At 32.8% G+C, this 72,089-nt stretch overlaps 4 protein-coding genes across 6 annotated transcripts; 1 reads left to right on the forward strand and 3 right to left on the reverse strand.

Annotated features, from left to right (window-relative positions):
• Positions 1-26,411: 26,411 nt before the first annotated feature.
• LOC120082603 (NAD(P)H-quinone oxidoreductase subunit T, chloroplastic) lies at positions 26,412-28,251 on the reverse strand. Its single transcript, XM_039037852.1, has 2 exons — positions 27,947-28,251; positions 26,412-26,923 (listed from the first exon to the last, which is right to left on the reverse strand). The coding sequence occupies exons 1-2, from the start codon at positions 28,219-28,221 to the stop codon at positions 26,497-26,499; spliced, it is 702 nt and encodes a 233-aa protein (XP_038893780.1). The 5' UTR covers positions 28,222-28,251; the 3' UTR covers positions 26,412-26,496.
• A 1,484-nt stretch (positions 28,252-29,735) lies between these two features.
• Positions 29,736-33,468, reverse strand: LOC120082466 (pre-mRNA-splicing factor SPF27 homolog). Of its 2 annotated transcripts, none has more exons than XR_005483179.1 (7): positions 33,109-33,468; positions 32,517-32,692; positions 31,919-32,002; positions 30,878-30,947; positions 30,656-30,792; positions 30,517-30,575; positions 29,736-30,039 (listed from the first exon to the last, which is right to left on the reverse strand). XR_005483179.1 is itself a non-coding variant. In XM_039037645.1 (7 exons), the coding sequence occupies exons 1-6, from the start codon at positions 33,355-33,357 to the stop codon at positions 30,518-30,520; spliced, it is 771 nt and encodes a 256-aa protein (XP_038893573.1). In that variant the 5' UTR covers positions 33,358-33,468; the 3' UTR covers positions 29,736-30,039; position 30,517. The 2 variants fall into 2 exon arrangements, 1 of the variants encoding a protein (XP_038893573.1); XM_039037645.1 differs by having other exon boundaries at positions 30,659-30,792.
• A 5,778-nt stretch (positions 33,469-39,246) lies between these two features.
• Positions 39,247-44,968, forward strand: LOC120082720 (exonuclease 1). Of its 2 annotated transcripts, none has more exons than XM_039037997.1 (12): positions 39,247-39,556; positions 39,631-39,667; positions 39,779-39,940; positions 40,028-40,106; positions 40,691-40,735; positions 40,918-41,067; positions 41,193-41,307; positions 41,438-41,538; positions 42,963-43,060; positions 43,152-43,244; positions 43,637-43,854; positions 44,267-44,968. In XM_039037997.1, the coding sequence occupies exons 2-12, from the start codon at positions 39,651-39,653 to the stop codon at positions 44,797-44,799; spliced, it is 1,611 nt and encodes a 536-aa protein (XP_038893925.1). In that variant the 5' UTR covers positions 39,247-39,556; positions 39,631-39,650; the 3' UTR covers positions 44,800-44,968. The 2 variants fall into 2 exon arrangements, with proteins under 2 accessions (XP_038893925.1, XP_038893924.1); XM_039037996.1 differs by having other exon boundaries at positions 39,248-39,556; positions 39,766-39,940; positions 44,267-44,967.
• A 517-nt stretch (positions 44,969-45,485) lies between these two features.
• LOC120083881 (beta-glucosidase 44-like) lies at positions 45,486-48,740 on the reverse strand. Its single transcript, XM_039039787.1, has 11 exons — positions 48,428-48,740; positions 48,279-48,337; positions 47,568-47,643; positions 47,405-47,476; positions 47,240-47,327; positions 46,895-47,147; positions 46,700-46,815; positions 46,391-46,608; positions 46,243-46,274; positions 46,052-46,154; positions 45,486-45,966 (listed from the first exon to the last, which is right to left on the reverse strand). The coding sequence occupies exons 1-11, from the start codon at positions 48,657-48,659 to the stop codon at positions 45,689-45,691; spliced, it is 1,527 nt and encodes a 508-aa protein (XP_038895715.1). The 5' UTR covers positions 48,660-48,740; the 3' UTR covers positions 45,486-45,688.
• Between the last annotated feature and the right edge of the window lie 23,349 nt (positions 48,741-72,089).

Consider the following 72,089-nt stretch of genomic DNA (forward strand, 5'->3'; position numbering starts at 1 on the left):
TCATTGTGAAAAGTTTTCATTTGTTTAGAATATGTCAGATGTTTAGGAATGGTGTGTGTATATATATTGTAATTGAGTGTTCAAAAATTGAATTCAAAATTTGTGTTTAGTATATGTTTCTTTGTAGGAATAATTTAGTATGTTTTAAGAATGGGAAAAAATTTAAGCCCTTTTATTGTTAAAAATTTTAGAAAAATATGTGTAGTTGGAAATTTTAAAAAATAGCAAAAAAAAAAAAAAAAAATCAATTTCGTTCAGAAAAATTATACTAGATACCCAACTCAACTTAACTCAGCACCCCAAATACAAACTTTCTAACTCAACTTAATTGAACTCAACACCTCAAATACAGACATTTCAACTCAACTCAACTCAACTTTGCAACCCCAAACACAAACAACCCAACTCAACTCAACTCAACTATGCATGTCAAACACTCCTTAATAAACTTTTATCATAGATATCTACCTAAGTTCGATACCACTAATACATGAATATGACAAATATTTAAGTTCTATCACTAATATCATTAATAATTGATATTATCAATACACAAATAAACAAATATTTCAATTTGTGCCCTTCATTTTGGGCCATCTATGCCATTTTTTCAAGTTTATTACGGTTAGACTTCATACTCTTAAAGTCCTATAAAAAGAAAAAAAACTATTGGCTTGTTTGATAACATTCTCATTTCTATTTTTTGAGAAATAAACTTGTTTAATAACTATTCTCATTTCTTATTTCAAACTTTTTAGAAATGTTTTTAAAAAGGTGCAAATTTGAGGACTAAAAAAAAGTAGTTTTTTTCAAACCCATTTTCATTTACTATTTATATTTACCGTTTCATTATAATTATCAAACTTGATGATTGATTTGTTGGTGTTAATCACTTATGAATTAGGCACTTCCAAGGTTTGGGTTTGAACTCAACATCCTAATTCTTTCTTTTTTTAATATTTCTAATGAGAAATAGGAAACAGAAGAAAGGAAAGAAAAAAAACCTGAGAAATGAAAGAAAATAAAAAAAAAATGGAGAAAATGAAAGAAAAGTAAAAAGAAAAAGAAAAAAGAAAGAAGAAAGCGTGCAACAAAACAAGGGAGGACAAATTTGAGAATTAGAAAAAAATTCAAAAGTTGACCAATCAACAACTCTATATTTACAAATATTTTTAAAATATTGTTAGATATATTTAAATAATAATATGTTTAATTAAAGTATTGACTATGTATGTGGATTAATAATTTATCACATTGGATTATTTTATTAGAGGACTAAGTTATGTGCTCTAATTAATTAATGCATTGGATTTTGAGTATGGACTTAATAGATAGAAACTCATTCTTAGGGTTTAATGGGAATCCTAATTGAACTAGAGACCTTAACTATGGTCCTCTATATACCAAAACAAAAAGCCCTCAGTCTTTCATGAATTTCATTAGACAGATATCCCATTAAGGGCATTCAGAGTTTTTTGGTTGAAGAAGATCATAGTCATCTATCATCATCTTGAAGTTATCATTAGTTTATCAATAGAATCCGATATGTTATTATTCTTGACAATTTGGCATGAATAATCTTAGAATTTATTTATTCAATATAGATTTAAAGTATTTATGTTAATAAGTGGTATCAGAGCATGATTTTCCGGTTAGATTGTAGGTTTATATTAGGTTACCATTGCTCTTGATCCAATTTTTCCTAAAGAAATTGAAAGAATTTAAGATTTTTAAAACAAAGAAGGGTGTACTGCACCGAATTCCCAACTTCCGCCGGTGATACTCATGTGAATATTGAATCCCCTGCGTTGGTTTTGTGGGTTTCAGCCGAAAAAGAAAAAAAATATGAAAAAAACAGTGGAATTCGAATCATCACACAGGAACTTCTAGCTTGTTTTAATCAAGTTGACACTAGAAGGTGTAGTTTCCAAATTTCCTCTCACAATTTGACAAATCATTTTTTTTTGGGTGGGTCTAATGTTCTTGTCGATTTGGGGATGAGCACTTTAGAATTCCTGTGTAAACATGTGACTTATCTTAGTTTTATACCAAGACTTCGAACAATGGTTTTTCGTTGACTAACAATTCAATTGTTCGTGGCTAACTAAACGAGGGATTTAAGGGAATAAATCAATCCGTTTGATATTGTCTGTTTCTTGTCTGTTTCTTGTTTGATCTTGTTGATCGTTCTTGATTCTTGATTGATAAGATTGAGAATTTGAATCTAAAGTTTGATTGATTATTCAAATTTAAATTAAATTAATTATATTGTGAATCCGGTTTAATTTGATTAATCATGTTGTGGATTCAAAATTAATGGATCATGTTGTGGATTAAATTTAAATTTGATTGATATTTTGATTAATTTAAATTTAAATTTGATTAATGATATTTGGTGATATTCACATGTTTATGTTGCTTAATTTTATTATGTGTACCCAATTATTGGGTGAATTTTAGTCAAGACTATTTGGTCTTCTTTTCCTGTTATTTTTGTACAATAATATTGTAATATTGTTTGTCATATATTTTAGATTGGATTGGTCAAAATAATATGATACCAAGGTAGCCTTTATTATCTAGATTAATTTAATTATGAAATATAAGATGTGCATATTCATGAATCTATGCCGATAATTATCGGCTCAAAGGAAGATAATTATTTGACCAATATGCATGTGGTAATGAATATATGACAATTATAAGGGTTGCTCATGTGACAAATAGTTGGTTCAAAGAAATGCTATTTTTTCACAGAGTTTGTTGTCGATACTTTGTTTACTACATTGAGAGTACCATTTACGATTGGTATTTTTGCCCAAAGGTTGAACATCAATTTTGTGTATTTTGTTAAAGGGGCCCACCACATATATGAAATTATTTTGTTTATATTTTAATTGTGAGTATATATTTCATTGTTTATTGTTTCAATTGGTCTTACTCAAATATCTGAAAATCTGAGTTCAATCCCTAAGTTGAATGGATCAAACTTCAAGATTTGGAATGAAGGCCTAGAGATACTGCTCGGGTGTATGGATTTGGACCTTGCATTAAGGACCGACAAACCTACTTCTACCAAGAAACAGCCAAATATGGCTAATATAGAGAAGTGGGAACGGTTAAATCGCATGTGTCTGATGATCATTAAACACTCCATTCCAGAGTCTTTTCGGGGCTCTATCACAAAAAGTGAAAATGCCAATAAGTTTATTGCTCAAATTGAGAAATATTTTGCTAAAAATGAAAAAGTGGAAGCAAGTAGTCTTTTGACTTCTTTAAATTCTATGAAGTATAAGGACAATGGAAACATAAGGGACTACATTATGGAAATGTCAAATCTTGCAGGTAAATTAAAGGCACTTGATATCAAGATAAATGAAAATTTACTTGTACATTTGATACTTATCTCTCTTCCTACACAATTCTCTCCGTTTAAGATATTCTATAATACTCAGAAAGATAAATGGAGTATTAAATGAGCTTATCTCACAATGTGTGCAAAAAGAAGATAGGATTAAGAAAGAAAAAACAGAAAGTGCTCATTTGGCAACCGACTCTCGTGATAAGAAAAAAAGAAATCTATGAGTGTTGCAGAAGGAACATCTCAATAGAATAAGAGCAAGAAACAAGCTACTAAAAATCCTTAGATTTTTCTGCAAAAAGAAAGGTCACTTCAAGAAAGATTGTCCTAAGTATGCCAAGTGACGTGTAAAGAAGTGTAAACTTCTTACTTTGGTTTGTTCTCAAGTTAATTTAGCTTCTATACTTACAGATACTTGGTGGGTAGATTTTGGTGCTACTATTCACATAAGTATATCGATGCAGGGTTACTTATGAAGTCGACTGCCAAGTGATGCTGAAAGATTCATCTATGTGGGTGATGGCAAAGCAATTCTAGTTGAAGCTATTGGGAATTTTATATTACTTTGAAAACTAGTTGTTATTTGGATCTGAATGAGACTTTTGTTGTATCGTCATTTAGACGAAATTTAGTTTCTATTTCAAGTTGGGACAAATTTGGATTTTTTTATTCTTTTGGAAATAATAAAGTTAGTCTTTTACAAGATTTCAAGCTTATTGGTATTGGTTCTTTAATTGATGATCTATATATGCTTGATTCTTTTGATTCATTTAACAAAATCCTATTATCTAATTCATGTGGTATAAAGCATAAATTAAATGAGAGTTCTGCTATGTTATGATACAAATGTTTAGGTCACATCTCTAAATAGAGAATTCAGAGATTTGTGTTAGATGAAATTCTTGATTCCCTTGATTTAAGTAACTTCGACGTTTGTGTGGAATGTATTAAGACAAAACAAACTAACATAAGAATGTCAATAGATGCTCAGACGTCTTAGAACTAATACATACAGACATTTGTGGTCCACTCCCTATGGCTTCTTGGAATGGACAACAATTTTTGTCACACCCCCTCCCGGTTTACCCTCTAAAATCAAAAGAGGATATGACAGCAGTAGTTACCTACCTACTTGCCAGCACTTACTGCCTAACTTAAGTGAAACCTGCTTGAAATCTCAACATACAAAAACGACTTGGCAGTAAATCCACTATGATATTAACCAGCGTAAAGACTTAATTACAGTTCCAAAAACAAACAACAAAAATGATAAGAATAAACATGGATCCCAAAAGAAAAATAAGTTTCGCAAGTCCCAGGCTCCTCTCCAAAAATGTGTATATCAAAACAAGCTTAACCTAAGCTTCTTCCTTCAATCTCCAAACTTTGGGTAGCAAGCTGTAGTGGATTCAATCGCGAGGAAACTGACCACTACCTAAGAAAAAGGAAAACATTTGAAAACAGTGAGCTGATTGCCTAGTGAGTGACTCATAGAAATACATTTCTTCTCAAGCCTTTCATATGCAATAATGTAAATAAATAAACATGTTGGAAATAATTTCAAGCAACTTACATAGTATCATACATTAATCAAAACATTATAATCAATCATATTGACAAACCTTAGATGAGAACGAGCATTCATAGCTCAAGCTCCCAACGTCCATTCATGGCCATGAGACCCATACTTCAGTCCCGTTATAAAGATTGTAGCCAGGAGACCCATACTTCGACCTTTCGTAAAGAACTACATACATGCACGTGGAATCTACTAAGTACCGTCAACACCTTAAGTACTTCCTTGGATACCTTCTATACCTTTGGTACCCGTTATATTAGAAACGTAACATTCATAAAAAATTCGAGCATCATAAACTTTAGGCATAGCACTTACCTAGCTTTCGCCATAAAAGCATTATTACCATTCAACATGCATGCTTCACAATTATAAACATGTAGTTGCAATACTCTTTCATTCAATCTTAACATATGCTAGGATTAGTAAAACTCATTTAAATAACTTAAAACATCATGCTCATAAACCCTTTAAAACATCAGTATAAACTTTAGTTGCTTGGAAAACCCATGAGCGTTAGCATAAAATTCATTTGGAATGCATGTCCCTTTTTGTATGCATATATGAAAACATTTAGTCACTCATGGATCTTTAGGCTTGGTTCTTCCTAAGTTTTGTAGGCCTCCTCAATAGACGTAGCTCCTACACATAAAAGAATAAGAGTTTAGTTGCCACTTTGGCCTCCCTTTTGAGACTACTCTTTTAACCGAGCTCATACTTAGCAAATGGTTGCCTATTTGTCCAACAATTCCATATTCAACTTTTAACGTAAATAACCTGAAAACAAGAAATCATTTTAAGAAAGTTCCTTTTCCAAACATGTTCAGAATTTTGTTAACAATGTTACTCAAAGTTTCAGCATGAAATTCCTTGTGGATTAACCTGGGCCTTCAAATCTTTCCCGAAAGCCCTAACCGCAACTCCTGGCTTGAGCAAAGATTCTAGATTTAACTTCGAAAATATGTAACTCAAATCCTAGACCTTTTCTTGTCAAAGTTCCTCTACAAACTTACTTGAAATTGTGTCCACCATCATATCTTAAAGTTTCAGCTTGACAGTCTAAGTGGTTCGGTCTAGATCTATGTTTCTTTGTCGAGTGCCCGAAAACGCCTGAAAAATTAACCTTCTACTTTTCCTTCCTTCTTCGACCCTCTTTCTTGTGAGAACTCCCTTCTAAAGACTCGATTTCAGAAACTAGACTCACAGAGCTTTCCAAGAGTATCAAGTTCATCTGGTTTGCTCGAGCAAATCATCCAAAACGAGCTCTTGAAGTTCTCTTCCCTTTTTATACTAATATTCAACCCTTTGCATGAAACCTCCTTAAGCCACCTCACCCACTAGTGGAGATTAGGGGTCAAGATTGAGCCATCTTTCTGGGTAACTAAAAGGGAAATTTAAAATTGACCACTTCGAGCAACTCGATCCTCGCTGAGAAAACTCGATGGAGAAGGGTTCTTACTCGATGGAAAATTCAAAAGCTTTTTGCTGAATACTCGATGGGAAGGACTCAATACTCAATGGGATACTTGGTGCTGGGTGGCTCCCTTGATGCACGCTCCTTACTCGATCACTCATACTCAACGCGCGACCCTTCCTCGATCACATTCGATACTCGACCCCTTCCTTGAACACTTATACTTGACGCTCGACCCTTCCTCGATCACTTATACTCGACGCTAGACAACATTTCTCGGTGTCTGTCTTATGCCCACCCGATGCTCAAACACCCCTCAACATGACCAACACTTAGCCAGAAATTCTCTTTGTAAGGCTAAATTAATAAGTAACCGAGAGCTAAGCTTCCATACTAAACATTTTCCTTCTTCAAACTTACCCTTTACCTCAAAACGCATAAATCCAATTTAACTTACATATTTAACCCAACACTTTGCTTAACTTAAACAATAAACATGATTAAAAAGGGAAAGTAAGGTGCGAACTTTATAGTATTTTATTACGTTCATAGATGACTATTCAAGATATAGGTACCTATTCAAGATATAGGGTTTCATTTAGATTGAAAACACGAATTTACAGTAAAATACAGATTATGAATTCAAAAAAAAAATTACGGCATGCTTTTTAAACAAGAAATAGGGTTCAAGAGATTATACCTTTAAAGAACGTTTCTTTGCGTAAACCCCTCTCGAACTATCACAAACTCGAACACAGTTACAGAACTTGAAAACCCTTTTCAAGAAAAACAGAAACGAAAATAGAAGACACGACCACTTGAAACCTTTGGTATACTCGGGGTGAGAATCCAGGAGTTGTGGGCTCTGACTATTTTGGTAAGGAGGGATTTTGAGTTTGGAGGAGGAAGAAGATTGAAAAAGCTCTCTATCATATAGCAAAGTTCTCAATCATTTTGTCTCTAAACTTATCATGTAGATCTTTCACATGTCTGTTAGGAAGAAAAAGAAAATAAATTTTTTTATTCCATTTTGCCATAAAACCACTTAACCACCCACTAAGGTGGTTAGAGAGAAAAAATGGATTAAAATAATAAATAATATAAATAAATTTGATAACCAACTTATCATATTATATTTATAAACTATAGTTTTAATATTGCATCATATACAATATAAACTATAGTTCTTTTTCTCTATTTTATGGCATTTATATTAAAATTAACAACTATTTAAATCTCATTCAAATATTTATTTCTTCCGATTAAACTATAATGTATCAGATACATTATAAAAATTATATCATATATAATTTAATTTCCTCTTATTAATTTGAACAATTCAAGTTAATCTAAAAACTGATCAAAACTAAATCCTTTTGGTCTACCAAATAGACCTTATGGACCTATAGCCTGAAGCTCTAACGGTACATGAATAATTAATTAAACTCTTTAATTACATTATTCACCATCCATTAACTGTCGAACATTCCACTAAAGACCGATAACTGCACTCTTCGCACTACAGATATATTTCTGTGTCCATTAGATATAACCAGTCAACAGTACGATGACCCTTCACAAATTGCTCGTAAGTACAGCTGGACCAAATTACCGTTTTGCCTAGTTACATCTAACTCCTTAAGTACCACCGATTCTTCTAATGAACAATAAATCATAGTCCTACTATGACTAAACCCCTCTCGGGTCAGGAGAGGGTGTGTCGCCACATTGCTCAAGACTAGGAATCAGCCCTTAAGGGAGCAATTTATCTATTTACCTCTTCTTTGGGGAAGGAGTGAATTTCATCTTATGTAGTTGAGTTTCCAGGTCCCCAATCAGACGAATCCCCAAAATGGTAGGCTTTTTTAGTCAACGATCTGGTCACTCTCACCCATACAAATCAAAGGACCGCCTTCATAGGCAGGAGTTCACAACTCACTCAGGATTAAGGTCATGTTACCTATGGTCATCCTGGTGAAATAAAAGTCTCTATTATGAACGGTGTTATATAATGAGACTAAACATTTCGTGGTCCAGTCTTATACAAACTCATTTGTATAAAAAAATCCCGCTCGAATGTCTAATACATGAATGATCAGGATCAGATCATTTGTAGTACTTTACAACATTTGTGACATCTACAAAACGGGCCATACTCATAGTATCACCAGGATAAGGTACCCAGCATTATCCATATACTATAAACCATTTAGGTTATCACTTAAACAGGATCTACTTGTATGTCTCCACATATATGTTTAAGTTACAACGATAGTCTTGGATGCTAGTTTATTGGTTTGTGGTTAATGCAACTAAAATATCACATATTTCATAGACAAAATGAATAAAATATCAAATATTATTAATCACATACAAGTTTGTTCATACAAGCTTTACAAAATATAGGTCCCTACGAGATTTAAGGCATCAACCCCAACAGAGGGTTCCCTGTGCCTCGGCTGTTGAAAGTTTAATGTACACTCAAGTATGTATGCGTTCAGATATTGCGTTCATAGTTGGAGTGTTAGGCAGATATTTGAGCAACTCGGGGATGGGTCATTGGAAAGCAACCAAACGGGTTATAATGTATTTACAGAGAACAAAAGATTATATGCTCACTTATCGGAGATAAGAAGTTTTGGAGATCATTGGGTATTCTGATTCCATTTATGTTGGATGACAAGACACTTTGCGATCCACTTCAGGCTATATCTTCATGTTGGCTGGACGAGTTGTATCCTGGAAAAGTGTTAAACAAACACTTATGGCTTCTTCTACAATGTTGCAGAGTTTATAGCATGTTATGAGGCATCCAATCATGGAATATGGTTGCAAATTTTTTTCACTGGGCTGCGGATAGTAGTTGGCATAGAAAGATCACTAAAATTATTTTGTGACAATAAGTCGGCAGTGATGTATTCCAACAACAACAGAAGCAATACGAAATCAAAGCATATAGACGTGAAGTTTCCTGGTTGTTAAAGAAAGAGTTCAGAATGATCAAATTTCGATAGAACACATAGGAACAAACTCTATTGTGGCAGATCATTGACTAAAGGTTTACCACGTAAAGTTTTTCATGAGCATATTGCTCACATAGGTGTTAGTCACTTTTCTGATTCTATGGTTTAGTGGGAGTTTGTTATTAAGGATGTTCTTTGACCTTATTTTGTTTATTTTCTATATAGAATAAAGTTGATGGTTTATGTTTTATTATCTGAACTTGTTTATCATGCATGTGGTTTAGCATAAAGTTTTAAAGAATGAACTCACTAAGGAATTTGGACTAGTTGGAAACAGGCATGATCTAGATCACTTGTTTTCATGCTATCCATCCATACTTGATCTATGTCATTAAATGTATTGGAATTGGTCATCAAAGAAGGTTTAGTTACAAGGGTAGTGATGAAAGTTGCATTGATTCTTTTCTAATACAGAAGATGGACTAGATTGAACTAAAGGGGAATTATATTATTGAAATAATCTGTTTATGCGTGCTTGTTTTGATTATATCAAGTACACAGACATAGCCCAAGTGGTAGATTATTAGATATATTTAAATAATAATTTGTTTAATTAAAGTATGAGCTATGTATGTAGATTAATAATTATCATTTGTTTAAATAATAATTTAAATAATTAGATATATTTAAATAATAATTTGTTGAATATCCCCTCTAGAACATTTATCATTTGTTTTATAACAGTAAATGGATGTTACTTTGTATTTTATTTATTTGTACTTGTTTAACAACTTTTGTTATACCAGTTTATTGGTTGTAATGTGGTTAACATGCCTACATTTCCTTGTATTTTAAGGGAAATCTATTTCTCGTTACTTGAATAGGATGGTTATTCAATTTTTGCCCCTTCTCTGCATAAAAACGCACACACACATCTCTGTGTGTGTACGACTGTTTTGAAAGATCACAACAACACATCTGATGGAAAAATTGTAAATACTATTGATTTTGATTTTGAAATGAATGGAAGTAGTTTAAACATGTGTATGGTAGTTTGTATGTCATGAGTCTTGTTGGAAATTTATAATTAGATATAAATAAAATGCATAATCTAAATGATATCTAAAATTTCCATTTCTATACGTTAGAGTCAAAAAATTAACAATCATAAAATTGTCAAAATAATTAAGAGAATGACACTGAAAATTATACCGATTTATCTCAAACTCGAGACTACGTCCAGTCTCCTGTTTACTATGATGAAGATTGTAAAAACACTCCAAACTCATGCTACAAAACTCTTTCCAAAGAGCACAACAAAAAAACTATTTGAATCCAAGTACTAGGACTCGATATTGGGATAAACAATAAAAAGAAACACCCAAAAACCAAACTAAAAATGCTCTATCGCACACATAAATTTCAATGCAATCTGCGCCGCTGCAAAAAGGTCACGATTCTTTTGCCGTTTTTTTCCTTTTATTTTTACTTGCGGCAGAACCTTTTCCTTTGTTAAAAAACACACATATATATGTGTTTTCTATAGCAAGGCCCACATATGGGCCAAAGCCCAAAACAATTGCATCTGAAAAAAAACTTCTAGTAAGGGGGTGTTTGATAAATGGATATAAGTTGTTAGATTGGATGAGTATTTATTACCCATGTTTGTTAAGTTTATAAAGAAAAATGGTGGATTATTAAAATCACTTTGCTTATAAAGAAAAATTGTGGGTTATTTAAAACCACCTTTTTTACCCACTCAAAACTAACCCTAAAAACCAGTAATATTTTCATTTTCTTCTCTTTTTCCTCATCTTCGCCATTTGGATTCTCCCCGTATTTGATTTTTTTTTTTTTTTATCGTCAAACCTTTTGAACGTCACTTTACAAAAATTTGATATGATAATTTCGTTCATTATTTTTGTTGGATTTCTTCCAAATACCGATCTTATCTTATGTTATATTTTATCTGAGACCCTCACTATGTTATATTATAAGTATCGAAAAGAACATATATTTTGTGATTTTTTTTTTAAACGGCCACATGTCGGTCGCTTCATATTATTTTTGTGATCTTATGAAAAATGTTACTGTATTACATCATATTCTTACCATCATAATCAAATGAAAGGTAATTATCCTACAATTTCAATTCCAAATATACTATCCATATTATATAAAAATAAACTGTATGATATGTGAAATAATAATATTAAGTTAGCAAGATTCAATATATATACATACAATATACCAATTAGTAATTGGGATAATTACCTTCAATATATATACATACATTCAATATATATAAATACAATATACAATATACCAATTAATTGAGCAGCAATATGAAATGTATTTTGTTGGTATGTTTTACAGATTGAAAAGAATTAGAATTATTACAGATTTTGAAAAGAATATATGAAAAATAATCTATTATGTTCTACAAATTGAGAAAAAAAAATTGAGATTGTCCAGTTTATGTCATAAATGATTTGAAACAATACGTGTATATTTGAAAATTAATCAACAATTGCAAAACATAAAACTAAAAAATGAAAGAATGAAATAAAAAACAAACAGAAAAAAATAAAACTAATCTCGTTCACAAAAAACTGCATCAGATCTCTCAACTCAACTTTGTACAACAAACATAGACAATAATTATCAATTCAACTTAATTTAACTCAACTCTCTACTTTTATCACGCACCAAACACACCCTAAGTGATTTTAAATATTTCTTCAATTTTGACGTGGATCAAAAATCAATTTGCCTTCCACTTTGATTTTTTGCAAATTTTAATTTCCTTTCTAATTTTGACTTCGATCAACGTTCTATATATATGTTTATCAATTTGGAGTTTTGTCTCCACAATCCCAACATTCTTCCACTTAGAGACAAAATGACGATCTTACCTCCCATTGCAACGAAACTCATCATATTGGCAAATTCCAAGACTCAACTCTAACTACAACTGTTATCTCTGATCTTCTTGGCAAAATCCAAAGTTTGACATAAAACCTATAAAATCAGCAAAGTAACAAAATAAGAAACTATTAAAAATAACTGTAGCTCATCTGTTCTTGCCCCGAGATATGAGCAAGCTACGTGGAACTGTCCCCCAGACATAAAAGATAGTCACGTACTCCCACTTCAGCTAAGTGGTATCAACTGACATCTTCTTCAATCCTGAACACCTGTTTTTGAAGAAGATAAATTCTGCAAATGGTTTGACTCCTTTATTCAAACCTGCTGTCAAGTTGGAGACGAACACCTGTTTTTGAAGAAGACGGATTTTGTGAATGGTTTGACTCCTTCCTTCAAAACTGTTGTCAAGTTGGAGACTTTAATCTTGACCTTAACAACTACTTTGGTCTTCCACTTTAATGCCCTTATTCACTTTTACGACTTCATCAATTCATTCGATTATGTGACAATTGGGCGTTCGTAAAAGCCTACAAATTTCTCTCTTCGACTTCCCAATTGCTTCTAAATTGATGGACCTTGATCTGACTAATCAACACTAGCTATCATCATTGTTGGCTCTTTTGGGGTGTATGCCCTAAAGCCTCATAGTTTTATATTAATTGAATCAATGGTTGATTAATTTTATATTACTTGTGCAACAATCCATTAACCTAAGATCCAAGATTATCTAATGTAACTTAAACATGATGTGAAGACATATAGGTAGATCACGTTTAAGTGATAACCTAAATGGTCTATAGTATGTGGATAAGGTTTGGCGCCTTATCCTGGTAATACTACTGATACGACTCGCTTTGTAATTGTTACAATTGTTGTAAAGTACTACAAATGATCTGATCCTGATCATTATTGTGGAGACATGTGAGCGAGGGTATCTTATACAAAAGAGTTTATATAAAAACCAAACCATGAAATGTTAAGTCTCTCTTTATTATGTCGTTGCTAGAAGAGACTTACATTTCACCAGGATGACCACATTGAAAGGATCGAATCCCAAGCAAAAGTGTGTGAATACCTTGCATTTAGATAATCAATTTTTAAAGAAATAAAAACAGAAAATAAATCATGCATTTGTAGGATAAACATTCAAAATAAACATATGCATGCTAGAATAGAGGAAGAAGAGAATAAATCAAACTTATCTTTGATGATTCCTAAAGATTTCTTCTTTCACCATTTTCGATAATCTCGAGCTTCTCCAATTAAGATGGACACCACCAACAAGATTGCCTTGCTATTCTCTAGGATTCAAAGAGCTCGGAATTATGGTCTCCAAGAACTTTGAGGATGAAAAATGGAAGAGAATTTCTAAAGAGAAGTTAGAGAGAAGATGGAGGTTGGAGGCTAGGATTTTGTGTAATAAAAATCTCTTACTCTAAATGGGCTATAAGGATATATTAATATGGAGAAGAGTTAACCCCTTATTTAATTAATTGGTACATTAATTAAATGACCATATATTAAATCTTATTTGACATGTATCCATTTAATCAATTATCATAAATATCATATATTTATACTAATCTTCAATCTCCATAATTTCTTAAACCATTAATTAATCAATTAAATAACTATATTTAATCATATTTAATATGGAGTTAATTAACATATAAATATGATAAATATCACATATTTATATGTATACATCTCTTTATGAATCTAATTCATATAAATCTAATATTGAAATCTTATTCAAATATATCTCTCTTACATAATTTGGATTATAGATCATATCTATAATTAACCATTATATATTAATCTCATTAATATAAAATTTCCTCATTTGATTTGAACAAGTTAAATCATTCTTCATTACCATTCTTTTATGAGCTAACAAGGGAATCTTATGGACCTACATATTAGAAGCTCAATGATATGAGATTAATTGATTAAACTGCTTTAATCCAATTAATCAATATGCATAAACTACCGATCACTACACTAAAGACCGATAGTTGCACTATTCGCACTATATATATTTTTTTGTATCCATGGATATAACCAATCAACAGAGTGGTGACCCTTCACAAATACTCATAACTACAGCTGAGTTAAAGTTGTTAGGGTTGATGCCCTAAAGTCTCGTGTCCTGTAGTTTGTAAACAGTATATACGAACACCTGTGATTGTTAATATATGATATTTACTTCACATATTGTCGTTTTGCTCGGTTATTTATTTTATTTACTTTACCACAAACCAATAAACATAAAATCTCTGGTTATCCGTATGTGACTCAAGCATGTATGTGGTGATATACAAGTGTATTATGTCTTGAGTGATAACCAAAATGGTCTGTAGTATATGGATATAGGAGGGAAACCTTATCTTGATAATGTTACGGACGCGGCCCACTTTGTGGAATGGTCACAAGTGTTGTGACTTGTCACAGATGGTCTGATCCTGATCATTCGTGTTGGGGACATGCGAGCAGGGGCGTTCTATACAAAGAGTTTGTATAAGACCTAACCATAAAGTGTTAATGTCTCGTTATATAACACCGTTCATGACAGAGACTTCACTTCACTAGGATGACCATAGGTAACATGACCTCAATCTTGAGTGAGTTGGGAACTCCTGCCATTGAGAGCGGTTCTTTGATTTGTATGGGTACGAGTGGCCAGGTCGCCGATTCAAACCTACCATTTTGAGGATTCGTCTGATTTGGGAGTTGGAAATTCAACTACACAATATGGAATTCACTCCTTCCCCGAGGCCAGGGTAAGTAGATAGATGGCTCCCTTAAGGGCTGATTTTAGGGCTTGAATGATGTGGCGCCACACACCTTCTCTTGGCTCGAGAGATGTTCACACATAATTGGACTATGTTGTATTGTTCATTAGAGGAATCAGTGGTACTTAAGGAGTGAGATGTAACTACAGAGGCAAAACGGTAAATTGGCCCAGTTGTACTTACGAGCATCTGTGAAGGGTTGTCATACTCATGATTGATTATATCCGATAGACACATAAATATATCTGTGGTCAGAAGAGTTCAGTTGTTGGTCTTTAGTGGAATCACTGACAGTTAACGGATGGTGGATCTCGTAGCTAAAGAGTTTAGTCAGCTATTCACGTACTGTTGGAGTTTCGAGCCACATGTCCATTAGGTCACCTAGGTAGCTTAGATAAAGTCGAGAACCAGTGTTTGGGTTAATTTGAAGTGTTCAAATTGACAAGAGAAAGTTCAATTATATATGATATAATTGGACTGGTTAATTATATATGATATAATTGTCTAAATATATGAAATACATTGTTTTGGAGGAAATTAGATATAAATATGATTTATATCAAGTAGATAATAAAATACTATAGTAGATATATGATATTAAACTATAGGATATAAATATAATATAATTATATTTATTAATTAAATTAATTGATTAATTGTTTGATAATTACACAGGGATTTATCCACGTTCGAACGTGGGAAGTGGGGCTGCGATGGTTATGGTAACCGACGGATTAAAACAATGAAAATCGTTTTTCGTTTTTCAATCGTGCATTCGTATTATCGCGCGCCCAAAAGAATCCGTGAAATCGATCGTGAGAGCCTATACGATAGAAGCTCGTTTGTCTAAACGATCGTCTTCCTCACGCTCTCTCTAAACGATTGCATACATTTTTCCTAAACGATTGTTCAGTTTTTTCCCACACGATCATTGCAGCTCTATCATACGATAAGCATTTCCGCTATATCGATAACAGAGTTTCATCTCCCACTTGCTTATCGTCTACACGACGTGTTCTCCTCCGTCCTCTATCAAACTCACCAGAGCCCACTCTTTGGGTTTTTAACGCCGAGGATACCCGGGTTTCTCTTGTGGTGGTGTCGTCCCCACTGCATTGTTCGTGTACGATCGGATCATGCTGTTGCAGTCGACATACTCGTTGGGTGCTGGTAGATCGGTGGGAGGTTTTCCGCTGCTTAAGGTTCAGACATACGAAGAGAGTCTTCATCTGGTATGAACCTTTTTCCTTGTTAATTATTGTATTCTGAGCATGCCGATAATGAGTTTTAGATACATAACTGGATGTGTTGAATGTATGTCGTTTGTGTTTCGGTCATTGTGAAATCAGAGCGATCTAAACCCGCTTATGGAACTCTCGGTATAAGATCCTTCAAAAATATCGTTTTACCCCTATAGTTACATCTAACTCCTTAAGTACCATTGATTTCTCTAATGAACAAATAGTTTATAGTGCAACTAAAAACTAACACCTCTCAGACCAATGAGAGGTTGAGGCCTCTGTTCAAGACCCGAAACCAGCTATTAAGGGAGCAATTTATCTACTTCCCAAGGAATAAGAAGCAGTGAATTTCATCTTGTATAGCTGTGTTCCCAGCTCCCTAATCAGAAAAATCTCCAAAATGGTAGGCTTGTTGAATCGGCTATCATGACCACTCTCACACATACAGATCAAAGGATTTTCGTCATAAACAAGAGTTCACAACTCACTCAGGATTTTCGCGGTCTGGTCTATGAATAAACTCCTTTATACAGGATACCCCCACTCACTTGACTCTACATGAACAACATGGTTCATATTGTTTATATTTCTTACATCTCATGTAACAATTACAAAGTGGGTCGTATCCACAGTGTTACAAGGATAGAACACCCAACCTTCATCCATTTACTTCCGACCTTTTAGGTTATTATTCGAACATGAAAAACCTTTATGTCAACCACATACTGTTCAAGTGATATCATATAACCTTGGATCTTAGTTTATTGGATTGAATTAATGTTGTCTAAATATTAAATAAGATACCTTTAATTTTATTGATAAATAATTTGTGTTAACAAAACTATAAACCACGAGATACACTAGCCTTGATTAAAGTCATTAGATAAATAGTTTGTGTTAACAAAACTATAACATGTTGATTAAAGTCATAAAATGTTGATGTGCCTTATGTTTACAGGAACATTTTGATTAAAGTCATAAGATTTGATTGCAGTATTAAACCTTATATTCCAAGATCGAGATGCTTGTTTCAATCCATAAATGGATCAATTAAGCTTGCAAATTTGTTGCTCTTGACCTTGTTCAATGAATCCCTCTGGTTGGGTCATGTAGATGGTTTCGTGAAGATTACCATCCAAAACGGTAGTCTTGACATCCTTTTCCATATCTCATAGTCATAGTTACTGACAATGGATAAAAGAATTCTGATAGACTTAATCATAGCAACAGGTGAGAAAGTTTTTTCATAGTTCACTTCCTCAACCTAGGTATAACCCTTTGCTACTAGTCTAGCTTTAAAGGTTTGCACCTTTCCATCTACACCCAGTTTTCTCTTGTAGATCCATTTACAACCTATGGGTTTTACTCTATCAGATCTACCCAGACAAAACTGGAATGCAAAACTGGAATGCATAGACTCCATTTCTTGATCTATGGCTTTGATCCATTCATCTTTGTCAACAACCATTGTCTTCTTGTAAGACGACGGATCCTCAATCTTATCATCTAATATGATGGTTTGAGTTTCTATTAAACCTAAATAGCGATAAGTTGGGTTACAATCCTCAAACTACGTTGAGACTCTCTCAACACTTGAGAAGGATGTGTTTAACTAGATGAAGCGCCTCTTCAACAACTCTTGTTGAAGTTTCAGTAGTTTCTTTGAAAATTTCATTTAATACGATTTGGCTCCTTGGCTTATGCTCTCTAATGTGATTTTCTTATAGAAAAGTAGTATTTGTCAATAAAAATACTTTGTTTTCTTTTGGATCGAAGAATAAACCACCTCTTGTTTCTTTATAATAACCTACAAATAGGCATAATCTTAAACATGGTTCCAATTTCTTTGGATTTGCCACAAGCACATGTGTTGGCATCCCCAAATCCTAAGATGTCGTAAACTACTTTTACGACCTCTCCATAATTCAAAAGGTATTTCGGTAACAGTCTTTAATGGAAACTGGTTTAAGAGGTAAGCTGCAGTCTCCACAGCATAACCCTAGAACGAGATAGGTAGAGAAACATAGCTCATCATAGAGCGAACCATGTCCAATAGGGTTCTATTTCTTCTTTCTGATACACCGTTTTTTTAGGTGTACTAAGTGCTGAGAGTTGAGATGTGATTCCATGTTCTATCCAATAATTCTAGAATTCAAGATCCATGTACTCTCCACCTCGATCTTATCAAAGTGTTTTAATCTTTTTTACCTAATAAATTTTCAATGTAACGACCCGACCTCCTAGGACTTAAGTTAGGCCGTTATAAATATATGCATGCATGGAACTTAAAACGACACTCTGTTATGGTGAAATAAATGCTAATTAAATAAGGTAAGTTCAAAAGACTTTCATTAAATTCAAATATTAAAAACAACAGTAGGGTACCCATAAATCATAAATGATAATAAATTAGTCTGAAAACGATTCTTAATAGTAAGTTTTAAACATCAAAACTGAAAGTTAAGAAAAACATGAAAAGAAATCTAAATCTCATGAGCGAAAGTATAAAACCAGTCCCAGTGGCTCGATCACGAATTCCGCTTGTCCTTCGCCGGTGCATTTCTACCTTTACTTGAAACAACAACATGAGAAAGAATGAGTATAAAATACTCAGTAAGTAACCACACTACTGGGGTCAGGCTAGGCATCTATGTTCTCTAGATGCCTACCTCTAGTGGAACATATAAATTGTCCTAGTCCTCATGGGATACATACATACATGAAAAACTGAGGTCTATCCTACTATAGCTAAATATGCCCACTACCTCCGGTGAATCTCGAAGGAAACACAATAACTGATGAATCTCGAAAGAAACATAAACTGGTGAATCCCGAATGAGACACAATATCTGGTGAATCCCGAAGAAAACACAAACTGATGAATCCCGAAGGAAACTACATATCTGGTGAATCCCGAAGGAAACACAAACTAGTGAATCCCGAAGGAAACACAAACTGGTGAATCCTGAAAGAAACACAATAACTGGTGAATCCCGAAGGAAACACAAACTGGTGAATCCCGAAGGAAACACAATAACTGGTGAATCCCGAAGGAAACACAAACTTAGTGGGCATTCTAACTAATCAGTAAAATCACTATCATAGACTCGACACCATAATTATCACAATATGGTTCTATGATATACATATATGCCTCAACATCATGGCTCTACAACATACACACATGCCTCAATATCCACAGATCACATACAACCTCATGAAATCAAATATCATCTCATGCTAGCATTCAATTATCTATGTGCACAAATATATCTTTCAGATCCTCAAGCAAGAACATACATCGGTTATACTAAACTATCAGTTCATCATGTTGTCATTCTATCATAACATTCATCCATCGTGCTAGCATACATCCAGTGTCTCGCCCGTGGGCAGTTCCAGTAGTTAGATTACTTACCTTGAAATCAAATTCAGATATTAATCCAAGCTAATGATCTCCAACCAAATAATTCCTGAATTGAGTCCCCCAAAAGAAACTTGATCAACAGATACTCGTAGGATTTCGACTCCAAAATCTCCTCTCAGCAGATTTTAAAACTCAATGGATGACGACATAGAACCTTCAAAATACTTAAAATTAAACTGTTGTTTTAGTCCAATAATCAATAGGTGGCCGACAACCAAAAACAAGGATCACAACACTTACCAAACTACTTGCCGAACGAATTCGAATCCGCTGGACAGCACGTTGCGCACTCTGAAGTACTCCAATCTTGGATCTAAATTTCAAATATAATCGACATCAACCAAAAAGAAAACCAAAATTTAATGGGCAACCAAGAACCTTCTAAACTCAACCGCTCTTACCCAGAACTTATCAATCTTTACCAATTTTCTGCAAAACGAAGAATGGTCTCTAGTTTGATGGTCAATGCCTCAAAATTTCCAAATCTTGAATATAAGTTTCACACCAAAGAGAGGTTACTAATTTAACCCAAAATCAAATGGGTGAATTTCACCTCCCAAATTATAAGGAAAAATAAGTCTTACCCAAGGTTTTTCTCAAGATTTCGGCAAAGATTGGGCAGCGGCAACTGATGGCGTGTCAGCTCATGGCTACCATAGATAGGCAGCGAATGTTGCTGTCGGACGACATAAATTGTTTAGGTTAGCGACTGGTAGTGAGGGTCTTGCATGAGGAGGGGTTTCGAGAGTGGGAGAGAAGAGGAATTTCTAGTTTTACAGATTTTATTCAGCAGTAATTACGAACAAAATGTATGTCTCGAACAGACTGACTAAATTTGAGCACGATCCAACGGTTCAAACTCCGGCAATCGACAATTTTGTGGAAGCTGTCGTTAAAAAATCGAATTGTTTTCTCCCAATTTTTTGCCTCTTTTCACTCTCATTTAATTTCGAAAAAAAAAATCTTAACTCTTTTATTTTTTCTAATTTTGAAAAGATAAATAAAATATTTTATCACAACATCTCCAAAATCTCCAAAGATTCTATTAAATTTATAAATCAATTAACTTTTCAAATTATCTTAATTTAGGCTTCAAAAACCAAAATTAAAAGGCATAAGATCCATCAATTTGATACAAATAAAATCCTTCCAAATATTTAAATCAATTCAAAACCACATGAAATTAATTATCTCTTTTAATTTTTTTTTTTTTTAAGTTGGCCCTAAAATCCAAAATCAAAGGGAAGCAAAATTCAATATTTTCAAGATAATCATTCGAATATCTAATCAGTCAAATTCAATTTAACCAATAAAAGTTTTTCAATTATTTCAATTTAATCCCAAGTTTCCAAATGAAAGGAAAATTTAAACTCAATAATTTTAGGTAATTAACTTAAATTTTCCTGAAATTGGGGAAATTACATTCAACTTCAGTCTTATACTCCTCGAACTTTTCAAATGTGTCATACTTATGTTGCATCAGGTAAACATGCCCATATCTTGAATAATCGTTAGTAAAAGTGATAAAATATTCAAACCCTCCTCTGACTTTTACGCTCATCGAACCACAAAGGTCGGAGTGTATAAGCTCCAAGGGTTCTTTGACTCTATAACATTTTTCAGTAAAAGGTCGTTTTTTCATTTTTCTTTTAGACAAGATTCACATACAGGTAAAGAATTTTCTTCTAACTCATTTAGAAGTCTGTTCTTAACCAACCTCTCAATCTTATTGAGGTTAATGTGTTCTAGTCTTAAATGCCAAAGATGAATATTTTTTTTAGGAGAAATTTTTCTTTTCTTAGTTTTAGTGGTTACAGTGTTAAACATATCAATATTGTGGAGCGTTTTTTATATTAACGGTCTTAGTACATATAAGTTACTTTTTTTTGTTGCAGAACAAATATCAATACCATTTTTCGAAATAAACGCTTTATCCTGAATAAAAGATACATTAGAAGATTGTTCCAACAAACAGAAACTGAAATCAAGTTCATTTTGGAATTAGGAACATAGTAAACATTGTCTAACAACATAAACTTCCATTCAAAAAGCAACTTCAAACTCCCAACTGTAACCACTGAGACAACCTCTCCTGTTCCAACCCGTAGAGTCATCTCTCCCGTTGCCAACTTTCTCCGGGAACTAGTTTCTTGCAAAGAAGTACAAACATGGTTAGTGGCTCATGAATCAAGTATCCTGGCTTGGTTATCGTTTTCCACTAAACACGTTTCTAGAACCAGTAAATCATATTTTCCTTCTTTTTCTTGGCCAAATATTTTGGCAATTCCTTTTCCAATGTCCATCTTTATTGCCGTGAAAACAGGTTTCTTTTGCAACCTTGACCTTCCTGTTCTTTTGGGAAGCAGTGGTGGCTTTATTCTCCTTTCCACCATTTTTCTTTTTCCATTTCTTCATAGCAAATGAAGATTGCGGCTTTATTCCCCTTTCCACCCTTCTTCAATAGCTCAATGAAGGCTGATGAAAATCAAATTAATTTTGATTTAATTTGAATTGTTCAAATTAATTAAAGAGAATTAATTATATAAGATACAATTAAATAATGTATGTTGATACATTATATAATATAATGTATGTTAATACATTATATAATTTTATGAGAAAAATAAACATTTGAATATGATTCAAATATTAATTATATGAATATGATTCATATTAAATTTCTATAGTTTTATGAGAGAAATAAATATTTGAATATGATTCAAATACTAATTATGTGAATATGATTCATATTAAATTTATATAGTTTGATGAGAAGGATTGTTATTTGAATGTGATTTATATAAAAACTATAGGTTATTATATGTGATATAATGTAAACTATAGGTTATATGTTATATGTGATATAACAAATAGTTTAATATTTATATATATTAAGTTAGTTAATATATATATATTTATTTTATATTATTATTATTATTATTCAAAATTCAAATTATTTGAATTTTATTTTTGAAATTAAAGGGGAGAGAGTTATAACTCCCTCAACCCTTTAACTCCTAATCTCATGTACAGAAATGAGAGAGAGAGAAAGGTTCTCTCATCTTCATCTCCTTTCTCTTCTCCTTCCCTCATGCCAAATTTAAGTGCAAGCCCACACTTCTACACGTTCTTGTCCCGAGAATAATGGGTAAGACCCTTTGGTGGTGTATGTTCCTATTCGTTGAGTTCGTGGACACCAAGTTCGTGAGGTTGGGAAAAGACAACTCGAATTGGAGAGGAACGTGAAGAATTGATCTTCAACGGGTATGTGATTTCTTGATCTCTTCCTCTCTAATTGCACAGTAGATGGCATGATTAATAGGTTTTGTTTACCCTGTGTTTCCGTCTTCTAATTATTGTTCTGTAAAATCAAAATTGGGACGCAGTCCTTTCCGCTGCGAGTATTCACCTACTTCTTCAGGTTCAACTATACCTCTACACCTACCATCTCCTGCTTTAACCAGTATCCACCGTCTCTTTGATCATTTGACAATACTAAACTGGCATTTGTACAGTGAAAAATTTCTTTGGCCAACTACCACTACCTGGGATCCCAACATGAGTTTACACTGGCGACTGTCAAACTCACACTTGTAACCCTCATCATCCAATTTACCAATAGAGATGAGATTTGTCTTCATTCTAAGCATAAACCTGACATCTTATAGTACTAACTTTTCTCCAAGTTCTGTCTTCAAATTAATGTTCCCAATCCCAGTGATCTTGGAAACTCTACCATTCTCCATAATCACTAGACCATGATATCCTGATTGAAAGATGTGGATACACTCCTATCTGAAGCTATGTGTACAAAAGTTGCATTATCAATTGTCCATTCAGATGAGTGGATACTACTTTGTGTGTAACTCTCAACCCAAGCATAGACATCACTAATTATTTCTTCATCAATTTCAACTAGATTTATCTTTACGCCTTCAGTTTCAACCTGATTTACCTCATGTTTTCTTTTTTGATCCTCTTTTAATTTCCTACATTGATTTTTGAAGTGATATTTCTTGCGACAGTAAAAACACTTTATCTTCTTATCCTATTCTTCCACTTTTTATTACTGCTACTCGGCCCATCATTTTCAGAGTCCACCTTGCCTTTACCTTTAGTCACCACTAAAGTTGACCCTACAGTAGATTTTTTACTACTGCTTCATATAGAGCTAAATCACAAATCTCTAAAAAATTTAATGTGTTATCCCCTATTGAATTAGACACATCGGTTTTCATTGTCTTCCAACTATCAGGTAAAGACATCAATAACTGAATAGCATACACCTCATCAGTAAATTCTATCTTAATAGATTTTAACTTATTAATTAAAGTGATAACCTCATTAATATAGAAATTTACAGAAGCATCCTCAACCATTTGTATGTTGAAATACTTATTAAGAAGATAAGCCTTACTATTAGCATATGGTTTCTCATACATGTTTGTAAGCGCTTCCATCAACTTCACTACATTAGTCTCATCGGCTACAAGACTAGCAACATATATTGACAAACACATCCTGATGATTGCAACTACTTCTTCATTTAGGTTCTCCCACTCTTCATCTGAAATCTCTTCCGGTCTCTCCTTTAATGCCTTATGTAATTTCTTGTAAGTCAAGAAATCCTTAACTTGCATCTTCTAATAACCAAAAATTTTCCATCAAATTTCATAATTCCTTTGAAACCTCTTGGCTCTGATAATCCCATGACTCTGAACCAAAATACTTTGTTGCCACTTGTTGGCAATTTACAGTTAGATATAAATGAAATGCACAGTAGATGGCATGATTAATAGGTTTGTTTACCCTGTGTTTTCGTCCTCTAATTATTATTCTGTAAAATCAAAATTGGGACACGATCTTTTCTGTTGCGAGTATTCACCTACTCCTTCAGGCTCAACTGTACCTCTACACCTGCCATCTACTGCTTTAACCAACATCCATTGTCTCTTTAATCATTTGACAATACTAAACTGGCATTTGTACGGTGCGGAATTTCTTTGGCCAACTGCCACTACCTGGGATCCTAACATGAGTTTACATTAGCGACTGTCGAATTCACACCTATTACCCTCATCATCCAATTTACCAATAGAGATGAGATTTATCTTCATTCTAGGCATAAATCTAACATCTCGTAGTACTAACTTTTCTCCAAACCCTGTCTTCAAATTAATGTTCTCGATCCCAATGATCTTGGAAACTCTACCATTCCTCATTTTCAATAGACCATGATGTCCTGATGTGAAAGATGTGGATACACTCCTATCTGAAGCTAAAATTTTTCCATCAAATTTCATAATTCCCTTGAAACCTCTTGGCTCTGATAATCCCATGACTCCGAACCAAAATGCTCTGATATAATTTGTTGGCAATTTACAATTAGATATAAATAAAATGCGAAAACTAAATTATATCTAAAATTTCCCACAGGTTAGAGCCAAAACATTAACAATCATAAAATTGTCATAATAATTAAGAGAAGGGAAAAGAGAACAACACAAGAAATTATACTGGTTCACTCCAAACTCAAGACTACATCCAGTTTTCTACAATTGCAGGTTCTACTACGATGAAGATTGTAAAACACTCCAAACTCACGCTACAAAACTCTTCTTAAATAGTCCAACACAAAACTATTTGAATCTAAGTACCACAACTCGGTAATTGGAATAAACAATTAAAAAAACACTAAAAAACCAAACGAAAAAAAAAAAACTCAGAGTATTCTATCCTCACGGTCGCACAAACATAAATTTCAATGCAATTGCGCCGCTACAAAAAGGTCACGATTCTTCTGCCGTTTTTTCCCTCCTTTTAATTTTACTTGTAGCAGAACCTTTTCCTTTGTTAAAAAACACATATATATGTGTTTCTATACCTCACATATGATCCAAAGTCCAAAACGATTGCATCTTAAAAAAAAAAAGTCAGTAAGTGATTTTAAATATTTCTTCAATTTTGATTTGGGTCAAAAATCAACTTGCCTTCTACTTTGACTTTTGGTCAAATTTTAATTTCCAACTCTAATTTTGTGGTCAATGTTCTATATGTATTTTTATCCATATGAAGTTTTGTCTCCACAATCTCAATAAATCTGTTATGTGGCACTTTAAACAACCAAGTAAAGTTGTATATAGTTCGATTTGTCTTGATATTTAAAAAAAAATTGAATTGATCATTAATCGATTGAAAAAATTGAAAAACTGAAATCGAACTGCTCAAACCGATGATTCGTCACAATTTGATTTTCAATTAACGAAATATTAGAGCATGTGCAAGAATATCGAGGAGGGAATATTTCTTGAAATTTTCAAAAAATAAAACAAAATCTTATACTCCCCCAATTTTGAACTCATAACTTTGTGTACTCAAATTCGCCTACTCACCATCCAAGAGTGCTTTTTGAAGGTAAGTATCGATGCTTATTATATATATTTTAGTGGTCGGCTCAGTTTCCCAATTTGTTTTGTCCATCTAATCTGAATCCAACTCGAAAATTTCAATTTTGTATACTTTCAAGCCGAAACCACCAACTTGACGCATTTCTACCCGAACCGACGAGTGGTTTCGATCGATTTAGGTGGATTTGTTGGTTTTTCGATCGATTTTTTCATGCATCCCTTCGACCAAGTATGGGCGTCAGTTATTTTTGTATTGAGCATATTTAACCCTCAATTATGTAATTTATGAATGTAGCTAAACAAACTGTCAGTGAACCACGTAAACACCTGTGTCAATTTCTTTTGCTATATATTTTTTGTTCATCTTTAATGGTGGATTCTCTAACATCAATAATAATATGGTTCTTTAAAAAGGAGGACATAAACAATGCAGGCTATAGCAAAAAGAATGATGAAGATATCCAAGGTAAGAGCTGTGGTGGCTTGATCACTCAACTCCATGTTCCTTCCTCCAAGACGATCCACCATGTCCGGAGTTGATTTCCAGTTTTGCAGCTCTTGCTCGTAAGGATCTTCCAACTTAATCCTCAATTTTTCAGCTTGGCGGCTTGCCTCTTCTTGCGCAAGTGTCCAGTCGTAGAACTTGCGGCTTTCTTCGTTGCTCAGGACCTCATACACTTGTTTTAGCTTCATGAATTTCTCAGACGCTACCTTTAGAGGGAGAGAAGTTGTGTCTGGATGGTATTCTTTCGATAATCTCCGGTATGCACTTTTTATCTCTTCTAGCTCTGCCTCAGCTCCCACTCCTAAGAACCTTCACATATATATACACACACAACAACAAACAATTATATACATATATAGCTATTCAGATGGAAGTGTTGGGGGAATGATATATAAGAATTTATTACATCTCAATTAAATTTGTCGTTGAGGTATGTTTTCAATAAGCATTGTACTAAACGATTATTCATGGATGCAAGCTAGGTTGTACATGTTATTATTTTTTTCAATCATCCCGAAACTTTGGATTGGTTAGTTTGACATCCCAAAAGACTCAAAGTGTCTCGACCCCCACTCTTAGAATTTGTTTTGGTAAATTTAAAATATTTAATTTTATATACAACATATGTTGCTATCAACTAACTTTAAACAAGGGCGAACATTCTAAAACAAAAATATAAAGATTCACAAATCATCCATTCTAAAAGAAATATATACATTTTTATTATATAATTGGGGCCAACTTGAAAATTTTTTATTCAACCCAAAACCCAATCCCACCTGACAAAAAATAGAAAACTTTGATCCTAACTCAACTCAAAAACAAAACAAACTTAATCCAATACTTATGGTTTGGGTTAGATAGTTCTGGTTATTCAGGTTGTTAGGTTATTTGAATACTCCTACTGCATGGAGGTTAATTCCACTAAAATTACAATCTCGAACTACTTGAATCTGGTAGAATTCATTGATACTTGCTAACTCAACTCAAGAGTAATAGAAAGAAAGATGGGAGACAACTCTTCAATTTGAAATGAGATACTACAAATAAAGAAACAAGTTGTTATTTATAGGTTAAGAACTTGGTACCTCTTCAAACTACAGATAAATTCAAATATATTAATTTTATATATCAAACATCATCTAATTTCATAGTCTCAATCTAATTTGAAATTCATAATCATGAATTCAATATGCATAATTAAATCTGCTTTTTAGTATTTCAATTTTCAAGAATGTTGCACTAATTTCATCCATTCATAATAAATATGCAAGGAGAAGCATATATAATAAGGCATCTGATTAAGCAAGTATAAAACCTCTACTCACGTACTGGTAGTGAGAATCAGATGAGTTGTTGAGCAAGTCAGCCAAACTTGGACCTAACGTTTTATTGTCATGAACCTTAGTCTCCTTCTTGTGGCCTCCAATCCAACCTTCTTCTTGGTTTTGCCAATGAATTCTCGTGTCGACTCCCGGTGGAGGTCGTCTCTGGGGGTCGTTGTTTGGAGCTTGAGATGCATAGACCCGCCATGAACGGAATGTGCGAGCAGAGGAGTGAAAGGTTTTGTGAAAGAGGAGAGAATTGGGAATTGGAGGAGAGGCCATGGAATGGATTGGAAGAGCAAGAAGAGAGTTGAAATAAAAACCACCAACCACTGGTTCGTGTGGACGAGAATACTCGCACACTTTCATGCCCTCCGAGGGACCCTCAAAGCCACTATCCCTTGGCCATTTGTAACTTTGTTTTTGTGTGCTTTCCCATAGCAAGGATTAACGATTGTCATTTTAAGTCACTTTGATAAAATTTAAAATATGATTTTATTGAAAACTTGAAACCGACTTTATTATCTGCCAAACCAAGTTTGGCTCAATTGATATTCTGAGTATATTAGAAAGCGTGAATTGGGATGGGTTGGTTTTGATTTTGGGTTGGTTTATTTTCTTAATTTTAATTTTAACTTTTTCTTTTTTGAGCCATGTGGTTCAAATACTATTGTACTAAAAAAAAATAACTCTATAATTCTGAAACATGTTCAATACAAGTGCTATTCCAAAATTTTGCAAAGTGACAAAGTCATTTAACCCACATCTAAGCCAAAATTGGCAATGAAGTGACCACTATGACATGAAAGACATTAAGTCCCCGTTTGATAATCTTTTTTTTTTTTTTTTGTTCTTTGTTTTTAAAAATTAAGTTTATAGACACTACTTTCAGCTACAAATTTCTTTATTTGTTATCTACTTTTTACCAATAGTTTAAAAAACCAAACCAAAATTTGAAAACTAAAAAAAAAAGTTAAAAAAACTTATATTTTGTTTTTGAAATTTGACCAAGAATTTAATCATTTTACTTAATAAATATGCAAATCATTATAATAAATGAGGAAGAAAGAGAATTATTTTTTAAAAAAAAACGAAATAATTATTAAACGAGACTTAAATAATTCAAATAATTAGACCAAAATAGAAAAAGTAAACTGTTAGTAAATCTATCCATTAAATTTATTTTTTTAAAAAAAATCTAACCCAATTATTGTTATCATTACTATTATTTTAAAAAATCTAATTACAAAAATGGTTGAGTTGAAGAGGATACTCATGGGCCTGGGTACACCGAACCCCAATTCTGACCCATAGACCATAAAGGGAAGAAACGTTTGGTTGGTCCGCCGAGGTGGAATGGCAAAACTATACCATCTTAAGCATCAGAGTGCTCTAGCATAATACCTGCATCCGCTCACCACAATTATTGCGACGCCTCTAAACATTTTTTTCCCTTAAATTTCGAGAACATTAAATCCAGAATGAACAGTTGATTTAACCGGACAAAGACATTTCTATTATGAAACTCCCTCCTTCGTAAGCCTTTATATATATATATATATATTAAAAAAAAAATCCCAACAAAACCGATCGACAAAGCCAATCATTATGAACCATGATTGGATTGTTTTAAGTATGAACAAAAGAATGATCATCAGTCTCCATCCAATTGAAAGAATTTTTGTTTAGAATTGGCTAAAAAATCCACTGCCATTTGCCACATCAAAAGAATCCATAGAATAAAGGAACTAAATCTCTCTAGTCAATCAATCCTACCTCGGTTTATTTCGAAAGAATTAAGAACTAATATCAATTGTTATACATTTGATAGATAGTCTGGTAGTTCAATAATTTGTACATTATAAAGTTATAAACTATATTCAAGTCAGAGAGTCACCAAAATAACACGGTTAGAGGAAGCAAGTGTACTTCGAATTACTTCACTAAAGGTACAGATACGATCAATTCAATGCAAAATTTGAAAATGACTAAAGACAAACTTTGGAGCAACCATCCTCTCCCATATAAGCAGAAATCTAACTCATCTTCCATGTAAGGCATCTCATAATAGCATCAAATGACGTTGGAAGTGACGCTCCCCTTTTCCATTGAGATGATAAAAAATCATGTCATAATCTACCAGTATAATTAATCTGATACAATATTGTGAAGCTTAAATTTTCTGCCATCACTAAACTGAGCTTTCTCATACCAACTTGAGAAAGTTAGACTGAATTATTGTATTTTCTGCAATCTCATGGCATGAGCATATTAATGGTAGAGTAGAATTCATTTCAGTTCAGGCCATGAGATTGCTAAAAATCAAAATTGACTCGAAGACGGATGCACACATACGGTTTATATCATAAAACAGTAACATGTGATATTCGTAGACAGGACCTAAAGTAGGTGACCGGAGATGACATATCCTTTTAACACAAGATATTGAAAAGAAACAAAAAACAAAACATGGTACGAGTAGTGTTAAGTTAGAAATTCTAATATACGAGGGAAATGGAAGTAAATTATGAGTTAAACATTGGATATCAAAAATAAAAGATGGCATCTAACGCATACCTTATGATACGGGAAGCGAAACAGAACCATTCTCTACATTGACTTCCAAATTCCAGCCTCTGGAATCGTAAACCACAGATCAGTTGTAAATATGACAACACACGAAGCACGAAAATAGATCAAATAGAAAAGACAATACTACTTTTCTGTTGCCTCTCTCCTTAGTTCCTCGATTTGACCCTCTAATTGAAAGCATGCCACTTGGATTTCCATATTTTTCTCACAAAGCTCCTTCCATTGCGTGGACAAAGCATGAAGCTCATATGCAGCGTTTTGCTGATCATTGCACAAAAAATCAACCAAATATTCAAAGAATTGACCTCTGCCCTATTGTAATATGAATTACAGGGATGTTACTTACTTGATGGAATTTCCTTTCACGGTTCACCTTTTCAATCTTCTCATTCTGTTCTTGAGCTAATTTTTGCATTCTGATAACAATTAACATCATGACAATATAAGTAACAATTATATAAGATCACTTTGGTCAGATCGCAGATGTACCGAGTACATTCATGTTCACTTCTCTCAGAAATGACAGATAAAATGTGGCCAAGTGTTCCATAAAACCAATGCCTGTGATGCAATAGTTTTCAGTTTGCATAGCAACAGTCCTGGCTCAGATAATATGACCATGCAAGTGAATGTTTGAATCTACCATGGATAATATGCAAACGCAGAATCCTATTGTCGTTATACCATGAAGGTCCAAACATTAAGTTCTTGTGTATCTTGTTTTATACATTTAACAGGATCAATTCTTAGTCTGCAAGTAGATCTTTGCAACCACCGTAGATTAAAACCTATCCCAATCTGTACATAGATTGGTTGGCATGAATAGAAAGAAAAATAGAAACCACCAATGGATTGTCAACAATGCACAAAATCATAAAATTTGTTTCACCAGTCTTTATTCATTTCATCAGTTAACGATTACCGATGTGAAGTGCTAACCCTACTCAAATATTGAAGCCTAGTCTTCAAGCATGGATGCAAGCCTAAATTCATGAAAGAAAGAGCCATAGGCAGGACCAACTTTACATGGTTCGTGTCTGCACCAATGGCAACAAGATACTGCATAACTTCATTTTTTTTTTTTAATGTCCTCGTATTCTTTCATTTTTTCTCAATGAAAGTTCGGGTATTAATTATAAAGACGATTAATGATGAAAATAAAAATAAAAATAAAACCAACCAGCAGTATGTGATAGAAAGAGAGATACAAAAACTCAGTGTAAAATAACTATTTTCCATTTGAAATTATTTTTTCTTGCAAGTAACGGGACAATTTACACTATATAAAGTTATAAAGAAAAGGATTTGACTAGGAACTGTTGATAAAATAAAAACATAATTAGTACACAGAAAATATAGAACATCAAAACAAAATATATTAACAAACCTTGATAGAAGTGCTTCCAACTGTTTGTTGTGTTGCTTCCATATATCAGGGCCATATTTTGACATCAGATCCAAATTTTCCAGCCTGCAGTATGACACAAAAGCACCACCACCAGTAGTTAGGTTGTCATATTCTTATTATCTCCTAATGAATCATCAAAACCTCTCTAATGTTTGTTTTCATGGTAGGGTGCATAATCTTCAGTATTTTGTTTTTTCCTTACCAAAATTGTATAAATCACACCACACCTCTCATAAGCATGGCCCATAGGTACAGAAACTAGATATAAGAAAGCAACTGCAACCTAGAAAAGGGATAGAAATATGACGAATGGGAAAGAGCTATATGAAGAAGGTGAGTTTTAGGGTCAAGTAACATAAAGTATTTAAAGTGATCTATGTCAACGGAGTTTTCAGCTAAATATAGACCATAAAATTAATAAATTAAGAGCATCCGTGAAAATACTAACTCAGTATTGCAGATATTAGAAGACCTGTATGAGTTGAAGTAGCCAACTCTACCTGTTCTCCATAAAATTAAGTTTTCCAAAAGACAAGTCTTAAATTCCTAGAACAATAGAAACGTATTAACACTTCACCTCAGTACTTGATGACGGAGTAAGCATTGAGCTTTCTGAAGTGTCTGCTTCCAAGCAGTTTCGTCATTTTTTTTATTTGGAGGTGGTGTCTCTAACTTATATCTTGCAACATCGAGAGGCACTGGAGGTCTCCCAGCTCTTACACGTTCGTACTCTCTAGCAAGCATTGGATGATCCTGAATTCAAACTTCGTCAGTTGAATAGACTATCACTAATATTACCACATTTTGTAATATTCTCAAGATCTATCATATGTAATGGTTAGAGAATTTATGTAGAGCGGCGCGTCCTATAGACATTGGATGACACAGTGGGAGTTGCGGATAAGCAATATGGCAATATCTGTGTTCTTGTCAATCGATTAATTTTTATTCGAATTTCTTTAGCTCGTTTTCGAGTAAACGAAAACAGAACCAGCAGATGGAGCTTCTAAACACTTCCAAACTCGGCAATTAGTACGTGTCTAGCAAATATATCCAGCGGAGAAAAGTAATTTGTTTTTTTAGGCATAATAACTCTGAAATCAAGCGGAACTATAAGTGCAAAACCTAGAGGAAACTCCGGTGGGAAATGAAATTGCAGCGTAACTTACTTCGAACTTGAACTTAGGAACGGGAGGCAAGTCTTTGAGAAAGTCGGCCGGTCGTTTGGAGCTACGGCGCATCTCTTCCTCGACTAAGCGGTCGACCTCTGCTTTGACCCTTGGGTCTGCATAGTCGTCGTCGATGTAGGGCAGGGCGTCGACTACCTCGGCATCCGCAGCAACGCGCCACGCTGGTTGAGACGGCTGCGGTGGAGCTTCGAGCATTAGGATATCCCCATTAATGTTGTTAGTCGCCATTGCCACCGCGACGAACAACAGAGGTTTCGAGTTTCAGTCTTACAGAAGGTCAAGTGCGAGGAGATGGAGATTCCGCGGCCCGCTTCGCAAATTGATTGGATTTTCTTTGTTTCATTTCAACTTTATGTATTTTTATTTTTTTATGCCTAAAAACAAATTTTGGATTAAATAACATTTTATTTTGAAGCAACCATTTACTTCCTAAACTACAATTTTTTTTTTTTAAGATACTCCCACAACTATAATTAACAACAATTTTATTTATAAATTTGTAATAATTTAGTCTCAAAATTCTCTTAACAGTTTATTGACTTACATGTATTTAAAATGTTGTCCATTTCTATAAAAGTATAAAGTACATGTATTGAAAAGTCTTTTTAATAACGTTTTTCATTTTCTGTCATTCTCATTTCTTATATTTTTAGAAATGGATTTGTTTGATAACCCATCCCTTTTTTTATTTGTTGATTTGAATAAACGTTTCTATAAATATGGTTAAATTTGAAAAATTATAAAAGGTAGTTTCTCCCTAATATGCCCCTCTTTTACACAATATTGTTTCCCTAGCAAATTAAAAGCTATCTTGGCTGGTTGGTAGACATGCAAGCCATCCGTTTACATCTTGGTTGCAGATCAAGTCTTAAGTACGTCACTTTTATTTTATTAACATTTTTATATTTCTTTTATATTCATTTCCATCTACATTTTACCTCTCTTATTTGTTAATCTTACTATTTGGAAGAAAAAAAATAGACAATTGCAAATATAGCATCATACTCAAAATATTAACATATACTGAAAGAGTTAAAAACATACATGTGGAAGCGATTAAGATATTGAGCACTCTAACTTCATTAATTTTAAAGATTAAAGCATGCATGAATATAATCTGGAAATAGGGTTTGAGATACAAACATGCAGACATATAACTTCGAAAAAGGGTTTGAGATACAACATTTGATGAAACTAAAAAAAGAAGCTATCATTTGGTTGAAAAGATCACGAACACTTCGTGGACTATTGCTAGAGTCTTCTGTTGAGATTGGTGTCCTAATTCTCCCAGAGTCTCGTTGTTTTGTAAAGATACACATTGTTCAATTAATAAAATAAGTGTTATTTTATCTTATGTGAACTTAAACATGTATATGTGATATACAAGTGGATCATGCCTTAAGTGATAACCTGAATTGGTCTGTAGTATAAGGATTAAGGTGGGATACCTGATCCCAGTGACACTATGGATACGGCCCGCTCTGTAAAGGTTTGCAAGTGTTGTAAACTACTACAGATGGTAGATCCTGACCATTCATGTGGAGATGTGGAGCGGGGGTGTCCTATACAAAAAGTTTGTATAAGACATGGACCACGAGATGACTAGACTGTGTATATAATGTCGTTGATACTAGAGACTTACATCTCACCTAAACGACCGTAGGTGACACGACCTCAATCCTGAATGTTTTGGGAACTCCTATTTTTTAAGGTGGTCATTTGATTAGTATGGGTGAGAGTGGCCAAATTGCCAACTCAACATGCCTACCTTTTTGGGGACTTGTCTAATATGGGAGTTGGGAACTCAATCTACAATATGGAATTCACTCATTTCCCGAAACAGAGATAAGTAGAAAGATTGCTCCCTTATGGGCTGATTATGGGGCTTGAACATAGTGGCCATAGCTTCTTTTTGGAAGAGAAGACTCAGTCATAGTAGGACTATGACTTATGTTAATTAGAGGGATCGGTGGTACTTAAGGAGACAGATGTAACTATAGGGGCATAATGGTTATTGGCCCAGCTGTACTTACGAGCAATCTGTGAAGGGTTGTCGCATTGCTAATTGGTTAAGATGGACACATAATATATTTGTAGTGAGGAGAGTTCAGTTGTTGGTCTTTAGTGGAGTGTCTGGCAATTAACGAATGGTGGATCCCGTGACTAAAGAGTTTAATCAATTATTCATGTATTGTTGGAGCTTCAGATCTACAGGTCCATGAGGTCCCCTTGGTAGCTTGGATTCATGTTGAGGATCAGTACTTAGTGTCGATTTGAAATGTTCAAATTGATAAGAGGTATTTTGATTATATATGATATGATCGATATGGTGTATAAGATACATCTAGTGGAGGATTAATGTAAATGAGATTTATATTAAGTATCGTTGAATAGAAAAATAACTATGGTTTATATGTTTCATAAGATGAAATATTAAAACTATAAGTTATAAATATAGTATGATAAGTTGGTTATCATTTATATTTATAATAATATTAATTATTGGATAATTAATACTTTTTCTTTTAAATAACCAAAATAGCTGGTGGTTATTGGAACATGTAACAAAAAAATGTTTTACAAAAGTTTGAAAAATATTTTGAGTTTTCTCTCCGGCGAAAAGAAACTCACGGAAGTCGTCAAGTAAATACAAATTTACTAAACGACGGCTGGGCGAACTAAACGATCGTGCAGGTTAGAGGGTAAGAGATAAGCCGGCCGCTGATAATACATGGAAAACTAACAGGCAACAATGAGCTGGCCATGCGGAGACGAAATGTAATGTCAAAAACAGTTGACCGTAGGCACACCCGGTGCGATCCCTGTGACGAAGGTCCAATAAACGTCCAACCACTGTCCGCAAGATCTACGTCCGAAAAAAACTAAGACCAAAAGTGAAATAAAATACTAAACGGGAAGGTGCGAACAAAAATCGTGCTAGTGCGGAGCCTAAACGATCGTGCAGTGTTTACTAAACGATCGCATAGCTTTGCTAGACGATCGCTGGCCCAAGGTACACGATCGTGTAGTGTCTGTAGGCGACAGGCCGAGCTAAACGATATAGCTAAACAATTGCATAGCTTTTGCTAGATGATCGCATAGCTTTATCTAAACGATTGGGCATCGACCTATACGATAGGTCTCCGACTTCTCCCACTTGCCCAATCATGTATGCGCATCGTTATTTCCTCCATTCATTTGTCTCACACCAAGTCCGAACAGAGTTCAGCCTTTGGATTCTCACACCGAGAATACCAAGGTCGCTTTGTTGGTAGTGTCGGACTCAACTCAACATCGTCGAGGTTTTCTGGAGGCAATTCGTGAGGTTGCAGAGGAGTTCGTGTTGCGGAGGAGTTTGTGATCGAGGAGATTTTGATTGGACGAGCGCGAAGTGTTCATGCGGTGTTGTGGTCGTGTAGATCGGCAGTCGAGGCTGCTGTATATAATTAACAGAGCGTGGAGACGTTTCTGCCGATATGCGTAGAGTTTGTCTTTCTATGCATTTAAGTTTGTTCATGTTGTAATTTCTCTGTATAATTGTATAACCGTTTATGTTTGAAGTCGACTGTAAATGTTATAATTCATTATTGTAATTTGGAATAGTCTTGCTTCCGCTGCTCACAGAAATCTCGTTTCTGATTTCCTTCATCTCCCCTGTTATTCTTCAGCCTTAGAACGGATCGTGGGATCTAATTTGTGGTTGAAGAGAAAAAAAAGAGTTTGATAGTTTTTGTATCAAGAACTTCAAGAGAAAAACAAGGCTTCAAAAACCAAAATGCATGGAACTTTTTCCAAGCCAATTTTTCTTCTACTTAAAGAAGAATTTATGCAAAGTGAATTAACTTCAAAGTAACACATAATTAAGCATGCAAAAGCTGGATTTTGGGTGTTATAGCTAGTGAAAAAATTTGGACAATTCCACTAACTTGAAATCCATTTTAGAAAAAAAATGGATAATCCCACTAACTTGAAATCCATTTTAAATGAATTAAAAAAAATCAATTTAATTTGAATTTCCAAAAGATCCAATTCTTAAATGAATTTCAATTTTAAATAATATTAATTTGAATAATTAATATTAATTAGAATTCACTTCTTTAAAACCAATTTTAAATAAAGTTAATTCTAGTAATTATTTTTTAATAAGATTAATTTTTAAATAATTAATTAAAAATAATTTAATATCAAATATTAAATTATTAAAACACCAATCCCGAACATGAGTCTCTATTCATGTGTATGATATTTAAATCATATTTAAATTATAAGTAATAAAACTGTTAATTATATCACATATAATTAACTCTAATCCCTAAATCGAATTTGAATGTTTCAAATTATCTTATCACACTGTCTTAAGGTTTAATTCGACTTGAGCTAGCAGGGGACCTAATGGACCTACATATCATTAGTTATAATGATCCGAGATTAACCTACTAAACTCATCAACCTAATTAACCAACATTCGTTACCTACCGGGACTTCCATTAAAGTTCAGTAATAGCACTCTCCTCGCTGTATATATATTTTTTTCCACTTGATTTAACCATGACTAGCAAGTCGATCCTTCACATGTTGCTTGAAATTACAGTTTGGTCAAAATTATCATTTTACCTCTATAATTACATCTTGCTCATTAAGTTCCACCGAACAATTGGTTTGTGGTCCAACCACTAAATCGAGTTCCTCTCATACTAGTGAGAGGGTAGGACCCTTTGTTTAATACCCGACTGTTCCTAGAGTCGGGTAGGAGTAAAGTCCATATTGCGGGACTATGTCCCCGGCTATCTACCCGACCTTATCCCTAAAATGGGAGGCTTATTGAGTCAACGATGATGAGTCAATCCTGAATAAACAAAAGTTCATAGTTAGCTCAGGATTAAGATTGAGTTACTTAGGTCATCGAATTGAAATAGTCAGTCTTAACAGTAGATGAGGTTAAAAGTAAAAGTGACTTTTCGTGGTCCGGTCTTATGCAAACTCATTGCACATGATGCCCCCACTCGCATGTCTCCACATGAACGATTCAGGACCACATCATCTGTATCAAATACAAAATGGGTCACGTCCATAGTGCCTTTAGGATAAGATGCCCAACCTTATCCTTATACCATAAACCGTTTTGACTATATACTTGAACTTGGTCCACTCTTATGTGTCCACACATAGTTTAGGAATTCATGCTTGCCAAAGGTTATTAGTTTATTGGATTTAGGGTTCTTAAAGGTACAATTCACATATTCAATAACAATTTTATTGAATAAATCTCGATAACATCTTTATTGCGAAATAGAATATGTTTAATGTTTACAAACCACGAGTTTTAAGACATAAAACACAATGCAAACATCACAATACATTTTTGTTTGTTGCAAAATTAACAAAATTTAGATATAACTCCTAAAGTCTACAAGTGAAAAACCATATTGTTGATAGACTTCTATTAACGATATAGTTTATCATTGACAGAAATTTATCAACGACAGAGTTTATTATTCTACTATAGTTGCAATACACTTAGCCCACGTTTACCAAATCATAATGAAAAATTGTGTAGTCGTAATAGAACTCTATTGATGGATCAATCGTAGTGAGTCTAAATCATAAACCCAATTGAATTGCTTTTGATCAAATTTACTTAAAATTACGAATCTGTTACATTTATTATTACCGTTACTAATTACGGTCAAACAATAAAATTGACAGTAAATGTGATAGATTCATAATTTTCATATTGTAACGATAACGATATCAACACATAATTTTCAAACCTAATTAGACAACTCGTCAATCAATTTTGCACGTTTTGATTATAAATTTGAACGTTAGCTCCATATGCCAATACGAGTATAGAATACATGTAAACAACACCAAATATAATCAATTGAGACCCAATTTTTGGATTACCATTGTTTTATTACTTTTTAATTGGGATGAAAGTGATCTTAGTCCTAAAAGTGTTATCCATTATAATTGTATGAAACAATTAAAAAAAAAAAGAAAATGGAAAAAAGAAAAAGAAAAAAAGGCCGGCAACGCGTGAATAAGGCGCCGAGCGCGCGCCGGGCGATTTAAAACACGTTTCGCGGTAAAATTATTTGTAGGAATTGACCGTACTGTCCTTCTCCGAACAAAATATTACAAACTCAGGACCGATTCATCTATTTTCGTTGGCTATTGCATTTGCAGCATCCAATCTTTTTGCTTTATGCTTGCCGCATTCTTGTCTCTTCCACATTTGTTATCCCTACCGCCATTATCGATGTACTGAGCTTCTGATACATTTGATGTCCAAAAGAAAGTCAAAACCCCCAAACTTCACTTTGAAAATCGGTGGCGTCCTAATTAAATGGGCATAAAGGACCTCCTCAGATTCATGAAGCCATACATCGAGCCCATTCACATCAAGAAATACGCGGGCAAACGTGTAAAGTATCGCGCGTTTCTATTTGGTTGTTTAGTCACTTGATTCATTGACCTCTGAATCGAACTTTTTCGCAGGTGGGTATCGACGCCTATTCATGGCTGCACAGGGGAGGTAACGTTTTTGCTTCTTCCTTATGGCAATGTGTTTTATCTGTGATGTTAGGGGGGTGGGGGCTTGTTATCCATTTATTGATACTACTTTTATAACAGCTTATTCTTGTAGTATGGAGATTTGCCTTAATTCTAATGGTGATAAGAAATGGCGATATTTGGACTACTGTATGCATAGAATCAATCTGCTTCGTCATTACAAGATAGTCCCAGTTGTTGTTTTTGATGGTGGGAATGCTCCGTGCAAGGCAGTTACCGAGCAAGAGAGACACAGGTATGTGTCGCTGCTCATAATATTATTCTGTTTTGAATCTTTATAGTTTATTTAGTTGTAAAATATGGATGCATTTGGCTTTTCCAGAAGAAGAGAGGCGAACAGGGAATTAGCGATGGAGAAGTTGAAGGAAGGGAATGTTGGTGCTGCCTCTGAGCTTTTCCAGGTTTTTGACATTCCATAGATGCTGCACTTTTATGCTCATATTCTTTACATTCAATTTTCAAAACTGGGAGTATCTTTCAAATGTGGGAGCTAAAAGTGTTACACTTTTTGTATAATTTGTTTATTAATGAGCTCAGTTCAAGCTCACTCGTTGCGTCAATAACAAAATATATTGCGATTAAAGAGTAGAGTAGTTTGTTACATATTTGGCTTCTCATTAAAAAAAATCTGAAGTTGCTTGGCTATTAAAGTTTAAGCAAATTCAACCATCATGGTTTGACTAGTCCTTAATAAGGGCCACGAGTATAATAAAGGACTTAGAGAAAATGAGTTTAATCCATGATGGCCACTATCTATATGAGTTTTCTTTCGTCCTCTTGAGATTGGTTAGGATGTGTGTAAACTGGCTCAGACTACATATATAAAAAAAAAAAAAATAGGTTAAGCGAATTTCACTGCTTCTCACCCTGCAAAATACTCCCCTTTATTCGTTCAATGGTAAGCTGATGTGAATTGTGCATGCTTTTCATTATAGTTTGTGTTCATGTCTAATTTCACGTTTTTGTTCCTTTCTATTTTCTGTAGCGTGCAGTGAACATTACTCCCTCCATAGCAAATCAACTTATAAAGGCAAGTGTTTTCCACATATGTACGCATTGTATTCACATTTTTACCATTTTTTATTTAAAAAAAGTTTCTCGATTTATATCTGGACTTCGGTATGCTACTTGTGAATCTTGTGATTACACTGCATAAACTGAGTGTTTTTACCTTTCCTCTACATTAACTGTTTCAACTCTTAACCATTCTAGCTTCTTAGAGAACACAACATTGAATTTGTGGTAGCCCCTTATGAGGCTGATGCACAGTTGGCATATCTTTCCAGCCTTGGAGCACAAAACGGAGGAATTGCAGCTGTGATTACAGAGGATAGTGACCTGATTGCATATGGTTGTAAAGCTGTAAGAACTTCCACAATACTTTGATTTGATGCAAATGGAGGTCCAGTGCTCTCATGCTGCCTTTGTGTGAACTATTTATTGCACCAAAGTGTCGAGCCTTTGTGTTGATTGGGATTGTTTTGCAGATAATCTTTAAGATGGACCGATACGGCAATGGGGAAGAGATGGTGCTAGATAAGATTTTTAACTCTGCAGACTGCACACCTTCCTTCAGAAATTTTGATAATGAACTGCTCACGGGTGAGAGTTCTACTTGATGCTCCCCCCATCCCCCCACCCCTATCCTTGCAACTAAAATTGTGAACAATTCTCGATGCAATCAAAATTACATTCACCGAAGCAAACTGACTTTTGTTTCCGTCTTCTACAGGTATGTGTGTCTTAGCTGGCTGTGATTTTCTTCCATCTGTTCCTGGAATTGGCATTGCAAAGGCTTATGCCCTGGTCTCCAAGTATCGGAATTTGGAACGTGTAAGCACCTCTGTTCACTCTTGCATCCAAAAAGTTTAATGGTTGATCATTATCTGTTCTACTCAAGGTTACATTGATAGACAATTTAAACAGCAGTGTTTGTTAGTGTTAAGTCTCGAGAGCAACCCTTGCTCGAGTAGCCGCCATATGGCTAATAGTTGCTCTTCGGTGTGGCATAGAGCACCTATAGAGGCGTTGAAGAAGTTCCCTAAACTATTTCCCCCTCCCCAATAATCTACATCCTCTCGGAAAGAAAAGGGGACATTTGGGATGTTTATGCCTAAAACCATCTCACTTGTGCCAAGTCATATCTTTCTTTCGTATGGACAAGGAAATATTCTTTCATGTGACAGCAAGTGAATAGTTACCACTGAGTAGCAAGATTCATCTCTCATGCTTTTCTAAGTTTTCTTCCTTCGACAACAATAGAATGGACATAATTCTCAGCAACAGATTCCGGCCTTCAGAGGCCTCGTTTTTCTGTGATTAATTTCTCCTATTCTTCAACTCAACCTTCCAAAATTTGATAACTCGATACTCTCTTACACATCAGTACCCTTTCTCTTGGTTGGTTCAATCGACACATTGTTACATATTATTCATTCATTTTATTATCAGCATTGCAAAATTTAAATACCATTTGGGTGACCATTCTCTTCTATAAAGCATAGATACTTCATGTGAGACAAAAAATCTGTATCAGACACGTATTGGATACTGATACTTCCATATATTTTCAGATACTTCCTTGATACGTATCTGACACGCGATTTGACGTATTTATTTCTATGTGTACCTTTTTTTTAAAGAAAAAAGATAAGTAATGCATCTAATCTTTTCCAATCTAAAATTAGATAACCTATTTAAAAAGTTCATAACTCGAGTCTAAGAGACCAAACCCTATAATCATCTAATTTTCATCTTTACATTTGAGTCTCCACAAAGTCCACCAAAATATAAACCATTTGGATATCTTCAACAATTCAATGAAGAAATTTTTCGTTTATCTTCATACTTCTCCTCTTAATCTTCATCTTCTTCTTTGTAATATGAGTAATTTTTTATTGTATTTTATTAACTATTGTACTTCAACATCTTAGATGTTTCTTTTGTGTATTGTATTTCAGTGTTTGTATTCTATTTTGTGCTATTGTTATTAACTTATATGTTAAATTTATCTATATCCTAGATTTTTTTAAGAAAAATAAAATGTATCTTTAATGTATCAGTATCATTGTTTTTAAGAAATATATATTATTATATATATATATATATATTATGATGTATCTTTAGATGTGTTTCGTATCTTAGTTTGTTAGAAAATTGACGAATCGGTATCTGATCGTATACGTATCGTGTAACTATAAGCCATCTTAGGATTTCACTTCAAAAGCAGCGTTTAAGAGCAATCATCTATATTTCAGGCTCTCTCTGTTTTGAAGCTTGAGAAAAAGAAACAAATGCCTGAAGATTACTTCAAACTTTTCAGACAAGCTATGGCAGTCTTTCAGCATGCACAAATGTATGTGGTATACAACGAAAATGTGATCTAGGACCAACCATTATTTCCATAATGTATTCATCAAGTTTTGACTTGTTTTAGTTCCACGCAGATATGATACCGAAGCAAGGAAGCTTAGACACATGAAACCTCTTTCCCCGGAGCTTCTGCAGGCCCTAGATGAAGAAATTGATTTTTTGGGACCGTATCCTTTATCCAATAACCATTTCTACCTGCTTGAGTTTATATTTCTTTTGCAAAGCTATCATCTTTATGCCGACATGAGTACGAGTCAGTATACTGAGTATAGGCAGTAGAAGTTAAGCGAGAGAATCACAGAATTAAAGGACCATCCTTCGTTCCCAACCATTTTGTTTTCATTTACCTGATAATAATATATCATGTCTGGCCTCGTGCCTTAGGTTGGAGCAACGCCCTTGCACATTAATACAAAATTTCATTAAATGTACTTTAGTGCGGAGGACGTAATAACAAATTCTTAGTGGATTTTGTTGGAGGGGTTAAAATATTTGCATTCTTTAGTAACGAACCAGTTTTTTGTTATAGTTTTTGTTTAACCAATTATGGTGGAAATAGAGATATGCCTCCTTCAATAGCCGTTTCAATAGCCGAAGGAAGGTTAAACCCCATAACTATGGAGGCCTTTAACTATTTCTCAAGTGAAGAATGTCACCAAGACCTTATACAAATAAAAAATAACGAAAGACTTCCAAGGACCGAGGCAGCTGAGGTATCTGGGAAGGAGAGCTGTTTTACGGTCTTCGTCGTTAAGGACAGAGAAAGACATATCCCTGGTTAGTTTTCTGGCACAACTCGATAATACTTATTCAAAGCTCAAGCTTATAATTTCCTTTCGATTTCAATTTCAATTATATATATATTTTTTTGATTTTTAATCTTGACGACTGATAAAAGCAAAGAAAATAGAAACTAAAACAGATAAGAGTAGGCCAAAGAACTTTAAAAACAGCAAAAGTTTATATTTCTTTGATTTTTGCGAAACACTGTTGTTTGCAACCCTCAGAACTTTATGCTTCGGTAGTGTGTTAAGTTATTCTTTGTATGCAATTTTTATAATATATTCTTAACAAAAAAAAAAACTTGATCACGGTTAATTTTATGATGATGCATTTATCTTGTGGAATTAATTGTATCGAGAAAGTGTATCCAATTCAATAACTAATCATCGTTATCATTTCATGACAGATAAGAGAATTAAACCCATTGTAGGTGATAAGAATTCTAAAGAATTGGCAATTGAGAAGCTAATTACACCGTTGAGTATTCAGAGAACAAATGAAGACAAAACCGTTCTCGACTACAAATCAATAAAGACTCCTGACAACAATCCATTCAAGAGAAGGAAAGCTGATGAATTGCAGTTGGATCTAGCACAGAGTGTTGATAAAGAAGTTTCAGTCATAAGTGAAGATAAATACGAGGAACTATCATGTGAGACTCCAGATAACTTAATATTAAAATCTTCCAAAAAAAGAAAACAAAGCGAAGCTCTCTCTGATCAAATGGATAATGTTACTGAGCATATATCGGGGATAACCCAAGAGGAGGATTTGCTGCTGTTAGAATTGACACCAGAATCCCAAAAGAGTGTGAGCTCAAAGACGAGCAGTGTCATAGGTAGAAAAAGAGTTGTAGGCAAGGAGAACAAGAGAAAAAACAACTGTAACAGTACAGGGATTCCAAAGAATAGTATATTGAACTTTTTCTCTAGAGTATGATTATGTAAAATTCTGTCTTGAAAATGCATTCAGAATTTTTGCCAGGGAAATCTTGTGTTTTTGCATTAATCCACTTGGAGTGTAATCTTACTGCATGGATTGACCAACATGGAAATCGTTTTAAATAACGATTGCAGATTATAATGATATTGATAAAGTAGAGGCAGTATTTTGTATTGTTGCCAACTGATTAGATCCAAATCATCCTTAAAGGCCAATAGCTGAAGGGGAGGGCCAGGAAAGCTGTTTGAAATTATCTTGACATCACCTAGAGTTTGAAATTAAAAAGTTCATTCAAACAGATATATAGAATAGAGCAAGAGTTTCAAAATGTTCTAGATTGTGAAATCTGAAGAGCGATAGAGTACTTGATTATAGAGTTCATGACCTGTTTTTTTTAACTATTTAGTTTTTAGAACTAAATTGATAAACATTCCTTCCACTTCTAAATTTCTTGCTTTCTACCAATGTTTTTAAAAAATAAGACCATTTTTTAAAACTAAAAATAGTAGTTTTTTAAAACTTGTTTTGTTCCTAGATATTGGTTAGTAGTTCAACTCCTTAAAAAAAAAAAAAAAAAACTCAACACTTATCAAATGAGACCTTAGCCAAGGATAAAACCAATTAGATAACTCCATTCATTTTATCTATTACTGTATTTTTTTTAGACATATGTCGAAGTTGATATTTCTTTCAGAAAGTTAACCAATTTTATTCATTAAGATGACAAGCTTAGATATCACCTCAGATTGGAACTGGTCCATTTTTACCAGAAGATTACAATTGCAGGAAGATAGACAGATACAATATTACAGCTCATGAAGAACTAAAGCTTTCTGGGGGATCAAACTCATGGCAGAAACTAAGAACAGTGGAGATTGAAGCTCTCTCACTGCTTCTTTCTTTCAAGTAGTTGTTTGAACCAATATGCAGACATCTTTGGATACCTCTTTAGATTACTATAGTCTACATAGACAATGCCAAATCTCGACGTGTAGCCCAACCTCCATTCAAAGTTGTCAAGCAACGACCAAGCAAAATACCCGATAATGTTAGCTCCATCGTCGACTGCCTTCTTCAGTTGTGTTAGATAGCCTTTGTAGAAGTTGATTCTAGTAGTATCATGTAGTCCCTTCGGAAGGGTGACATTACCTGGGTCATCCATGCCTGCAAAGTGCAAATCCAATTTCCTTTTAAAGCTAACTCAAATATTGAATTACTATTTCTTTGATCTCAACAGATTGGTGATTACCATTTTCCGATAGAATGACAGTTGGGTTTCCATAGTACTTTTTTACATACATTAATGCTTTGTACATTCCCCATGGAACATTGTATAGCCAATAAGAATGAGCCTGAAAATGTTTGTAATCATAATTTTCAGGATAAAGCAAACTAGTCTTATTCAATGATATAATTAAGAACACAAAGAAATGAAATTACCCTTGGACCAACAGGAACTCCATGCTTCTCATCTGCAAAGTTCATTGTCAAGCTTGGTTTAGAAGAAGAGGCTTAAAAGGACAAACAAAACTAGAAACATTTTCATTTCAATTCTGAGAATGAACTAGTGAAAGATAGCTAAGCTCACAGGCAAATCCTGCATTCCAATCTTGTTGGTAGCCAGGCACTTTAGCTTTTCGTTGATGCGGATCATACATGTAGTAAGTCGTGTATTGGTTTATCCCGACGAAGTCTATCGAGCCTTTCACCATTTTGACTTCTTCCTTAGTGAACTTAGGCAGCCTATTACCCACAATTCCTTGAACTGTTCTAGGATACTCACCATATACAATAGGATGAAGAAACCTACAAATCCGATACATTCACGAGCACAAACATTTTAGTAGGAGAAGAATGAACATGAAAATGGATAAGCTCAATGGTGTTGAACTTTTACCATCCAACGTGGAAATCTCTTGCTCTTTGAGCAGCATAGTTGTCAGCCTTTGAACGAGTAAGAGGTTCATACCAAACGAAATCCAAAAGAATACCAATTCTTCCCTTTTGTTTTTCCTACATCAGCCAAAATTCCTATCAGAAATCCTAGAGTCATTTTGTGTATGTGTGTATGTGTAAAATTGTCTAAACTAACTTGATACTTCTGACGATATCTTTGAACAGCAGCTGCATGAGAAAGAATCAAATGATGGGCAACAATGTAAGGTTCGGTCCCCGAATCTCCAGCCGTGCAATTTCCATATGGTTTAGAACACCTCCCAGGAGCAAAAAAACCATTATCATATCCTAGAGCTGCCACGACTCTTGGTTCGTTAAACGTCATCCAATTCTTAACTCTATCCCCAAAAGTTTTGAAACAAAATTCTGCATAATCTGCAAAATCCTTCCTACAAAAACCAAAACCATATTCAACATTTAAACTCCATCCAAACCATCTATGTACCATTACCAAAACTAGTACTGAAAAGTGATATCTTACACTACTCTATCACTCAATAGGCCTTTATATTCTTCTTCCAGGGCTTGAGGAAGATCATAGTGATACAAATTAGCATAAGGAGTTATACCTACAAAACAATGAATGTTTGGCTAATCAAAAGGTGAAACCTTAATAATGTTTGGTAATTCTTCTGCTTGTTCTCACCTCTTTTGAGTAAGTAGTTAATCAACCTATTGTAGTATGCAACTCCCTTCCAATTCACTTGCCCTTTTCCATCTAAAATTAACAACACTTGCAAATTAATGAAAAAGTAAAAAGTAAAAACTTCATATCTTAACATTATAATGATAATGCTTCAATCAATTACTTGGGAAAATTCTGGACCATGAAATTGAGAAGCGGTATGCATCAAAATTTAGCTTGGCCATGATGTCAATGTCTTGCTGTAACATTAAAAACTCATCAACATCTCATCAATAATATATTTAGGTTCAATTTTGTGGGAAGAAAACCCAAATCCAGAAAATTTTGTCAATATAGAGGTAATGACCAAGATAAATTAGAAGTTTACTTACTGATGCACGTAACCATTTCATTTTTATTTTTAGTTTTTTGAAAATTAAATCTATAAATACTCCTTCCACTTCTAAATTTCTTGCTTTTCTTATCAATTTTATATCAACATCTTCAAAAATCAAGTCAATATTTGAAAACTAAAAAAAATAATTTTCAAAAACTTGTTTTCATTTTTAGAGTCACTTAAGTAAGATGCAAATCATACTAAAAAAAAAATTGAGAAAAAATAGACATAATTTTTAAAAATAAAAAATAAAAAAAATGAAATAATTACCACAAAAATGTCTACTAAGTCATTCAAGTATCCATTTTTATGTTAGTAGATACATATTTATTAATTTAAAGAATCTATTAGATAATTTTTAGAATTTAGAGATCTATTAAACATTTTATTTCAATAAATTAAAATATATTAAATAAATTTAAAATTTAGATACTTATTAAAGAAGGTTCAGAAACTAAATCTGTATTTACGGTTATATTCGATAATCATTTGATTTACCCGATATCTATGATATTGGTCGACTGAAATCTCTCCAGTACCATTGTTTGCAACAATTCCTGTTCCCAAAACAAAACCACATTCTAAAATTCAGAGCTAAAAACTAAAAGAAAATCAGCCCAAAATCTGAAAATCCATTGATTATTTACCAGGCTTCTTGATGAAGACATCCCAAATGCTGGGGCCACGGCCTTCCTTATCGGCCATTCCCTCCACCTGATAGGCCGACGTCGCTGTTCCGAAGACGAAACCCTTCGGAAAGCTGTCTCGGCTAAGGCCGCCGGTGTCGAAATGGACAGTCTCCGGCTGCACTGCGGCGGCGGCGGCCACACACTGGTTCCCCAGCATGCAGACCACTGCTAAAACTAAAGCAATTCTCATCCTCAAACCACACTCAGTGGCAGTTGGAAACTTGCAATGGCGGTGATAGAGCTCAGACTTAGAGCTTTGAGTGACTGACTGTCCATTTTTATAGATAAAATAAAGGTTAAAATATCATTTTCATTTGGGTCCAATTCTAGTGTACATACTTTTTAAATGTCGAATTTTATTTATGAATTTAATCGAGACTATTTATTTTATAAAATTATGGAGATTATTTATGAAATTTGAAAACTAAATTCTAACTTTTTTTAATTACAGAGAATAAATTTTAATTACAAATTGTTGTATTTAGATTTTTGGTTGAATTACAAAGTTGGTCCTTATAATTTAGAAAAAGAAAGAATTTAGTCCCTAAGATTTTAAAAAGTTAGAATTTAGTTTATATCATTTGATAAAATCTTATCAAATTATAAGGATTATTATGAAGATTTTATCAAATCATAAGGATTAAGTTCTAATTATAAATCCTATAAACTAAATTTTAACTTTCACTAAATCATAAAGACTAAATTTATAATTTCATTTTGATCTTGATTTTTTTTATTATATGAGCCTTATAAATTACAGAAAGATATTTTCTTGTATGAAAATAATATTATATTTAATTATTTTTAATTAGAAATAATTTAAGAAAATTAAGTTTGGATGGTTTTCAAATAAAGTTAACAAAATGTCACGATTAATTAATGATAAATTACGATAGATCGTGATAGATATCTATCACTATCGTAATCTATCATTGATAGATAGTACTTAAAAATATTTTTTAAGTTTTAAGATTTATGAAAGGTGGAGAGAAAAAGATTATTTAAAAAATGGAAAGACTAAAATTCAATCCATAAAAAATAAAGGAAAAAAATAAGAGGGTGAAGGGAAAAGTCGGTCCATAAATGGGGTCCAGAAGGAATAATGATTTGTGGCATCTTTTGGACATATCTCTTCTTCTGATATTTTTTGTGTAATGATTTTTGTCCTTACTTTTGTTAAATATGTATTTATTGATTCCGTTGATTTGCGAGATTTGTGTTGGAATGGAATTTTTAGTCCTGCGTTTACTTTATAAAGTTTATAAGTGTTGATGAAACATTATTATTATTATTATTTTGAGTTCAACAATAGATAGGGCGAGAGATTTGATCTTTAATATTTTAGGAAGTATTTGAAGCAAGAAGTTGATTACTATACTCCTAAGTTATTATAGTTGAATTTTAATAGTTTACGTTTGGGGTGTAAATTATTTTAGTTTGGGTTACAATAGTATATGTTTGAGATATAAACTATTTTAGTTTGAGAAAAAATAGTAACACTGTAGTAAAGAATAAAAAAAGATGAATATAAAATAATAAAAACAATAACAAAAAGTAAATATGGTAGCAAATGAGGGTTTTGAAATACTGTTTATAACTAAATTGAGGTTTTGAAATAGTATTTACGGTAAATGTGGTTATTATAATCTTATGATAATCTTTGCCCAAATGCCCCTTTAATATTTTTAGAAATGCAAAAGAGAATAGGGAGTTTTGAACCATAGACTTCGTATTTATTAACACATACAGATGACAAATTAAGTTATGCGTCTTGTCTCGGTTACGAGCTTCCCTATAGCATTGCCACTCCCCCGAGCGTACTCTAAAAGGGAGTGAGGAGGAGGACCTCCTCAGCATAACGCTTTACTCATTTGATTTATACTCATGTTGATTTTAATATTTTTGTAATTAAATGTTTAGATTGACATATAGGTGACCATAACTTTTAGATAATCAATGACATTTTATTAAACTAATAGAGTAATGATAAAGTGGTTGGGATTATGTCCTAAATCTCGTAGTCTGTAAATTTAATAAATTTTATATAAATAAATGTCTTATCTATTCCGACATAAATAAGTGTTATTTATTTTTGCGCACAACTGAAATCTAATAATCCAAGATCCAAGGTTATTTTATGTAACTTGAACAATATGTGATTGACACACAAGTGGATCATGTTCAAGTAATAGCCTAGAAAAGTATATAGTATATGGATAAGGTTTGGTGTTTTATCTTGGTAACACTATGGATACGATCCACTTTGTAATTGTTACAAGAGTTATAAGTGTTACAAATGATTTGATCAAATCGTTCATGTGCAGATATGCAAGTGGAGTATCCTATGTAATGAGATTGTAAGACCAGACCATGAAATATATAATCTCTCTTTGTAACACAGTTAACTGAAGAGATTAATATTTGAAATGATGACCATGTAACTCAATCTCAATCCTGATTGAGTTATGAACTCTTGCTTATGAGGGTCATTCTTTGATTTCCATGGGTAAGAGTGGCCTTAGTCACTGACTCAATATGCCTACCATTTTTGGGATGATACCAAGTGGAGAGCTGGGAAGATAACTACACAAGATGAAATTCACTCTTCCCGCCTTAGGGTAAGTAGATAGGTGGTTCCCTTAAATGCTAACTCGGGACTTGAACAATAAGACCTCACCCTCTCACTGGCTCGAGAGGGATTTTGTTTATGGTTGAACCACTGTTCATTAGATAATCAATGATACTTATGGAGCAAGAGATAATTACAAGGGTAAAATGATGATATAACCCAACTATAATTACAAACAACTTGTGAAAGATTAACTTACATGTATTGGTTAAATCAATGAACATAGAAATATTCTACTATGGGTCTTTGTGGTATGCCCTATAGTTAATGAAAGTTGATTAATTTAATTAAAGAGTTTAATTAATTAATCTTAGATCATTGGAACTTATAACTGTAGGTCCATTAGGTCTCTCTACTAGCTCATAAGAGGTTAAATAAAGATATTTAGTTATGAAAGAATTTAAAATTTTCAAATTAATTAAGGGAATTAATATAATATATAAGATACAATATAATATAAAGTTAAGTTTTTCCTTGAATTAGATTAAAAAATTAAACTTTATAATATGAGAGTATTAATACTTGAATATGATTCTAATATTAAATTAATGCGAATTGAATTAATATTAAATTATAAGTTAAAATGAATGTGAATTGGATTTAGATTACATTTATAGGTTAAGAGAGAATATGTACATTAGAATATGATTCATATATACATTATATGATATTTAATAAATTAATTGATTAAATTAGATTTAATTAATTAATATTTAATAAATAAATAAATAAAATTTGATTTAATTAATATATTTATTAATTAAAATAACTCTTCTGCATGAGGAGCGGGAGGGGATTTACCCCTCACGTAGTATATTATGGAATGAAATCCCAAATGTTTAGACTCTCAATTTTTTTTTTTAACACAAAGAAAGAAAGCTTTCACCAACTTCTCTCAAAACATTCTCCAACTTTACAAAAGAAAAGTCTCTATGTTCTTTCTCTTCTCTTTCAAGAGTTCTTACAAACACTTCTTTTGTCCAAGAGAATAGCAAAAAAGTTCTCTTGATGGTGTCTTGGTTGTGAAAAGAGTTTGTGATCCCAAGAAGAGTTCATACTATGTTTTACTTTGATCGAGAGAAGAAACCGCGAAGTGTTTATCAAAGGTACTTTGTTTTTCTCCATTTAGAATCTTGTATAAGTATGCTTACTTTTTATTATATCTCTATTATGTATGAAATTCCTATAATAAAATTAGGGCAAAAATGATCTATTGCTTCCGTTTTATTTCATTCCATCTTTAAAAAAAAAAAAATATAAAGTTTTGATTTAAAAATTTAAAAAATACTAGTATCTTTTAAATACAATCTTAAAACATGAGGAGGTATAAGTTTAGAGTCTAAATTTATAATTAAACATTATTTCTATGTTTTTTATTGAGTAAACTAAAATAAAAACGACGCAAGAGCTCCCTTCCAGAAAAGGAAAAAAGAAAAAAAGAAAGACCCAAGAGCTTTAAAAGTGGAGCGAATGATTGATTTTCAAATTGCTTTCCGTTAAAAAAAATAAAACTCTAGTTCAAATGTCTATTGTCTACGTGTTCTCCAACGTGGGAAAATCAAAATCCATTATTTTTTAAACATTTTAGTATTGTTGTAAAAGTTTGGTTAAATTACCTACCGAATTACTTGTTTTAAAAAATATGAAAGCGAATCAAAATATTTAGTAAAATATTTATATTTATTGATAGACATAAATAATAGTACTATCGTGGTCTATCACAAATAGATTGTGATATTTTATTATTATTTATAAATATTTTTAGAAATTTTATCATTTAAAATAATTTTTTAAAGCAATTTTATGTCTCATATGTATTTCATATATTCACATTTTTTTCATACTAACGTTTCTATCCAACATAAAATGATTTTTATGGCTACAAAAATGTTTTTCTTAATTCAACTATTATACAGTAGAAGATCGAATCATAAATATTTAAAATGATAGTTGGTGTCTTCATTAAACTATGTTCTAATGGATACATTTGAGTAAATAATTTAAACTTCAATAAAAGTGTATAGTTATATAATATTAAATTAAAAATGGAACAATTACGATTAAGGCATACACTGATAATGTGTTGGATGCACATCCGTGGAAGATGCACAATGTGGCCCGTGGGGTGGCTAAAATATAATGTGGTTTACACTAACTACATAGGCCTCTCTCTCACTTTTAGTTAGGATTTTTTTTTACGAATGACCTAAATTTTATTGGAAAAATAAAATTTAACTCGCTTATTTAAAATAAAATTTTCTAATCTTTTGTTGGTGTCACGAAGCTTTTTTGACTTTTTTCTCTCATGTTTAATTTTTAACCCACTTTCTCGCTCTTGCCATAGTTCTTGCTCACTTTCTAGCTTTCTTTTTCGCTTTTGTGCTTATTCTTGCTTACTTTCTAGCTCATACTTTCTCTCTCTTACTCTCGTTCTTGTTTACTTTCTCACTCTTACTCTTAAAACCTAGTTTGTAAGGTATTTAGAAATTTTTTGTTTGTTGCCATGGATAGTCTAGCGTTGCTAGAGAAAGAAAACATATAACTCTTTTCATTGTTGCCATTCTTGTTGCTGTCATCGGAGGTGGAATACATAGAATATAATGGAGCATTGCTGTTGTCAGAGACGAAATATAAAGAAGGGATCTAGAGAAGGGCAAGAGGAAAAAGATAGAAGGGATGGGGATTTAGAAAAAAAAAATGAGAGTTAAATAAAAAAAAGAAATAAAGAAAGATATTAAAGGAGCGTTTGACACGCAAAGTTGAGTTGGTAATTATTATCTGGGAAGTTAGATTATTTGTGAAGTTAGATTGTCTGTGTTTGAGGTGTAGAGTAGGGTTGAGTTAAATTAGAATGTCTGTGTTTGAGGTATTGAGTTGAGTTGAATTGAGTTAGAAAGTCTGTGTTTGGAGTGCAGAGTTGAGTTGAGTTGATTTAGAGTATATGGTGCAACTTTTCTAAACGACATTGTTCCTATCTTGAATTTTCCCCATTTTTTTTTTTATTTTTCATATATTTTCATAAAATTGTTAATACTAAAAATGCTTCACTTTTTCTAATTCTTAAAACATAACAAATTCTTATAAAATAAACATATACTAAACACGAATTTTGAACATACAATTACATAATATATATACATACATATTCATTCCTAAACATCAAACATATTTCCAAACAAATGAAAAACGTTTCACAACTACTTAGCCCTCAATCATGAACATTGAAGAAGCTTAAAAATTGAACAACTACTTGTTTTTCCTTCTTGAAAAATATAACATATTTTCACCGCACAACTTGAATACTCAATCGCATAACATTTTTATCTACATCCCAAATACATGTTGTAACGATTTGAGTTTAGAAGGGGGACATGAATAAACTGAGATCATATCTGAATTAGATGGATCATGAGGACATGAACGTATGGTTAAAAAAGGCTTAAAAGAATTGAAAATCACTACCTATACGAACAAGGTGTATCTTCCTTTTTGGTAGCTCAATCATAGAAACTCAAAGTTAAGCGTGCTTAGCTTGGAGCGAAAGGATCAATCACTAGAAGAAATTCGGGCTTTAATGTCGGTTTTAAACCAACATTAAAGGGCTTTAATGTCGGTTGACAACCAACATTAAAGATAGTGTTATTAAAGCCCTTTTATGTCGGTTGCCTTTAATGTCGGTTTTAAACCGACATTAAAAGGCTTCAATAACACAGCCTTCAATGTCGGTTGCAACCGACATTAAATACCTTCAGTGAAATTTCCAACCGATATTAAAACCTCTGTTTTTTTTAATTATTAACCAGCATTGAAGCCCGAATCTGTCCGTTTTTTTTTTTAAATTCCGTTGCCGAATCCATTTTTTTGGTCAAAAAGTATAACATGACACATCATCATTGAACGTTGTGGCTATGACATATTATTCATGTAATGGATTGTAAACTTATTACATTTTATATCCATAAATTCTGCTATAAAATTATAATTAAAGGCTGTACAATAATTCAGGCCTTGAAAACACAAATTACAAGTAATACAAACATTATGATTTAACAAACATTATGAGATTACTGTCTCTCTCCACTTGGTAAGTATGGATCCCTTCATAATTCTTCTTGAACCAACCCCTAGCTTCAATAGTATCTGGTTATAGGCATCTTTTGTTTGACCATGTTGTTCAAAGATCACAAACAAAAAAGGTTTAAGCAAAGATTGAAAGTGAAAATGTGATAAGAATTCATATTTAACTAATCGTGTTTATTGGGAATGTGCATAAATGGTACATTCAAGGCAAAATTCTTGTAGTGAATGTGTTGGATCTAAAGTTCCCCAAGAAAAAGCATAAAGAGGTTACGATATCAAATATTTATCCTTTGTTGCATCTGCAAAACAAGAAAACTCAATAGTTGAATAAATGAGAGAATATTCTTTTTCAAGATCTTGAAGAAGAGAAGCTTAATTACCTAGATATGAGATACGAAGACGATGGAAAATTTCGATAGCATAACGATGCTACCAAACAAAAAAACCAAAAAAGTTACTTCAACCTGTTCAAAGAAACACACTCCCAAAAATATTTCACAACCACTTGTTCTCAACAGAACATCATAATTTCCAAAAAATGAATATTCAAGAACACATACATCAATAAGCAAATTTAGCTCACAATATACTTCAACCTCAAAAGTTGTCACAAAGACTACCATAGTGCATGAATAACCCACAAACTACCATAGTGCGCACTACAAACTCGAGCACCTTGAATCAATCTAAACTACAAATAAATAGTACCATGAGTCATAAACGGGTGCTACATTCTAATCCAATATGGTCCAAAGAGAAATAAGCACACTATAACTTCTCATACAGGAATTTTCATATCATTAGAGTCACTTGAAAACACTTAGAAACTGTGCTTAAAACTGCAAGCATTCAAAAATGCACTTACCAGGAACAATTTTCACCTGAATCCCTTCCTGTTGTAAGAAATCCATCTCCTCCCACCCCTTCCAAACACCTAAAAAATACACAAACAAAAAAGGTTTAAGACAAAGGATTGAAAGTGAAAATGTTATCATAATTCATATTCAACTAACCGTGTTTATTGGGAATATGCATAAACCGAGCGTATAGTTTGTAGGATAAGCTCCAATTTTCAACATTTCTATGAACACTCGAAAAGCAACAAAGATCAAGAAAACTCTGCAGTAAATAAGTAATTGGAAGACCTGATGTTTTTGCATGTTCTTACCATACTGCTATAAAAACCGCATGCCATCCTCGATAACCTGGAGAAATGTCCCCTCATCCATTCTGTTTGACTTGCTTTGCAAACAGATGAACTCAGAAACAACATACCTATTGAGAGTCAAGATACCTCTTACTTCGTACCCCACATCTAATATTTTGCCTCTTGAAACCAAATGCAAGCAGTTATTCGGTCCTCCATTGATTTTGAAAAGTTGTGTAAGCATTCTACTTGTTTCATCATCTACCAACCACAGCCTGCCAATCAGATTTTGAATGAGTATTGCATGTGATTTAGTTATGAAATCATCCACATTTTCAGTCATTAGAGTTGTAGCCAAGTTTGGAACATGAAAGGCAAAACCAGTACAAAAGGTCAACAGAGAACAATTCAGTGCAAGGGTTGAAATAATGTTCGAACTCTTGGTGTCTATTCCAATAAAAGTTATTCCAATGAGATCAAATTCATGGGACAGCCTCTCTAACGTTAAAGATAATTTACTAAATTTGTTCACGGTTTGATGATGGCAGCGGTATCGTTTATCCCAAGCTTACCATAGTCAGTACTAATACAATATGAAATGTTTGGCAACAACTTCAGTATGTTCCCTACAGTTCCTAAAACCTTAGCTCTTAACGATAAAAACCATCTCTGGAAACAAAATGCTTGAACCGAAGGAACAACAAAAGCTTTTAGGGCCTCACTTGAAGAGCAAAGACACTGGTAGGCCTCCAAAAGTTGGTCAGAATAAATATTCTTAGTGATACTCCCGGCGTGATGTTGGTTTATTTGTTCTTCAATGGAAAACATGTTTAGAATGGTTTCCTTCTCTAACCAAAGCACTCCAACACATATTCTAATTTAACACTTTAAAAAAAGACTCAATAAGTAATGAAACTCATGAACTAAATGAATTTAATAAACACACAAGCACATAAACTCAACTCAAAAAGTAAACTCAATAACTTGTGAACTAAAATATACTTAGTTAATGAAATTCAACTCATGAACTAAAACTCAATAAGTCAAATGAAAATCAAAAGATGGAACATGAGCTAACATGGTGAACATGGGAGGCGGAGGCATATTTAGATTTATGCAGAATTTATTTTTGACCAAACAAATACAATCAGAACTCCCAACACCACACTAGCAAAATTCTTTTGACCCAAAAACATGAACATACAAATACAAAAGGTTGAGCGAATGTCAAATCCAAGGGGAAAAAACCTACTTCCTATGCTACAGACATAGACATAATTTGATGAGCTATACCTAGATTTTGTTGAAAAGCTCCCTCAAATTGTTCTCAACCTCCGCCATCTTATGTAGATCGGTTTTCATTGAAGATTTAATCTTTTACACCATCTTTAATGTACACCATCTTCAATTCTTCCACAGAAAAAACGCCTAGAGGTCGACTTTAAATCTTTAAAAACAAATAATAATGCATGAGGATGTTGTCTTACCAACACAAGAGAAGACGTAAATGACTATCAAATAGAAGGTAATAGAAACACAAACATCAGGATGAAAGGCATGTGCAATTAAAAATATTTTTATATCCAAGACAATTGCTCATAGGTATATTGGTAATGCTTGAATATTCAGCTTGAGGGGATCATTAACCAAGCACATCGTACACACACTTTACACTCAAAATGTAGAATAAAAAAACAGGCTACTTAAAATAAAATAGATAACCAGCCATTCAACACCTACTAGTAAACACTACAAGTACACTGGCTTATCTCTAACAAGACTAATAGAAGAAATGACGAACATAGCACAAATAAAAAAATTTACCCAATGCTTCGACGATATTACTTCAACCAACTACAAATATAACCATCTGCACCTTAGAAATTTACTAGACTGTTGGTCTTTTCTTTATAATCAAGCAGGTCAGGAATGCTAAATCTAAAAAGCCTAAGTCATTATCCAAAATTGCTATTCAAGGTAACTAGCAAGCACATGAACAACAACTTTGTCTAATGCCTTGAATAGATATTGAGGCAAGAATCATAACTTCTACCAGTAAGGTCAACTTCATCAGATAGTTTTTTCCTTATTTTAGCCAAACTGTCCTCCTCAAATCACTCACGGCCTTCAAGAATTATACCAAGATATCCATACACATTGCTCTGGATCTTCAACTTAATAATTTCACGTTCATCTTTAGAGAAAGGTACATCCTTATATAGAATTTTGACCTGCAAAAGCATTTAGAAAATGAAATTGCCAACTTTATTATCTTAGAGATAAAATAAATGGAGCACCATTTCTCATAATATAACCACCAATGGAACTGTCCAAAGACAATCTAGTGATATTGGTACGATGCACCATATACTCAATTGACCAATTAGAGACTACCTGCTTGAATCTAATACTTGTCCCAGATCCATCATAACCAACTAAAAGGAGCTTTTGAAGAGCAAGGTAGTCAGGAAAAGTTTTGTAAACAAGGTTGCTGTCTGGTTCCCTAGAACAAGTTGAAGATTTAGAAGGAACCGATAGCGATAACAAAGCACAGACAAGCTTTGTTCCAGCCTAAAATGTAATCAAGAAGTTAAAAACAAGTATATGACCAGTTATAGCTACATATGTAAGCTAAAATCAAAATTAACTGTCTATTTGCACAAGATAGTACCTTCCCCCATATGTACACTTTGGTGTTCTTCTGACCCTCCTCTTGGTACGATCCATCCTCATTGACCTAAAAGTGTGGATTACCAGCGCATTGAACTCCAGCCAACTACAACGATCAAATATTCCCTTTTAACTTTAGAAGTTTATACTAGAGACAAAGGTTACAGGTACAAAATTTACCTGCAGCATCCGGAGCTTTACTTTTGTAATTTCTTGGCCATTTATATAAATCTTTGTATTTCCATTGCTGGCATCTGCCTTAATAGGCCCACCGATGTTAAGATGATGAGTAATTATCTTTGAAGGTTTCTGTCCTTCCTGTTAAATAGATTAGAAAGTTTAATTGCATAACCAAGAATTACGTCTTGAAAATAAAAGAAAAGAAGGAAAACTCAAGGTAACAAGATTCACCTTGACTGATCGATGCAAGAGCTCGAAAATATCAAAGCTTAATAACTCAGAAAACTCTATTATTAAAGCTTAATACGATTTCAGTGGGGATCTTGGATCAAATGGGAGACACTTTGCATGTCGAAAGCTCTTAGGGGGCCTAAATTAATAAGGCATTTTGATAAAAGAGGTGAATATTAGAACAATAATGGATGTAGATGGTATCAAAAATCAAGAATGTATACCAAATCATACTCTTCAATGGAATATTCATATCCGATTCAAAATAAAACACTTTGTTTGAGAGCTATTAATGATATCCTTCCTACGGTAGAAATTTGATCGGCAAAAAAATTATAGAAGATGAGGATTCCTCACTTGTAAATTAGTAAAATAGCCATATCGAATACAGTCCTGCATCCCAAATCCCTAATTCTTCGTCTACAGTTACAACCCAAAAAAAAAACCAAAAAAAAAAAAAAAAAAGGAATGAGACATCCAAAATACGATCATAAATTACAGATTCATCCAACCCTAACTCTGCAATTCAACCTTTAAGCCGCCTTCGATGGAGACTTCGCACCCTTCGATGGAGATTTAAGCTCTTTTGTAGCCTTATCCGTCTTTTTTGGCAACAGAATCAGGTTGATATTTGGAAGAACGTCGCCACTAGTAATAGTTATGCTAGCGAGCAACTTTTCGAGTTCTTCATCGTTCCTAATCGCCAATAGAACGTGCCTTGGAATGATTCTTTTCCTCTTGTTGTCTCTCGCCGCATTTTCGGCTAACTCTAGAACCTGCATATCGCATCCATAGAAGATCAATACAATGACGATTCGAAAGAGCTAGATGAAGAAGAGGAAAAATGATGATTCGGTTACCTAATAACTTGGTGGCTTCAAAGATTTGATTTGGGGATATGCCGGTGGTCTCTTCGATGACGAGAGTGAAGAGAGGGGAGTGCAAGTTGAAGAGGCGGCGGATTTAGGGATATATTATTTAATAAAATAAGAAAAAAAACCATTACACCTTTAATGTCGGTTTAAAACCGACATTAAAGCCCATCTTCAATGTCAGTTTAAATTGACATTAAAGATTTTTTTTTTTTTTTTTTTTATAAAAAAAACCGACATTATACATCTGATTTCACTTTTTCCAACCGGCATTAAAGCCTGAATTTCTTCTAGTGAATGTTGGTTTGTGGGAATAGTCTTCAATCTCGGAAGCATAAAAGGATAACATGTCAGGTTACAGGGGATGCAGGAGAATGCCGAGGCAAATAAGGTATGCCTGGGGCATTACAGATGGTATCAGAGTGGAATGGCATGAGCACGCTTGGAACAATCCTATGTTTGGTGACCTTTTGGGAATTTTACTAGGATGCATGTGAGTGAGGACAAAACATGCTAAAAGGACCAGAGTTGGTTTGTGGTATAGTCTTCAATCTTGAAAGCATAAGAGGATAACATGTCGGGTTGCAAGGGATGAAGGGGAATGCCGAGGCGAATAATGTGTCGAATCCGGATTCTGAATCGTTACACTAGTACAACGAAATAATGTTTTTTTTTGTGCAAACTCGTTTGTTGTAAATATATATTTTTTTGTTCAAACATTTTTTATAGTTAGTTTTTATGATTAAGTATAATTTGCCACTTACAAATGAAATAATAACATTCACAAAAATGTCTATATATATGTAAAAAAAATTCATAGCAATCAATAATACTCGAGACATCACAAATTGTTCTCCAATAAATAAACAAAATTTGGACTATAAAAAGTAGATTCCAAAATTAAAACTATTGAACCTCAAACTAATTATTGGAGAAATTGTGCAATTAGTTTGAGCCCTATAAGTAGAATAAAAAATTATAGTTAAATTAGAATGAAGCTAAATGCAAACAAAATTAAAATCAAACGTAGTACAACATACCTTCAAATGTTCATAATGAATTAGATTGAAACACCGAGATTAAATGGAGGCGTAGTAGAGATGTGATCTAAAAAAAAGATATATGAAACCACATGAATACAACAACTAATTTATTACAAAAGAAAAGAAAGGGATATACATTTTCTAGTACAACCTTTCTTTTAGTAACCACCCTTATATGAAGGTAAAAAATAAAAGTCAAAGGTGGAAAACAAAAAAGTTACAAAAGGATAACACAATCTTTCTTTTAGTAATCACCCATTCTACATATAAATATTGCATTTAACGTAAACAAAATACTATTATTATATAACCAACAACCCTACAATATACCTTAATGGTTGTAGAACGTATGAGTTGAACATGTATAAAAGAATATGATTGTCATTAAGGGTTTATTTACATGTTCACAAAAACTAGGATTTTCATTAAGGGTCTCGTTAGAGGTGGTCTTCATCAGAGTTGGTCGCCTAAGGTGAATGTTAGTATTGGTTGAAAGAGGTGGTTGTCATTGGAGTTGATTATCAAAGGTGGTCTTTGTCGGTGTTGTTGTCAAAGGTAGTTGTCGGAGTCCGGAGTTGGTTGTCATCACCAATGGATATATTATCGAGCCACTCCTCAATTTTATGCTCTTTTTATATATATATAAAACTAACATAGTATTGATACTAATGGTTAGCCTAGTGGTAAATATGACTTCCTTCTCCCTTTAGAACTAGGTTAAAGCCCATTTCTTTAAATTTATTTATTTGGAGTTGCGACGGCGAAGGTGGTCGTTGGAGTGTGGTAGCGGTCGTGTCAATGGGCTGAGTTGGAGTGTAAGTTGGTAAAAAAACCAACTCAATTCCACAAACATTTAAAGTTGATAATGTCAAACATTGAGTTGGTAAAAATTACCAACTCAATTCAATTCATGTTGGTGTGTCAAACATCCCTAACAAATGTTTGAATGGAGTTATAACACATTGTTTTAAAAATCTGATCCAACAACATTCTGGCGCAATTTTTTAGATCAACCTATCAAATACTCTTTTAATCAGTCTTAACATGTTTGTTTGTTGTTAGTTTTGTTTCCTATGTAATAATAATAATAATGATGAAAAAATAAAAACAAATAAATAAGTAGAAATATAGGTGTTACTATTAACACGTGAATAAGAAAACATCGTTTCATTATCAAATAAATCATTATTGTCTCATCTATAGTTTTTTCTTTGCCTCAGAATATTATTCATATTAATTTATCATACTACGTGAATGAGAAAATACACATCTTTTTTTTTTTAAAAAAACACACGTACAAACATATAGAGACTTAAAAATAATTTAAAAAAATGTGAATGAGAGTGATTACAAGATGGATTTTTGATTCAACTCGTGTAACTATTTAGGTCTCGTTTCATAATTATTTGACTTCAACTATAGTATTATAGTTTGGTTTTTGATTTTTGGTTTTGTTTTATTTTATTTTATGTTTGTATGTAAACATTTGACTTTTCAGCCAATTTAAAAAAACAATTTTTTTTATCCCTCTTAAAATGTAGACAACAAAATATAGAAACTAATGGATGAAAATGATGCTTAAAGGCTCGATTTTTTTTATTTTTTAAAAATCAAAGTCTCATTTAATAATCATTTTATTTTTTTATTTTTTATNTGGATGAAAATGATGCTTAAAGGCTCGATTTTTTTTATTTTTTAAAAATCAAAGTCTCATTTAATAATCATTTTATTTTTTTATTTTTTATTTTTGACAATTAAGCCGATTTCTTTCGATCTCTTACAATAATTTACATCTTTCATAAGTACAAGAGTCGAGTTCTTAAATTTTAAAAAAATACAAGTTTTTAAAAAATTATTTTTTTAGCTTTCAAATTTTGGTTTGATTTTTAAAAACATAGATAAAAAACAAAGAATTTAGAGGTGAAAAACGTATTTATAATCTTGATATAATTACGAAACACGATTCAAATGTTTATCAAATAGGACCTAAATAGCTATCAAGCAGACCGTAATTTTTAAAATGAGATATTGAAATATCTTTTTTAAAAAAATGAAGACTAGTGTAAAATAAATACGAGAAATACAAAAACAAATTTGCAAAGAAGACCTTATCAAGAGCTTGGAAAGAGAGAGAAAAAATTGATTAGAGTGGAGGAGTGGGCCAAAACAAGGGCACGCGGGTGTTTGAATAATGGTAAAGATGAGAAAGGGTCACCCCACCCGACATTGGAGCGTGCCTTTCACACAGCCCATTACATTAGCTCACCTTACCCCATTTTCGTATTTAAGGTCCCGTTTCATAATTATTTTTTTTTAAAACAATTTATAGACACTATTTTCATCCTCAAATTTCTTTATTTATTATTCACTTTTTACTAATTATTTAAAAAATCAAGTCAAATTTTAAGAATAAAAAAAAAGTAGCTTTCAAAAAATTATTTTTGTTTTTAGAATTTGGCTAATAATTTAACTATTATAAATGTGGATAAAATAAGCTTAATTAAAAAAAAAATCAAATAATTACCAAACGAGACCTAAAATTTCAAACTCTATTATTTTAATCTTCAAATTTTTAAAAATAAGTTCAAAAGACATTTGGATAATTTTTTTTAAAAAAATTATTTTTTTAGTTTTGAATTTTGAAGAATAGGTATGTTTGATCCCTCAATTTTCAAAATATAATTTTTTTTCATCCCGAATTCTTATGACTATGTTTAAAAAATTCCTGAAATAATTTTTATTATTTTAAAAAATGAGATGGCATTTTAAATTGAAAAATATTTGGTTATTTATTTATTTATTTTATTTATTTTTTTTTTAAAAATATCTAGTATCTCTTTCCCCACTTTCTTTACTCTTTCTACCATCCTTACATCTCCTTCTTTCTCTTCCCTTCTCTCTTAAAACATTTTTGTTTTTAGATTTTGAGTCTAATTTCTATTTAGTCCATAAATTTAAAATGGTACTTTTGACTCCTTAAATTTTGCATGGTTTCAATTTAGTTCATAGATTTTAAAATATCACACTTTTACCCATGAAATTTGAGTTGTGTTTCAATCTAATCCCTATATTTCAAGATTTACGCTCTTAAGTTTCATTTCACTAAATATTCACTTATCTTCTTTAGTTCTATGAATTAATTAAAATGAGTAAAATTAATTAGGTTTCACTATTTTTCGTCAATATTAAAATTAAATTTAAAATTTTACTTTATAACTATTTAAAATTAATTAATAGATATTAACATAAAAAACTCCTAACAAGTATTTAGTGAAACATCGAAGTTAAAAGTATAAATCTGGAAACTAAAAGACCAAATTGAAACAAAAGTTAAATAATCTCAAAGATAAAAATTGTAACATTTTAAAATTGAAGGACTAAATTGAAATCAAACTCAAAATCTAATGATTAAAAGTCACAATTTTGAAATCTCAAGACCAACTAAGAAGAGCGTAGCTCAACTGGCATAATGTTTGTACTATAAAAAAAAATCTCAAGATGAAATAAAAACTAAACACAAAGACAAAGGTAAAAAAATGTATTTTGATCTAAAAATCAGTTATTATAATGGGAAGAGTGAAATTTAATATATCATATTATTATTTAAAACAAGAAAAAAAAATAGTTAAAAGAATTTTAAAACTAATTATTAGAAACTGGAACACTAGATAGATTATAAAATTGAGGGAGTAAAGACCTAAAATTTAACCATGGCCCTCCTTCACTGACGACCACCACTTTCCCATTAGACTTTTCAAACCCTAAACCCTAACCGGCCGCCAATATGGAATTCCATCCATTTACCTCGACACCAAAGCCCCACTCGCCAACCGCTTCACCTTCTCTCTCTCTCTCGCAAAGATACTTTTTGGTTCGTATATTTTGGATATAGGCTAAATCAAAATTTAATTTAAATTAATTAAATATTTAATTAATCTAATTTATTAAATATTATATTTAAATACTAACCTATAGTTGTAATATAAATCTAATTTATATTATTTAGTATTTGAATCTTATTTAATTATTTTATTTTTCTCTTATAATAAAGTTTAACTTTGAATCTAATTCAAAATTAACTTTATAATATAATGTATCCATATACATTATATTAATTGTATCATATATAATACCATTTCCCAAATAATTTGAACAATTTAAATTCATCCAAAACTTTAACCATTCTATTTTTACTCTTAGTGGGCTAGCAAGAGACCTAATGGACCTACAGATTAGAAGCTCCATTGATATCAGATTAATTAATTAAACTCTTTAATTAAATTAATCAACATTCATTAACTGTGAGTCACTCCATTAAAGACCCATAGCTGCACTTTTTTCGCACTGTAAATATATTTCGTGTTCATAGTATAACCATTATCGGTAAGTCAATTCTTCACGAGTCATTCGTAATTAGAGTTGGGTCAAATTATCGTTTACCCCTGTAATTACCTCTACTTCCTTAAATTCCACTAGTCCTCTAATGAACAACCTGTTTATGATCCTATCGTAAACAAAATTCCTATCGGGCCAATGAGAGGTATGTGGCCCACTGTTCAAGATCCGGAGTCAGTACTTAAAGGAACGGAAGGAAATCTCAATATAGAGATCCAGTGAGCGGAAGCGGATCGTTCTAGATCTCATTGTTAAAGAACTCAAACAATTATAATCTAAACAGAAACGATTATGCATAAACTATAAATTACAACATGCTTCTTATAAATGATGAACAAGGGATAGAGTATGCAAACCTTTGAAGAACCTTTCTTCAAGTATCCCTCAATCAATCTCCAATGTGTCCAAAGAAGTACTCGAACGCAACGATCAGTACAATACGAACTAAAGAACCCTCGATCATTGTCGAGTCCAACTCGATCCTTGAACCTAAAACGAAATTAGAAAACCACTACAAGAGTTATCTTGGTATTCTTGGTGTGAGAATCTAGGAGTTGTGGGCTCTATGTGACTTTGGATAGAGGAAAGGAGGAGAAAGACGATTGAGTAAGTGGGAGATGTATGAAGTCTATCGTATAGACTAGATACTCGTTCGCTTAGTAAGAAGAAGCCTATCGTATAGACTTTGTTACTTGATCGTTTAGCAACGAGTAAACAAGTAACTATCGTATAGTAAGCTCGATACTTGATCGTGTAGTCTCTCTATATGCCATCGTTTAGTAAAATGCTTTTACTTGATAGCCCTTCTGTGATATCTAAATCTGAATGAATTATCCACTAATTTTGGAAAACGATTTTTCTTTTATCTCACAGTTACCATAACCGTTAAAAACCTCCCACTCAATTCGGTTTTTAAAGAAAAAGGATAATTATCATATAATTAATATATTATAAATAAATATGATAACCAACTTATCATATTATATTTATAATATATAGTTTTAATATTTCATCATATGAAACATATAAACCATAGTTCTTTTTCTATGTTATGGTATTTAATATAAATCATATTTATATCAATTCCTCCAATTAATGTATTTAATACATCAAATCAATTATATCACATATAATTGAATCAATTTAATTATATCATATATAATTAAATTTTCTCTTGTTAATTTGAACACTTCAAACTAAGCCAAAATCTGATTCTCAACTTGAACCCATTGAGCTACCAAGGGGACCTTATAGACTTGTAGCTTGAAGCTTTAGCGGTACATGAATAACTGACTAAACTCTGTTAATCACGAGATCCACCATCCGTTAACTGTTGGTCACTTTACTAAAGACCGATAGTTGCACTCTTCGCACTACAAATATATTTATATGTTTATTGGATAAAACCAATTAACAGTGCGATGACCTTTCACAGATCGCTCGTAAGTATAGTTGGGCCAATTTACTGTTTCGCCTCTATAGTTACATCTAACTCCTTAAGTACCACTGATTCCTCTAATGAACAATAAGTCATAGTCCTACTATGACGGATCTTATACAAACTTTTTGTATAGAGTACCCCTGCTCATATGTCGTGTGGTTATGTTCTTATACAAACTCTTTGTATAGGATACCCCGCTCGCATGTCTCCACATGAATGGTCAGGATCAATCCATTTGTAGCACTTTACAACACTTGTAACATCTACAAAGCGAGCCGTATCCATAGTGTCCCCAAGATAAGGTATCCCTCATTTATCCTTATACTACAGACCATTTAGGTTATTACTTAAGACATGATCTACTTGTACATACATGTTTAAGTTACATGAAATAGCCATGGATCTTAGTTTATTAGATTGAGTAAATGCTTATAAAATAACACTTATTGTATCAATAACAATATGTTTATAGAGTGTTTACAAACTATGAGACCACCAGGAGAATTAGGACATCAATTCCAACAGGAACAAATTCTCTACTATCCCTAAAAATGGGAAGGAGCAAATTCCATCTCGTGTAGTTTTGTTTCCAGCTTCCCACTCGGTCATATCCCCAAAATAGTAGGTATATTGTGTCAGCGACTTGAGCCACTCTCACCCATACAAATTAAAAGTCAGCCCTTCATAGGCAAAAGTCCATAACTCACTCAGGATTGAGATTGAATTATCTACGATTATCCTATGAAATATTAATCTTTTCAATCAATAGTGTTATAGTGTAAGATTAATTATTTCGTAGTCTAGTCTTATACAAATTCTTTGTATAGGATACCTCCACTCTCATATCTTTGTATAGGTATCCAACCTTATCCATATACTATAGACCTTTTAGGTTATTACTGAAAGGGTGGATGACACTCTGTGTGAAAAGGATCGATATCCCAAAATTGTTTTATAGAACATATAATCAAACAAAGAACAAAAGCGTAACATTTGATATAATTCAACATGCCATCACACAAAAAATGAAGAAGAAGAGAAGATTGGAGAATCATTCACCTTTGAAGACCGAAACTCTTCACATTCCATTCGAAGTGATGAATTATTCGAATTCCCTTTGAACTTTCGAACGACCAGAAAAATGCAGCAAGAAATCTCCAAATCCAGAACATAACCACACGACACCTTGATATTCTCAAAGGGTAGAGAATCGGTGAGAGTTTTGTGGGTTTCAAGATTAACTTATGGTTACGGTGTATGCCCTAAAGCCTCGTAGTTTTATATTAGTTGAATCAATGGTTGGTTAATGGATTAATGGATTAGTTTTATATTACTTGTGCAATAATCCATTACCCTAAGATCCAAGTTATTTGATGTAACTTAAACATGTATGTGGAGACATACAGATGGATCATTTTTAAATGATAACCTAAATGGTCTGTAGTATATGGATAAGATTAGGTGTCTTATCTTGGAAATACTATTGAAATGGTCCGTTTTGTAGTAGTTACAATTGTAGTAAAGTACTATAAATGATCTGCTATGATCATTCTTATGGAGACATATGAGTGGAGTTATCTTATACAAAAGAGTTTGTATAAAGACTGGACCACGAAATGTTAAGTCTCTCTTTATAACGCCGTTGCTAGAAGAGATTTATATTTCACTGGGATGACCATAGGTGACTTGACTTTAATCCTGAGTGAGTCATGAAATTTTGCCTATAAGAGCGATCCTTTGATTTGTATGGTTGAGAATGGCTAGATTTGCCGACTCAATCAGCTTAGCATTTTGAGGATTTGTCTGGTTAGGAGGTTGGGAACATTGCTACACAAAAAGGAATTCACTCATTTCTTATAGTTAGGGTAAGAAGATAAATTGCTCCCTTAAGGGTTGATTTCGGGGCTTGAAAAATGAGGCGCCTCACTCTCTCCTGACCCGAGAGGGGTTCGGTCATAGTTAGACTATGACTAATTGTTCATTAGAGGGATCAGTGGTACTTAAGGAGTTAGATGTAACTACAGAGGTAAAACGATAATTTGATGCAGTTGTACTTACGAGCAGTTTATGAAAGGTTAACGCACTGTTGATTGATTATATCCAATGAACACAGGAATATATCTATAGTGCGAAGAGTTTAGCTATCGGTCTTTAGTGGAGTGACTGATAGTTAATTAACGTCAATTAATTTGATTGATTAAAATAGTTTAATCAATTAATCTCGTATCATTGGAGTTTCAATCTTAAGTCCATAAAGTCCTCTCGTTAGCTCAATAAGGATTGATGAGAATCAAATTAATTTTGGTTTAATTTGAATTATTCAAATTAATCAAAGAAAATTAATTGTATAAGATACAATTGAATAATGTATCAATATAATTTTATGAGAGAAATAAATATTTAAATATGATTCAAATATTAATTGTATGAGTATGATTCATATAAAATCTATATTAAAATTTAATGTGAATATGATTCATATTAAATTTATATTTGAATATGAATATGATTCATATAATATCTATATGTTAAAATTTAATGTGAATACGATTCATATTAAATTTATATAGTTTTATGAGAGAAATAAATATTTGAATATAATTCAAATATTGATTATGTGAATCAACTATATGTTATAATAAATATGAATATTATTCATATTAAATTTATATAGTTTGTTGATAAGGATTGTTATTTGAATGTGATTCGAATATTTATTTATATGAATGTGATTCATATAAAAACTATAGGTTAAAATTAATATGAATATGATTCATATTAATACCTTAGGTTATTTGAGAGAATAATGAATTATAGTTTATGTTATATGTGATATAATATTAACTATAGGTTATATGTTATATGTTATATAACATATAGTTTAAATATATATTAAAATGGTTATATATATATTAAATTAAAATTTAGAATTTGAATTTAATTCTTTCAATTTTAATTAAATAAAGAGGAGAGATTTACAACTCTCCCATCCTTGAATTTCTATTTCTCTCATGTAACAAAAGGGGTGGAGAGAGTGCTCTCTCTCTCTCTCTGGATCTCCTTCTCTCTACGTTTTTTGGAGAAGAGTTTGGACAGAAGATTTCTCTCAATCATCTCTTTCCCTCTTCCCAAAATTGAGTGTAAGCCCACACTTCTACACGATTCTCGTCTCTGAGAATAATGAGGAATATCTCGTGGTGGTGTCTTCTTCATCATTACTGCATTGTGTTCGTGGGTGTCGGGTTTGTGAGATCGGGAGGAGCAGTTTGTGTTCATGTTGTGGAGAGGAAACAAAAGATATAAATCTTCAAAGGTGAACTATTTCTTAATATTTTTCTCTCTAATTGCACAGTAGAAGCATGCTTAATAGTTCTTGTTTATCCCGTGTTTTCGTCCTCTAATTATTATTCTATAAAATCAAAATTGGGACATGATCATTTCCGTTGCGAGTATTCTCTTGCTTCTTTAATTGGTATCAGAGCAATGGACACCTTATAAGGGATAAAATTCTACCATTTGAGAGAGCAATGCACACCTATTTATATTAGAATGCAAGGGGAAGATGAAAAATTCAATTCTTCCCACTTTCATATATTAGTTAATAAGAAAAGATTCAACTCACGCACGCACCCATGCGCACACGCACACACACGTGCACACGTACACGAACATGCACATGCACACACATACACACACAATTTTATATTAATTATATCTTATATAATTAATTTTCTTTATTATTTGAACAATTCAAATTAATCTAAATTAATTTGATTATCTTTAATCTCAATTGAGCTAACGAAGGGACTTGGACCTATAATTTGAAGTTCTAATGCTACTTGATTAATTAATTAAACTCTTTAATTGAATTAATTAACTTCCATTAACTGTCGGTCACTCCACTAAAGATTGAAAAAAGAACGAGAGCTGCACTATTCGCACTATAGATAAATTTCTGTGTCCATTGAATATAACCAATCAACATTTTTTGACCCTTCACAAACTTCTCGTAAGTACAACTGGGCCTAAATCACCATTTTGCCTCTATAGTTATATCTAACTTCTTATGTACCATTGATCCCTCTAATGAACAATAAGCTATAGTCCAACTATAATCAAACCCCTCTTGAGCCAGGAGAAGGTGTGGCGCCACATTGTTTAAGTCCCAGATCAACCCTTAAGAGAGCAATTTCTCTACTTATCCTAACAGTAGGGAATGAGTGAAGTTCTTCTTGTGTAGCTGTGTTCTCAACTCCCAAATCAGATGAATCTCGAAAATTATTAGGCAATATTGGAGTCGTAAAACTAGTCACTCTAACCCATATAAATCAAAGGACTGCCTTCATAGGTAGGAGTCTCACAACTCATTCAAGATTTAGGTCAAGTCACCTATGGTCATCCTGATGAAATGTAAATCTCTTCTATACAGAGAAGACCATTGATTCCATAGTCCGATCTTATACAACTTTTTGTATAGAGTACCCCTGCTCATATGTCTCAATATGAATGATTAGGATTAGATCATTCGTAGCACTTGACAACAATTGTAATATAACAAAGCAAGCTATATTCGTAGAGTCACTAGGATAAGGTACCCAACATTATCCATTTACTATAGATCATTTAGGTTACCGCTTAAACATGATCTACCTATATGTCTCCACATACATGTTCAAGTTATAAAAGATAATACTGGTTCTTAGTTTATTGGTTTTTGTGAGTTAATGCAATTAAGTATTGAATAAAACACCTCGTATTTTATTAGATAAAAAATTTTTTGTACAATACAATTACAAATTACAAAGACCACAAGATTTGGGCATCAACCTCAACAATCTCCCACTTGTCCTAAAGCTAGTGGGACGTACATAACAAAAAGTACAATCAAGTCCATAGTAAAAAAAAAAAAAAAAAAAAAAAAACTAGGGCATG

Source organism: Benincasa hispida, chromosome 8 (assembly GCF_009727055.1).
Source record: "Benincasa hispida cultivar B227 chromosome 8, ASM972705v1, whole genome shotgun sequence".
In the NCBI taxonomy this organism is placed as follows: domain Eukaryota; kingdom Viridiplantae; phylum Streptophyta; class Magnoliopsida; order Cucurbitales; family Cucurbitaceae; genus Benincasa; species Benincasa hispida.

What these genes read in the sequence shown, in the direction of transcription:
- LOC120082720 (XM_039037996.1), top strand. Translation starts at nt 39,479, where the DNA reads ATGGGCATAAAGGACCTCCTCAGATTCATGAAGCCATACATCGAGCCC. An exon ending in TTCATGGCTGCACAGGGGAG is followed by an intron (nt 39,668 to 39,765) that starts GTAACGTTTTTG and finishes CTTTTATAACAG; the next exon opens with CTTATTCTTGTAGTATGGAG. An exon ending in CTGCCTCTGAGCTTTTCCAG is followed by an intron (nt 40,107 to 40,690) that starts GTTTTTGACATT and finishes TATTTTCTGTAG; the next exon opens with CGTGCAGTGAACATTACTCC.
- LOC120082466 (XM_039037645.1), bottom strand. Translation starts at nt 33,357, where the DNA reads ATGGCGACTAACAACATTAATGGGGATATCCTAATGCTCGAAGCTCCA. An exon ending in TTCCTAAGTTCAAGTTCGAA is followed by an intron (nt 32,693 to 33,108) that starts GTAAGTTACGCT and finishes GTTTGAATTCAG; the next exon opens with GATCATCCAATGCTTGCTAG. An exon ending in AGGAGAGAGGCAACAGAAAA is followed by an intron (nt 30,576 to 30,658) that starts GTAGTATTGTCT and finishes TTACGATTCCAG; the next exon opens with AGGCTGGAATTTGGAAGTCA.
- LOC120082603 (XM_039037852.1), bottom strand. Translation starts at nt 28,221, where the DNA reads ATGGCCTCTCCTCCAATTCCCAATTCTCTCCTCTTTCACAAAACCTTT. An exon ending in TCATCTGATTCTCACTACCA is followed by an intron (nt 26,924 to 27,946) that starts GTACGTGAGTAG and finishes ATATATGTGAAG; the next exon opens with GTTCTTAGGAGTGGGAGCTG.
- LOC120083881 (XM_039039787.1), bottom strand. Translation starts at nt 48,659, where the DNA reads ATGAGAATTGCTTTAGTTTTAGCAGTGGTCTGCATGCTGGGGAACCAG. An exon ending in TAACTACTTACTCAAAAGAG is followed by an intron (nt 47,328 to 47,404) that starts GTGAGAACAAGC and finishes ATTGTTTTGTAG; the next exon opens with GTATAACTCCTTATGCTAAT. An exon ending in CTATTGAGTGATAGAGTAGT is followed by an intron (nt 47,148 to 47,239) that starts GTAAGATATCAC and finishes TGGTTTTTGTAG; the next exon opens with GAAGGATTTTGCAGATTATG.